Source organism: Salvelinus alpinus, chromosome 4, assembly GCF_045679555.1.
Source record: "Salvelinus alpinus chromosome 4, SLU_Salpinus.1, whole genome shotgun sequence".
Taxonomy (NCBI): domain Eukaryota; kingdom Metazoa; phylum Chordata; class Actinopteri; order Salmoniformes; family Salmonidae; genus Salvelinus; species Salvelinus alpinus.
The window spans coordinates 24,668,181-24,740,269 of NC_092089.1; the positions used below are offsets into that span (position 1 = coordinate 24,668,181).

Sequence of the window (72,089 nt, forward strand, 5' to 3'; positions counted from 1 at the left end):
CGTGTCGTCAGTAAAAGGGTGTCCAGGCTAGAAGTCGACCGATTATTCGGAATGGTCGATTAATTAGGGCTGATTTCAAGTTTTCATAACAATCGGTAATCCGCATTTTTGGACACAGATCATGGCCGATTACATTGCACTCCACGAGGAGACTGCGTGGCAGGCTGACTACCTGTTATGCGAGTGCAGCAAGGAGCCATGGTAAGGTGCTAGCTAGCATTAAACATATCTTATAAAAAACAATCAATCTTAACAGAATCATTAGTTAACTACACATGGTTGATGATATTACTAGTTTATCTAGCTTGTCCTGCGTTGCATATAATCGATGCGGTGCCTGTTAATTTATCATTGAATCATAGCCTACTTCGCCAAACGGGTGATTTAACAAGCGCATTCGCAAAAAAAGCAGTGTCGTTGCACTAATGTGTACCTAACCATAAACATCAACGCCTTTCTTAAAATCAATACACAAGTATATATTTTTAAACATGCATGTTTAGTTAATATTGCCTGCTAACAAGGATTTCTTTTAACTAGGGAAATTGTCACTTCTTTGCGTTCTGTGCAACAGAGTCAGGGTATATGCAGCAGTTTGGGCCGCCTGGCTCGTTGCGAACTGTGTGAAGACTATTTCTTCCTAACAAAGACAGCCAACTTCGCCAAACGGGGGATGATTTAACAAAAGCACATTTGCGCAAAAAAGCACAATCGTTGCACGAATGTACCTAACCATAAACATCAATGCCTTTCTTAAAATCAATACACAAAAAGATATTTTTTTAAACCTGCATATTTAGTTAAAAGAAATCCAGGTTAGCAGGCAATATTAAACTAGGGAAATTGTGTCACTTCTCTTGCGTTCATTGCACGCAGAGTCAGGGTAAGCACCATGGCCGCTACAAGACCATGGTGCTTGCCTACGGAGCTGTGAGGGGAACGGCACCTCCGTACCTTCAGGCTCTGATCAGGCCCTACACCCAAACAAGGGCACTGCGTTCATCCACCTCTGGCCTGCTCGCCTCCCTACCTCTGAGGAAGTACAGTTCCCGCTCAGCCCAGTCAAAACTGTTCGCTGCTCTGGCATCCCAATGGTGGAACAAACTCCCTCACGACGCCAGGTCAGCGGAGTCAATCACCACCTTCCGGAGACACCTGAAACCCCACCTCTTTAAGGAATACCTAGGATAGGATAAAGTAATCCTTCTAACCCCCCCCCCCCTTAAAAGAGTTAGATGCACTATTGTAAAGTGGTTGTTCCACTGGATATCATAAGGTGAATGCACCAATTTGTAAGTCGCTCTGGATAAGAGCGTCTGCTAAATGACTTAAATGTAAATGTAAATATGCAACAGTTTGGGCCGCCTGGCGTGTTGCGAACTAATTTGCCAGAATTTTAAGTAATTATGACATAACATTGAAGGTTGTGCAATGTAACAGGAATATTTAGACTTATGGATGCCACCCGTTAGTTAAAATACGTAACGGTTCCGTATTTCAATGAAAGAATAAACGTTTTGTTTTCGAAATGATAGTTTCCGGATTTGACCATATTAATGACCTAAGCCTCGTATTTCTGTGTGTTATTATGTTATAATTAAGTCTATGATTTGATATTTGATAGAGCAGTCTGACTGAGCGGTGGGAGGCAGCAGCAGGCTCGTGTGCATTCATTCAAACAGCACTTTCGTGCGTTTGCCAGCAGCTCTTCGCTGTGCTTCAAGCATTGAGCTGTTTATGACTTCAAGCCTATCAACTCCCGAGATTAGGCTGGTGTAACCGATGGGTGCGCTAATAGCGTTTCAATCGGTGACGTCACTCGCTCTGAGACCTTGAAGTAGTTGTTCCCCTTGCCCTGCAAGGGCCGCGGCTTTTGTTGAGCGATGGGTAACGATGCTTCAAGGGTGGCTGTTGTCGATGTGTTCCTGGTTTGAACCCAGGTAGGAGCGAGGAGAGGGTGGGAAGCTATACGGTTTACACTGGCAATACTAAAGTGCCTATAAGAACATCCAATAGTCAAAGGTATATGAAATACAAATGGTATAGAGAGAAATAGTATAGAGAGAAATCCTATAATTCCTATAATAACTACAACCTAAAACTTCTTACCTGGGAATATTGAAGACTCATGTTAAAAGGAACCACCAGCTTTCATATGTTCTCATGTTCTGAGCAAGGAACTTAAATGTTAGCTGTTTTACATGGCACATATTGCACTTTTACTTTCTTCTCCAACACTTTGTTTTTGCCTTATTTAAACCAAATTGAACATGTTTCATTATTTATTTGAGGCTAAATTGATTTGATTGATGTATTGTATTATATTAAGTTAAAATAAAAGTGTTCATTCAGTATTGTTGTAATTGTCATTAGTACAAATAAATAAATAAAAATCGGGCCAATTTATCGGTATAGGCTTTTTTGGTCCTCCAATAATCGGTATCGGCGTTGAAAAATCATAACTCGGTCGACCTCTAGTCCAGGCCAATTGGCAAAATAGCTATTGTAGCCCAAAAAGTGGCTGATGGACCTCTTCAGCTAGCCGGGAGATGGGCCTAGCATGAGGCTAGCTCCAGGCTAACTGGTGCTTGCTTCGGGACAGAGACGTTAGCCAGGAGTAGCCACTCGGATAGCAGCTAGCTAGCTGCGATGATCCAGGAGAAATGGTTCTGAGCTTGCGGTAGGAATCCGGAGATGTGGAGATGTGGTAGAGAAAAAAGCAGTCTGATATGCTCTGGGTTGAATCGCCCTGTGCAGACTGGCGGGAGTTGATCGGGCTGAGGTTAGCTGATGACCGCTAGCAGTGGCTAACTGACTAGTAGCTAGTTAGCTGGCTAGCTTCTGTTGGGGGTTCTGGTTCTAAAGTAAAGAAAATAGCAGATCCATATCACATTGGGTGAGGCGGGTTGCAGGAGTATGTTGAAATTGAGGTTAAAAATATTAAAAATATATACGAAATATATACAAAGAAAAAAAGATCTATACACGGGACACGACAAGACAAAGACGTCTGACTGCTACGCCATCTTGGATTTTTGTCCCACTCCATTGAAGAGGAGTGGGACAACATTCCATAGGCCACAATCAACTGCCCGATCAACTTTATGCGAAGGAGATGTGATAAGCTGCATGAGGCAAATGGTGGTCACACCAGATACTGACTGGTTTTCTGAGCCACGTCCCTACTTTTTTTTAAGGTATCTGTGACCAACAGATGCATATCTGTATTTCCAGTAATATGAAATCCATAGATTAGGGCCTAATGAATTTATTTCAATTGACTGATATCCTTCTATGAACCATAACTCAGTAAAATCTTTAAAATTGTTGCATGTTGCATTTTTGTTCAGTGGTGCTGACTCCTATTAGTGAAATATATTATTCGTATATGATAATTTTTTGGAATAATCAAAAAGAGAATTGACTGTAATGTTCTTCATCAGCCCTGTTTCTTAGCCTTGTATTGTAGCACCATCTAGTGTGGGACAACATTACTGTCCAATCCATTTTAATTTTGGAGTTAAAGCTTTGATCTCCAGCTTCAGAAAAACAGAATAGCCACTTTATTAGCTTCAGTCATTTTCATCCAAATGTAATTTTAAAAAACTCATGAGTTCATAAGAAGTAAAAACACCACTGAGGTTCAGGCTCTGTCATTCCAACAGATGAAACACACCATGACTCCAAAATAACAGAAATATAACAGAAATCAAATAATAGAGAAATGCCTTCCAAAGGGAAGGAGTGGTTATTACACTTAACCATGTGTACTTTTCAAGATCCTTCATGTGTTCCATAACGGATATACTTTAGCTGTCCTTTGTGATTGGTTATTGTTCCTCATCCCTCAGGCGCCAGAATTTAAAACTTAAATATGTACTTCCTGCATAGCAGAGCGTGACCAGGAAGGCAAAGAACTGAAAAACAGACGGATGAAAACATTCAAATTCAGTACAATACTGGGTCTGAGTAGAGTAGGCTTAAATGGACCAAATAGATATCATTCTGGATTCTACACAGTGGAATCATACCTCTCTTATCTGACTTGTAGGCATATACAGTATTTGGCATTTTAATATTGTATATTTTAATATCGCTGTAATCATAAATACTCAGTCATATTTGTGGTATATTTTCACAGTTGGCGTGATTTAAATGTCTGTCTGGGAGGTCTGAGGAGGTTTTCTTACTGTGGATGCGACCCAGCAGGTGTAGTTATGGCGCCCCTTAATAGCATGGCTGATTGAGGCTGCGTCCACTGCTGCTACCACCACATACATCACTGTAGCACTACTGTTGAAGAACAGACCCTGTAGAACACCACATACATCACTGTAGCACTACTGTTGAAGAACAGACCCTCTAGAACAACACATACATCACTGTAGCACTACTGTTGAAGAACAGACCCTGTAGAACACCACGTACATCACTGTAGCACTACTGTTGAAGAACAGACCCTGTAGAACACCACATACATCACTGTAGCACTACTGTTGAAGAACAGACCCTCTAGAACAACACATACATCACTGTAGCACTACTGTTGAAGAACAGACCCTGTAGAACACCACATACATCACTGTAGCACTACTGTTGAAGAACAGACCCTGTAGAACACCACATACATCACTGTAGCACTACTGTTGAAGAACAGACCCTGTAGAACACCACACACATCACTGTAGCACTACTGTTGAAGAACAGATCCTGTAGAACACCACATACATCACTGTAGCACTACTGTTGAAGAACAGACCCTGTAGAACAACACATACATCACTGTAGCACTACTGTTGAAGAACAGACCCTATAGAACACCACATACATCACTGTAGCACTACTGTTGAAGAACAGACCCTGTAGAACAACACATACATCACTGTAGCACTACTGTTGAAGAACAGACCCTGTAGAACACCACGTACATCACTGTAGCACTACTGTTGAAGAACAGACCCTGTAGAACACCACATACATCACTGTAGCACTACTGTTGAAGAACAGACCCTGTAGAACACCACATACATCACTGTAGCACTACTGTTGAAGAACAGACCCTGTAGAACAACACATACATCACTGTAGCACTACTGTTGAAGAACAGACCCTGTAGAACACCACATACATCACTGTAGCACTACTGTTGAAGAACAGACCCTGTTGAACACCACGTACATCACTGTAGCACTACTGTTGAAGAACAGACCCTGTAGAACACCACGTACATCACTGTAGCACTACTGTTGAAGAACAGGCCCTGTAGAAGACCACATACATCACTGTAGCACTACTGTTGAAGAACAGACCCTGTAGAACACCACATACATCACTGTAGCACTACTGTTGAAGAACAGACCCTGTAGAACACCACATACAACACTGTAGCACTACTGTTGAAGAACAGACCCTGTAGAACACCACATACATCACTGTAGCACTACTGTTGAAGAACAGACCCTGTAGAACACCACATACATCACTGTAGCACTACTGTTGAAGAACAGACCCTGTAGAACACCACATACATCACTGTCGCACTACTGTTGAAGAACAGACCCTGTAGAACACCACATACATCACTGTAACACTACTGTTGAAGAACAGACCCTGTAGAACACCACATACATCACTGTAGCACTACTGTTGAAGAACAGACCCTGTAGAACAACACATACATCACTGTAGCACTACTGTTGAAGAACAGGCCCTGTAGAACAACACATACATCACTGTAGCACTACTGTTGAAGAACAGACCCTGTAGAACACCACATACATCACTGTAGCACTACTGTTGAAGAACAGAGCCTGTAGAACACCACATACATCACTGTAGCACTACTGTTGAAGAACAGACCCTGTAGAACACCACATACATCACTGTAGCACTACTGTTGATGAACAGACCCTGTAGAACACCACATACATCACTGTAGCACTACTGTTGAAGAACAGGCCCTGTAGAACAACACATACATCACTGTAGCACTACTGTTGAAGAACAGACCCTGTAGAACACCACATACATCACTGTAGCACTACTGTTGAAGAACAGACCCTCTAGAACACCACATACATCACTGTAGCACTACTGTTGAAGAACAGGCCCTGTAGAACACCACATACATCACTGTAGCACTACTGTTGAAGAACAGGCCCTGTAGAATGACAACAACAGGATTTCCGGCTGGCTCAGATACTGTAGGGTAGTACACATTATAGAATGGTTTCATTTGATCACATTCATAAAGACATGGTTCATCTATTTGCTCTCTCCCCCAAAACCATCAAGGCAGTTAACTCCATTGGTTTTCTGTTACATAAATAGTCCACAATTATTCAATTACTAGATATATAATAAACAACCTCAATCCCTCGTGTTTCAAATAATGTGCTGTTGTATTATGTGTCGTAGTATGTGTCATACCACAGTTGTCCTGGGGACCTGAGGGATCCTGTTGTAAGCCGTGGTCAGGCAGATGATGAGGAAGATGACCGTCAGGACCCAGTACAAGATGGCCACAAACATGACCCACCCAAAGGCAGACACACGGAAGTACTCTGTCCCCGCTATCAGCATCCATACCAGCAGACCAAACACCTGAGGGGACAGGGAAGCATATAGCCAGCATTCCAAATGGCATCCTATTCCCTTTATAGTGCACTACTTTTTAACAGGGCCCATAGGGCTCGAGTAGAAAGTAGTGCACTATACAAGGAATAGGATGCCATTTGGGATGCAACCATCGTCGGCTATGGCTGTACTCTGGTGGTGTCTACTTTATTGTGTATTTAAATGCATTTGCTCAAATCAAATCAAATTTGTATTTTCCACATGCGCCGAATACAACAGGTGTAGACCTTACAGTGAAATGCTTACTTACAAGCCCATAACCACCAATGCTTTAAAAAATAAAAAAATAAGTGTTAAGTAAAAAATAGAAAATAAAAGTTACAAATAATTAAACGGCAGCAGTAAAATTACAAGCGAGGCTATATACAGGGGGTACCGGAACAGAGTCAATGTGCGGGGGCACCGGTTAGTCGAGGTATTTGAGGCAATATGTACATGTAGGTAGAGTTAAAGTGACTATGCATAGATTATAAACAGAGAGTAGCAGCAGCAGCATTTGATTAGCTGTTCAGGAGTCTTATGGCTTGGGGGGTAGAAGCTGTTAAGAAGCATTTTGGACCTCGACTTTGCGCTCCGGTACCGCTTGCCGTGCAGTAGCAGAGAGAACAGTCTATGACTAGGGTAGCTGGACTCTTTGACAATTTTTAGGGCCTTCCTCTGACACCGCCTAATATAGAAGTCCTGGATGGCAGGAAGCTTGGCCCCAGTGATGTACTGGGCCGTACGCACTAACCTCTGTAGTGCCTTGCGGTCGGAAGCCGAGCAGGTGCCATACCAGGCAGTGATGCAACCAGTAGGGATGCTCTCAATGGTGCAGCTGTAGAACCTTTTGAGGATCTGAGAACCCATGCCAAATCTTTTCAGTCTCCTGAGGGGAATAGGCTTTGTCGTGCCTTCTTCACGACTGTCTTGGTGTGCTTGGACCATGTTATTTTGTTGGTGATGTGGACACCAACGAACTTGAAGCTCTAAACCTGTTCCACTACAGCCCCATCGATGAGAATGGGGACGTGCTCGGTCCTCCTTTTCCTGTTGTCCACAATCATCTCCTTCGTCTTGATCACGTTGAGGGAGAGGTTGTTGTCCTGGCACCACATGACCAGGTCTCTGACCTTCTCCCTATAGGCGGTCTCATCGTTGTCGGTGATCAGGCCTACCACTGTTGTGTCATCAGCAAACTTAATGATGGTGTTGGAGTCATGCCTGGCCATGCAGTCATGAGTGAACAGGGACTCCGGGCTGAGCACGCACCCCTGAGGGGCCCCCGTGTTGAGGATCAGCGTTGCGGATGTGTTGTTCCCTACCCTTACCACCTGGGGGCGGCCCGTCAAGTAGTCCAGGATCCAGCTGCAGAGGGAGGTCCTTAGCTTAGTGATGAGCTTTGAGGGCACTATGGTGTTGAACGCTGAGCTGTAGTCAATGAATAGCATTCTCACATAGGTGTTCCTTTTGTCCAGGTGGGAATGGGTAATGTTGAGTGCAATAGAGGAAGTAGCATAAATTACAGGAAGTAGCATATATTACAGGAAGTAGCCTATATTACAGGAAGAAGCATATATTTCAGGAAGTAGCCTATATTACAGGAAGTAGCCTATATTACAGGAAGAAGCATATAAAACAGGGAGTAGCCTATATTACAGGAAGAAGCATATATTAAAGGAAGTAGCCTATATTACAGGAAGAGGCATATATTACAGGAAGTAGCATATATTACAGGAAGAAGCATATATTACTGGAAGTAGCCTATATTACTGGAAGTAGCATATATTACAGAAAGTAGGTTGACATTATGTTCATTTTTTCCAGTTACATTTCCTTGAACAATGTTAAATAATTGAACCTTCACTTCAGTGCAGTGTTCAGTACAGTGTCATGTCACCATCTGTGATAAACCATCACGCAGGTCATACAGTATTGACTCCCTCCATGAATTCTGATGGCAGTTATTGTGAGAAAATGGTAAAAGCCACTGCCATAGTGATTTCAATAAATTATTACATCAAACTTGGACACAAATATGTTTGTGCTGCAGTTAGGACATCACTCTCTGCAACTGGATCCTGAACTCCCTGAGGTGCAGACCACAGGCTGTGAGGATTGTCAACAACACCTCCTCCACACTGACTCTTAACTCAGGGGTGCCCCAGGGGTGTCCTCAGTCCTCTGCTGTGCTCCCTGTTCATCTACAACTGCGTGGCTTTGCACAACACCAACTCCCTCATGAACTTTGCTGACGACAGCCCGGTTATAGGCCTGATAACCAACGACAACGAGTCAGCCTATAGGGAGGAGGTAAGTGAGCTGGCATTGTGGTGTCATGACAACAACCTCTCCCTCAAAGTCAGCAAAACAAAGGAGTTGATTGTTAAGTTCAGGAAGCAGAGGTGGGAACATGCCCCGATCCACATCAACCGGACTGCAGTAGAGAAAGTTACTAGTTTTAAGTTCTTCACCGTCCACATCGCTGAGGACATGTCATGGACCAACACCACCACAACTGTTGTCAAGACGCCACAACATCATGATGCCCCGGGTCCTCTCCAAATACTAGCCCTGCACCATCAAGAATGTACGGACCGGTTGCATCACGGCCTGGTATGGGAATTGCTGCGTCTACTACCGCAAGGCCCTCCAGCAGGTGGTGAAGACAGCCCAGTACATCATGGGACCATGCTCCCACCCAAACGGTGCCTGAGGAAGTCACGCAGCATCATCCAGGACCCCACACACCCCAGCCACAGTTTATACACTGCCCCCCATTCCCAACCTTCTCCAATACACGTGTAAATATTGGACTATAAATAGTACTTTCTTGAATTATACTTATGCTACTATAAAATGTTTATTTTATTCTACTGAGACATTTAATTTATGTTCGTATTCTTATCTTTTATTATGTCATAATGTTGTTGCATCGTCGAGAAGGAACACGCAAATAAGCATTTATTTGGACGATGTATACAATGAGTATCCCGTAGCCTACATTTTGAACCTTGAAACTTGACTACTTACTATTTCTGCGAAAACGAGGAGCCCCGAAGCAGTGCGAAGAAACTGCCTGTCGTAAACCAGAGTAGAGGTGGAAAAATGTTCCGTGCTGCTGCTGGTAGACGTTATCACAGTGCGCGTCGCTGCTCCTTCCATTTTCAATATCGATCTACCGCTTTTGGATCCTGCCCCTCTGAATAAAGAAAAAAAAATCTAAGGAAGGAGGGAAAGATGGCAATGATGCGTCTTTCCTGAGTAGGCAACAAGACATCTGCGGAACTCTGTAAATTTGTGAAACAACTCGTTTTTGTTTATTTTAGATAATAATATCTAGGACCTGTCTGAATGTTATTCAGTCGTCATAACAAAGCCTACTGTATGAATTTGGTCAGTTAGGCCTACACCATTCCCCAAATGTCACAGAGTTGAGAGTGGTTGCATAAAGAGGAGCTTATTTTTGATGGTAGGTAAATCAGGCCTGCCAGAAAGTATTGCCTTTTCATGCTCGTATGGTTGGTAATGTTTTGCATAGGGTGCTGTATTTCAGAGGACCCGAGCAGGAACAATCTACAGCCAAAGACTGAAGAGAGACCTAGACAGTAGAATGCAGATTACAGTTTTGAAACTGCAGTAAAAGTTCAGTAACTGCAGTCGGCGGTGTTATTTCTGATGAAATAGTTGCTGCATACTGCTCTTATACTGCAGTTATACTGCACTCGGACCGCAAACTTTTTTCGTAGGAGCAATGAGAGCTGGTGGAGTCTCACTTCAAAAGGTGTGCATAATGCAGGTTAGCTGTGGATTATTAATCTACTAAACTGTAGTCGCACCCTTGCTCAAACAGATACAGTACAGTGTGCCTTTTGGTCAAACAGAACAGTGTGTGTTCAGTTAACCACTGTCTGGACCTGCTGGTGCATGTCCAATAAGGACCATAGTCATGGCCTAATGTACCGTCACTAAATCAGACAGTTGTTGATGTAGTTTTCAATCATTGATTAGTTACTACTCTCCAGTTGGAAACTCGATATCCATCATCATGTCCTGTGTGACAGCAATAAATGTGTTCTGTGCTGGTGTCTAAACTGTACCACCAGATGGCAGCATATAGACAGACAAAGATCATGGGAAAAGGAAAATGTGAAAACAGCTCGAGGCTTAACTACAACTTGTGCATTGTCTTAACAACCAACATAACAATACTCGAAATAGGCGATGTAATTACATCACAACAAAAGTACATATTATACACGTGTTAATAATGCTAGAAATATATGTATGGACACTTAAGTTCAACCTGTAACAAACTGAAGGGGAGTGCATGGCCAGGTTGAGAGAGGCATTGTGTGATAATATATATACATATTTTTAAACTAGGCAAGTCAGTTAAGAACAAATTGTTACAATGACAGCCTACACAGGACAATCCCAGACGACACTGGGCCAATTGTGCGCCACCCTATGGGACTCCCAAACACAATCACTGTGAATCAGCCCAGATTTGAAACAAGGTGTCTGTAGCGACCCCTCTAACACTGAGATGCAGTGTCTTAGACCGCTGCGCCACTCGGGAACCCCAAATACTAGGCTCCTATCTAAGAAACCTCATCACGAATAAATAAATGCAAAACAGGACTTAATCAATTAATTCACAAGTGACTTGTGTTTGACTGCGCTACATCTTGTGACATTGTCATTTAGAATATTCAAAATTATGTTTATTTTTTTTGTCTGCAAGGTTACGGAAAAGATCACTGTGACACTCCATAGTAACCTTCATCAAACACACATCCACTTTGTTGTTTGCATTGTTTATTTATGATTTAATAAAGATGAAAATTAGAATAATGCATTTTATTGTTGGCAAGCATTCCGTTGCCATTAGTAGGCCTATCTTTTCCAGACAGGTGGGTATCTCTCCTCAGACACACAGCAACATGAGATTCCCCGATTCATTTGAGGAGTAAACATAGATGTTTCTCTTTTAACATGTTTAATGGTGGTTTCTAGACAATATGCAGAGATCACTGCAGATAGATGTGCTGGTGCCACTCAGGCAGTTTAAATAATTGATTGAGGACCTCTATGTGATTGCTTTTATTGAATATGTTTATTGTGTGATGAATTATATTGTTTTATACACATATATGTGTATGATGTTTTCATGTCCTGTTTTTATTGTAATGTATACAGGGCTCTCTTGTAAAAATAGATGTTTAATCTCAATGTGACTCCCTGTTTAAATAAAGGTAAAATACAAATGAAAAATAATTACCAGGAAGAGTAATGTTATCAGTCTCAGTGTGGTAGTGAATAAAAATTATGGACCATCAATTATTTATGTGTCTGCAATCCAATGCTTCATCAAGTGATATTACCCCCTTTCCCTTAAATTATTTACACGTATATATTTAAGTTAAAACAAGGAGTAAGTAATTCACCTTTTAAGAGGCATTCTGATTTATAGATGTAGAGTAAAGAGATGGTTCAGGGATACAGCCTGATAAATAAACTCATAGTATGCAGATTCATTCTGTGAATTCAACAGAGACACATTGATCTCAATGAGATTATAATAGAATGATAGTAATTACCTGCAGTAAACAGGCTTTGTATTAGTCAATACTTAATCCTTCCTGAGAATACATTTTAGATTTAACACAATAATGAATAGGTATAACCTCCATTGTCTGGAATCACACAGGTCCAGAGGAACGTGAATGTTTAAAAAAAAAAATTTAAGCATTATCCTGATTTCCTATGTGTCCAGCAAGAGACATCTTGATGATGCCTGGATTACGTGCTAATTATATCTATAGAATAGGTTATAGATATAATATGTAATGTACAAGGCCCAGTATAAATAACCGTGTTTTATGTAATCATACTTAAACTATAGCAATAGCAACACTATAGTACAGACAATATCCCTGTTTACCTAGATCTTCACTTTTCATCATTATTGGTTATTAATTATTGACAATATAATTGTTTAGCTATTCAGTACATCCATCACTCACTATATAACTATATATCAAATATGCATTATCCTTCTCCACAATTAAACAATGATGTGTTTCATGATGCGTGCATTGTTTACATTAGATCTTACTTTACATGTGTTGGTATAAGGCTATACTTGTATGTAGGCAATGAACATTAATTTTTGTGACGTGTGATTTGCGTCAACGGAAGTAAAGGGCGTCGTAGAGTGCATGTGCGTGCTCCTCTTGCACTTCTCAACTATGGAAATTATAATCATAGAACAATAACGTTTTTGAAGTGGTACAATAAAGTTTTTGGAGCAAAATTGAAAAAGTAAATGAAACTAGCAGAATAATATTTTTTATCACGAGCAGAAGGTCTTTTATGGTCTCTGGAGCGGCTGATTTAGAAGAGAGGAGGATGGAGAGAAGGGATGGGTCTGGAATCGCTTTTATTTCCTCTTCCTCCACGTCTGGTTCTCGAACAGAACAAGTAAGCCATTAGGAAGAAGCATTGAAGGGCTGAAAACACCTAGGGAATTAATTAACTCAATGTTTTTAGACCAAGCTGGATGTTCAAAACCACTTTCAGAGACCTGACAAATCCTCTCACCTCTGAATGAATTCTCACTGGCATTAAACAAAGCATGTGTGTCCATGTATGCTGATGATTCAACCATATACTCATCAGAAACGACAGCTAATGATTCACTGAAACCCTTAACAAAGAGTTGCAGTCTGTTTTGGAATTGGTGGACAGTAATAAACTGGTCCTGAACATCTCTAAAACTTAGAGCATTGAATTTGGTACAAATCATTCCCCAAGTTATTGACCTCAGCTGAATCTGGCAAGTTATTGACCTCAGCTGAATCTGGTAATGAATGTTGTGGCTGTTGAACAAGTAGAGGAGACTAAATTACTTGATTACTTGACCTTAGATTGTAAACTGTTGTGGTCAAAATATGTAGATTCAATGGTTGTAAAGATGGGGAGAGGTCTGTCAGTAAAAAAGAGATGCTCTGCTTTTTTGACACCACACTCCACAAAGCAAGTCCTGCAGGCTCTAGTTTTATCTTATCTTGATTATTGTCCAGTGATATGGGAAAGACCTAGTCAGTTGTACAACTGAACACATCTTCCACATTTAACCCAAACCCTCTGAATCAGAGAGGTGCGGTGAGCTGCCTTCATCGACATCCAGTGTTAATTGCCTTGCTCAGGGGTAGAACAACATATTTTTTCCTTGTCAGCTCAGGGATTCAAACCAGCAACCTTTCAGTTACTGGCCCAATGCTCTCACCACTAGACTACCAGTCAAGTATTGCAAGGAAAGACCTAGTTAAGCTGCAGATGGTTCAGAACAGAACTGCACATCTTGCTCTTCATTGTAATCAAAGTGCTAATATTAATAATATGCATGCCAGTCTCTCTTGCCTAAGAGTTGAGGAAAGTCTGACTGCGTCACTTCTTGTTTTTATAAGAAACACTAATGTGTTGGAATTTCCAAATTGTTTGCATAGTCAACTTACACACAGCACTGACACACACACTTACCCCACCAGACAATCCACCAGGGGTCTTTTCACCGTCACAGGACCAGAACAAATGCAAGGAAACATACATTATTATACAGAGCAATATGAGTGCATGGAAGTCCCTTCCATCTTATATAGCGCAAGTGAACAGCAAACCTGGTTTAAAAAAACAAATATAGCAACGCCTCTCCCCAGTGACCTACTTGTTCTGTGTATGTACTGACATGTATGTCGAACTGATAGATGCACACACACACTGCATGTTAATGTTTTTAAATGTATGTTAAGTGTTTTTGTCTGTAATGTATTTTTTTTATGTCACATATGTTATATATATGTGTTAGCAGTTGATGTTATTCTTCAATAACACAGACCCCAAAGCAGATCAGGGGGAGGAAAATACGTTTATTCAAAGAGAACAAATCATGGATGTTATGCTGAGAGGTAGATGTTCATTCTCCCCTGTACTCAGTGATTCTCTCCACAGAACAAAGGGACAAGATGTAGTTTTATAACACCCAGCCATAGCCTGTGGTTGACCAATTAGAATACTTTGCAATAAAACTGGGCCAATGGCCAAATAACAAGTATCCTATTTCAGGCTCAATATATAGACAAATTCCTCCCATGTCGCTGACCCATTGTTCATTAATCCCCTTTTACAGAAAAAACACTATTTCCATTGATCATTAGTACTCTCTTGACTTTTAGTCCTTTTGACCTTTAGTCCTCTCTTGACTTTTAGTCCTCTTGACCTTTAGTCCTCTGCGTTGTGTATTTATCTTAAAATATTCTTACACTCCCCTTAGAACATTTAAAAAATAAATATACTTCAAATGTCTTTTTAGAAAACAATAGAAAACATGAAAAAATAGACAGTATAAAAAACAAGCAGTAAGCATAAAATAATTTGCATGAAACACCCTGCATTTCTAGAAAGCACAAAGGGAATATTTTACTTGCTGTTACAATAAGACATACATTTCAAACAAAGTTATAGAAAATAAGCATTAACAGGTGTAATGATGATGTCCCTTACGATTCCTATCACATCCTGTATTAGGATGGTACTCACAAAATAAATAACTGTCTGCAAGACAATAAAACTCCACCGTCCTATTGGCAAGGCAATCATTCACCAGGTCCTTTAAAAGTGACCAGCTCTTCCACACTGATATCAGTCCCACATAGATAACTATTAGAAATTATATTCTGACAGTCTGCCGGTAGTGAGGAATTATTCTTCCGTTCCACTGGTTGATAAGGACATCTCTAATGAATACTTCACCGTTGATCTTGTATCGTTTCAGGTACAGGCCTCGGGTCAAGGAATATTGCTGCAGCCTCAGACGATAGATTCTCATAACCTGTAACGAAGGAAACAAAAAAGTGAAAGTAACAAGTTCTGGTTTCAAGAGAAATTGATATTTCACATAGATCTCCCTACAAAAGCACGTACAGATTTTTGGGAGAAAGTTGGACATTTCACCTAGATATCCCTAATATGATGACTGCGGTGTACAACATACAGTAGAAGCTTATCAGGTTCTGATCATCTTACTATGCTTCTTCACCCGAGATTGGCCCCCGATTGCTAATCAATCAGTTCTTTATTCTCCAGGCTCCGCTTTGTCATCAAAATGGACAACCTTGCAATGAATGACATGCATCCAGCGTGATTTTCCCTGAACTTTTACTGCTGAACTCGTTATGAGCAAAACTTGATAAGGACCTTCTCATTTTGGCCCTAATGTCATGTCCCCCCTCGCGTATTATTCCCCACGCCTCTCTTACTTGTCTGTCTGCTTCCCCTACTGCATTAGAGAGTTGTCAATCATACAAAATGAATCATTCATCATCAAAGTGTTTACAGTTAGGGACTCTAGATTGCAAATATATAGCTGATGAAGCACAAGAGCATGATACAGACAGAAATATATCAAGATTGGAGTCCTTTTAAAGTGTCAACTAAATCAAGAACTGCTGGTAATATTTGAACACCGCCTATTACAAGGCTAAAATGAAAAGTGGTTCTAACCAAGATTTCCATTCTATTCAGATTACATTTGAGGCATTTGATCACTGTATTCAGCATTCAAACAAACAAAAAAGACATGGAGTCTTTAATCTGAATAATACAATTCAGAAGGAAAAAAATGGTGCATCTAACCGCAGCTAATGAAATAAGATGGAAGACAGAGGAGATGACGCAGTAATAAAATAGCTAATGATAGAATATGAAGGTGGCACAGATCAGGAGAGGAAGATAAAGAAAAAGGAAGGAAGAAGGAAACACTTCAATCAATTAATATGCCATGTATTCCTGAACAAGGTTTTCTGGGTCTTCACCCATATACACTCCCTTTTTGATGCACTTTTGTCCCACATCTATGTTGTTATTCTAAGAAAAGAGAAGAAGGATTTTTTAATTTATGTCTCATTTTGAAGTCAACTTTTGGTGTAGAACCACATATGAATGTGTCTTTTGAAGCATAAGGAATTCTTACATCAGCAATAAGTGCCATGATTGACATGAGTCTTCTGCCCAGCTGTCCTCCTCTTATCTGGAATAACTTCAGCAGGTTATCTGAGTGTATATCAAGTTGAGAAAGACATTTGGACAGGAGTGGGGTTGTGGTGATTCTCTTAAACTCAGATTTGAGATGAAAATAGTAATTAAACAAATTAGATTGTTTTTTTAAACTATAGAGAGGAAAATAGACTGGAGATGATCACGCAAGCAGCAAACTAGAGGGTTCTCTATAAGGAGAGAAATAACTAGGCAGTCAGCACAAATGGTGAGAACTCTGAATAAGGCTCACTTATGTGGCAAGCTGAGGGAAAATAATAATCTACCTTCACCAACAAATCCCAGAAAACATACCCAATAGATCAACAATAAGACAAGCATGGCTAATTTACCTCAATGACTTCAAAGAGCGCAGGCCATCTTACCATGAAGTCCTCTACCATGGGTGCGTCACAGACAACTTCATGTCTCCTGTATGCAAATGTCTTCTCCATTTTGAACTTCACTGTCTCTCTGTTGTTCCCTTTCTTCACATCGGACAGTAGATCTTTCCACATGTCCTCGAGGCTCTCTTCTGTTTCTCCTGAGGGATATGTGGGGCAAAAGTTCACTTCTGCTCTCCTTGGCTTTTTAACAATATAGGCTGTACATGACTTCCTTGCAGGTTTGTGCTTCAAGGAGTTTATCGTCACCTCTGGACATCCCAGTCTTCTCAGGCGAGTGAGGTAGTTTGCCAGTTTGTATTTCAAACTGGTTTTCCATCCGCCATATCCAGTGAATGAACACTTCTCAGTCAAATATGGATGCTTCTTGACTGTGTGCAACCTATTCTATCTCTCCATCAGTGGCATAAACGTTAAACTGGACAATTTCTTGCAATAAGCCGTCGATTATGTCTGACTTCAACTTAGGCTCTGGAACAAGTAGAGTGCCACTTTCAAGGTACGCTGAATTGGCCTGCTGAAGTTTTAGCTCAGCATCACAGGAGAATTGGCCTGCTGAAGTTTTAGCTCAGCATCACAGGAGAATTGGCCTGCTGAAGTTTTAGCTCAGCATCACAGGAGAATTGGCCTGCTGAAGTTTTAGCTCAGCATCACAGGAGAATTGGCCTGCTGAAGTTTCAGCTCAGCATCACAGGAGAATTGGCCTGCTGAAGTTTTAGCTCAGCATCACAGGAGAATTGGCCTGCTGAAGTTTTAGCTCAGCATCACAGGAGAATTGGCCTGCTGAAGTTTTAGCTCAGCATCACAGGAGAATTGGCCTGCTGAAGTTTTAGCTCAGCATCACAGGAGAATTGAGGCACACAGAACAAAGTAGGTGAAGAGGACCGTGAGCTAGTAGACTCTGGAGTGTCAACTGAGCCACTGGATAGTGTTGATGAGTCACCGATATGGTGATGATTGAAGGCGGAGGTTGTCGGGAGTGGAGTGTTGATACTGCTGGAGGTTTCAGCACAGTGAATCGTGAGGGTCTCTGACATGTCAATAACATTAAGAGTACCTTTGTCCTCTACTTCTACCATTGAGGTCAGGTTAAATAACTCATTTCCAAAAATAGGGTCCATGAACTAAAGTCTGAAGTTGCCGTGAAGTCCACACTGCTTCTTTACATCGTTCAAAAGCTCAGTCACAGATTCAGATAGTCCACAAGGAAAGGTCCGTCTCTGGCAGCGGCCATCAATCAGGATGACCTTCATGATTGCAGGAGTTGGCATCATCTTGCTTCTTAGTCTGCAAAGAAAACAGACAAGAACAACAGTCAAGGATTATTCTTCATGGTCCATAAAATGTTAGTTATATTTGAAAGTTGTAAGAAATACAGTTTTCATATCTATTTTCTACTGATTAGGCAGGCATGCATATTCATTGATATTCAACCAGTATGTGCTAAACATACTTAACCTCTTGTTGGATGTGCCATTTCAAAGTCACCATGCGGACTGATCCAATGATGGAGTCAACCAGTGGATAACTGTCTGCCAGTTCACTTAGTGCCACTAGAGTCACATCTCTTGTGGGAGCAGGACTAAGTTCAAAGGCTCTATAATGTTTTCTGTACCAACCACACAGTTCCTTGACAATGAAAAACACACTCATGCAAAATGCAAATTTGAACAATTTCACCAAAAATCTGCTAATCCACCTGCTAATTTATGGGCAACTATCATTCCCCTCCTGTAGGTTATGCCCTTACTTGTCACACACTGGGAAAGATAAACCTCAGGTGTGTCAAGGTACTTCTGTCTAATGGATTCCGCTATTTCATTTTTGAGTATTCACTGGGAGAGTGGAGACAGTTGAGACCTCAAGTTCAGACTTGCTAATATATGGAGAGCTCAACTAGTAAGCAATCATCTGATGTGTGGAGACTAATGAAAGAGGCACATTTTTGAAGCACCTTGAAGCACTGCCTTTTTAAAGCAAGTTATGTTTGGCCTCAAACCGCATTGTCCAATCTGCCCTACCAAGCAAAAAGGCAGTAACTGCTCATTTGGTCAAAAATGAGTTAATGTCATTTTTGCTACATTAAATACAATGCTTAATCATGTGGACAAGTATCCTGCCTATATTGTATTGTGTTTTGGAGAAAATGGGGGGTCATGTTAGCAGTAACTGCATACATTTTTCTCAGTTCCACACTATGAGCAGCTACTGCCTTTTTGCTTGGTAGGGCAGCACAGCCTTACAAGAGGACCAGAAAAACTAATCATCTGGGAGTAGTGTTCCAGATAATGATGCTTCGGTAGAAAGGGGGATACCCAGTCAGTTGTCCAACTGAATGTATTCAACTGAAATGTGTCTTCTGCATTTAACCCAACCCCTCTGAATGAGAGATGCCTTAATTGACACCCACTTATTCAGCACCCCTGGAACAGTGGGTTAACTGCCTTTCTCGGGGAAAGAACGACATATTTTTACCTTGTTAGCTCGGGGATTCGATCCAGCAACCTCCGGTTACAGACGCCTAACGCCAGGGAACAACTCTTTGCCTGTGCTCAATTATTTTGCTTTCTAGATAAGAAATAGAGTCATCACTATGCACAGGGGCAACAACAAGCTCAATGATGTCTTTCAGGTCCATAAGTACAAGCCATGCTGGCTCATCTTCAGGTACAAGGGGACGATCAAAAATGGTAGCAACCTTAGCAAGCACCAGTTTTCATGAGCGTTTACACCCACTGTTTTTCTACTGGAAAATCTGTGTGGTAACACGTGAGGTCTGTTTGTCTTGTCTGACCACTTGTAGGGGAAATTCAGAATAACTGTATTCAGGTAATCCAATGTAAAAAGTTGTCTTGATACAAGTAATGCTAAGCAGTGAGACAGCTCGTTTGGGACAATATCCCCCAAAATATTGTGACCAAGATCTGGAGTATAGCCAGAGATGGCGTGAAAATTAGTTAAGTTGCCTGTGAAAACACAGTCTTTCTTCACCCCAAAAATGTTTGTTCAAGTGTCTTCAGCTTCTTTTGTTCTCAAGCTGAAAGCACCAGATGCAACTTCATGTAACTGAATATCACAACTCTTTCCTGTGCAAAACATGCAATAGTACTCCCCTGAGAAACTCTCAATGAAACCAGATATGCTGTGAGCTCCCAGATTGTCAACCACTACACTCTATACTGTACCTTTGACATATACACCTAGTAAAGGGGCATAAACACCAAGTTCCTCCTGAGTTCGTAGAGCTCGTAGAAGAGGTTCTAAAACCTTACCATAACCATAGTTTTAACATCATTGTTCTTGCACAGAACTGCTAAATAAATGGATGATAAAGAGGAATGAGACCCATGAGGCAAGTTAGCCAACACCCAACAAACAGCACGTAGCTTGTGTTTCTTCCTTGAAGTGCCAAGGGCATTACACATTTCCAAGTCATCCACATAAAGACCTAAGAGTATCCTTCGCTCTTCTCCAGAGAGAAAACAGTTCTCCTTAAAATGTGAACCATCTTTGTAGGACTTGTATTGATATGATGGTCCAATATTAATGTCCTGCTGTCCCCAATGACTCTCAACTACTTTATCAACAATGTCCCTTCTACTTAAAAGCTTCTGTAAACCTACTTCAGTATTGGGACATACTGGAAAGTGTGTCTCTTTTTAGCGTTTAGCATGTATTCAATTGGCTCCACAACACTGAAGCGCTCCTTGTAATACTGCTAAGATGACCACCTTTTTCAATAGACTTTTGCACAGGATTACCAGAACAAACTGCAACAGCAATTTCTTATCTTCAATTTCTTTGTAAGCAGTAACGTTATTAGTGATTGCTCCATATAATCATTTTGTGCCCTTTATAATTTTGTTTTTTTTTAACACCTCTTAAGGATCCGCCTCTTTTTAAAATATTCGCCTAAAATGACATACCCAAATCTAACTGCCTGCAGCTCAGGCCCTGAAGCAAGGATATGCATATTCCTGGTACCATTTGAAAGGAAACACTTTGAGGTTTGTGGAAATGTGAAAGGAATGTAGGAGAATATAACACAATAGATCAGGTAAAAGATAATACAAAGAAAAAACCAACCATTCTTTTGTATTTTTATTTTTTTAACCATCATCTTTGAAATGCAAGAGAAAGGCCATAATGTATTTTTCCAGCCCATGTGGAATTTAGATTTGGGCCACTAGAAAGCAGCAGTGTATGTGCAAAGTTTTAGACTGATCCAATGAACCATTCCATTTCTGTTCAAAATGTTGTATCAAGACTGCCCAAATGTGCCTAATTTGTTTATTAATAAGTTTTCATGTTCAAAATGGTGCACTCTCCTCAAACAATAGCATGATATTCTTTCACTGTAATAGCTACTGTAAATTAGACAGTGCAGTTAGATTAACAAGAATTTAAGCTTTCTGCCAATATCAGATATGTCTATGTCCTGGGAAATGTTCTTGTTACTTACAACCTCATGCTAATCGTGTTAGCCTAAATTAGCTCAACCGTCCTGTGGAAGGGACACCGATCTCGAAGAAGTGGTCGATTCATCCACTTGGATGTTATGTTGACTGCCAATAACTAAGTCACTAGATAAAGGTACAGCTGCGGAACAAATCAAATGATGGAGCTCCCTTAAAAACTCATCAATAACTGAGCTTGGCACATGGACCAAATGCTCTAATTTCAGTAGAGAAGATGCACATCTTTCCTCAATAATAGTTGCTAAGCCTTTAGCTGTACAATACAAATCAGAAGAAGCATTGGCATCATCAACAAACTCTTCTTCCTGAATATTTGCAAGTGATTCATCCGCCGATGGTGAAGATACTCTAGTAGTTGTGAATACTCCAGGATTTAAATCCAACCATGTGTGAGAGCAATGTTTGTGAGATTTAATAGGTACCATTAATTTTGTCTGAAAATTACAGCCTTCTACATACAAGTGATAGTTTCATTTCTCTTGTGATGGCTGTTGATGTGTAGACAATAATACTTTTCTGATGCTAAATTATTACAAGCTGTCACGCTGTATAATGATAGGAGACAAGCGCAGGAATACGTAAAAGGGGGATTTATTTTATCCACCTAAAAGAGCGAGGTGTAAACCTCCAAAAAATACATGGGACGAGACCCATAAAACAAGTGCACAATAACACGTAGCATGGAAGCCAATACAGCAGCACAGGTGCTCACAAGACCAACGGACATGGTAACAATAACCAACAAGGACATTGGGGAACAAAGGGCACACATACACTACCGGTCTAAAGTTTTAGAACACCAACTCATTCAAGGGTTTTTCTTTCTATTTACTATTTTCTATAATAATGTGTTTCTATAATAATAGTGAAGACATGAAAACTATGAAATAACACATATGGAATCATGTAGTAACCAAAAAAGTATTAAACAAATCAGAATATATTTTATATTTGAGATTCTTCAAATAGCCACCCTTTGCCTTGATGACAGCTTTGCACCATCTTGGCATTCTCTCAACCAGCTTCATCTGGAATCCTTTTCCAACAGTCTTGAAGGAGTTCCCATATATGCTGAGCACTTGTTGACAGCTTTTCCTTCACTCTGCAGTCTGACTCATCCCAAACCATCTCAATTTGTTTGAGGTTGGGGGATTGTGGAGGCCAGGTCTTCTGATGCAGCAGTCCATCACTCTCCTTCTTGGTAAAATAGTCCTTACGCAGCCTGGAGGTGTGATGGGTCATTGTCCTGTTGAAAAACAAATGTACAGGTCCATTGATTTATGTCTGCAATTTTTTTACCCATATTTTTTATTTACCCATTTTTTTACCAATAGGTGCCCTTCTTTGCGAGGCATTGGAAAACCTCCCTAGTCTTTGTGGTTGAATCTGTGCTTGCAATTCACTGCTCGACTGAGGAACATTACAGATAATTGCATGTGTGGGTACAGAGATTAGGTAGTCATTCAGATATCATGTTAAACACGATTATTGCACACAGTCAGTCCATGCAACTTACTATGTGACTTGTTATGGAAATCTTTACTTCTGAACTTATTTAGGCTTGCCATAACTTATTGACTCAAGACATTTCAGCTTTTCATATTTAATTCATTTGTAAACATTTCAAAAAACATAATTCCACTTTGACATTATGGGGTATTGTGTGTTGTCCAGTGACAAAAATCTCAATGTAATCTATTTTAAATTCTGGCTGTAACACACCAAAATGGGGGAAAAGTCAAGGGGTGTGACTACTTTCTGAAGGCATTGTATTTGTATTTACTTCCACTCCAAAGTAGCCTGCCAAATTAGAAAACAACAGGGGTAGCCTGGGACAAGAATTTGGCATTTTATCTAAACCAGCCCACATCACTATGAGTGCTGCCAACTCCATATACGCACACACACTATCCCCACACATACACTCTGACCCTACACGTCGTACTTACACACAGGCGCTGGTGCTGACACGTAACACTGGCAGTACAGTGCAGTGTTTCTTAACCATTTCTGTACCAGGGACTTACAAGAAATGGTCTTCCTCCTCATTCTTAACCATCTGATGTTAAAAACAAATACAATATGTTAAACACCACTGGAGATACAACTCACCACTAGAACTGGACCTCCACTCTAGACATTTGGTTTGCCTCCCTGTTGTGCTGTCTATCTGTCTCAGCATCTTCTCTGCTGTCACTCTGTGCTTATTCTTGTTCTCTGTCTATCTGTCTGTCTGCTTCAGCCTTAAACGTTATAAAAGCCAAGCTAACGACTTGGGCTATATTGTTCCCCTGAATGAACATCTACCCTAAGTGTTACTATTACAGTGATTTAAGCACCAGCTGTCTGAGTAGCTCACAGATCACTGCACCTGTACATAGCCCATCTGTAAATAGCCCATCCAACTACCTCATCCCCTTACTGTATTTATTTATTTATCTTGCTCTTTTGCACCCCTGTATCTCTACTTGCACATTCATCTTCTGCACATCAATCACTCTAGTGTCTAATTGGTATATTGTAATTACTTCACCACCATGGCCTATTTATTGCCTTACCTCCCTTTTCTTACCTCATTTGCACACACTGTATATAGATTTTCTTCAACTGTATTATTGACTGTATGTTTGTTTATTCCATGTGTAACTCTGTGTTGTTGTATGTGTCGAACTGCTTTGCTTTATTCTTGGCCAGGTCGCAGTTGTAAATGAGAACTTGTTCTCAACTTGCCTAGCTGGCTAAATAAAGGTGAAATAAAAAAATAAAATAAAATAAACAGAGCTCCAGACTAACATTTTCCTCTGGTGTCACAACATTTTACAGTTGGGGGCATCAGCCCCGAGTAATCATCTTATTGAGTCATTCTTATTGCTTTATTAAGAAGTATAAATAATAAACTACTGGGGAATTCAAGTTGTTTCATCTAACATGTCCAAGCAGGAATGCATGATGAAACCTAATCCAGTGATTGTCACGAACTTTGTGTTGACAACAGACTATAGTTCTTATATTTTACTGTCAAAGTAGGACTCCAGAATGTCCAGATTTTGTTGTTTTGTTCAATAGAGATTAATTACATACATCTTCATGTGAACTAACTATTGTACACTGAACAAAAAATATAAATGCAACATGTAAAATGTTGGTCCCATGTTTCGTGAGCTGAAATAAAAGATCCCAGAAACGTTCCATAAGCACAAAAAGCGTATTTCTCTAAAATATGCACAAATTTGTTTACATCCCTGTTAATGAGCATTTCTCCTTTGCCAAGATAATCCATCTTTGCGACAGGTATGGCATATCAAGAAGCTGATTAAACAGCATGATCATTATACAGATACACCTTGTGCTGGGGACAATAAAAGGCCCCTTTTTTTTCACACAACAGTGCCCCATTGTGGCGGTGAAGTTATGGTATGGGCAGGCATAAGCTATGGACAACGAACACAAATGCATTTTATCGATGGCAATTTGAATGCACAGAGATACAGTGACAAGATCCTGAGGACCATTGTCCTGTCATTGATCCACCGCCTTCACCTCATGTTCCAGCATTAAAATGCACAGCCCCATGTCGCAAGGATCTGTACACAATTCCTGGAAGCAGAAAAGTCCCAGTTTTTCCTTGGCCTACATACTCACCAGACATGTCACCCGCTCAGCATGTTTGGAATGCTCCGGATCAATGTGTACGACAGCATGTTCCAGTTCCCGCCAATATCCAGCAACTCTGCACAGCCATTGAAAAGGAGTGGGACAACATTCCACAGTCAACAGCCTGATAAACTCTGTCAAACCTGACACTGACTGGTTTTATGATCCACACCGCTACTTAAAGGTATCTGTGACCAACAGACGTATATCTGTATTCCCAGTCATGTGAAATCCATAGATTAGGGCCTAATTTATTTATTTCAATTGATTGATTTCCTTATATGAACTGTAACTCAGTAAAATCTTTGTAATTGTTGTAAACTTTCACTTGTATTTAATGCATGATACTGGTGTGGGAAATGTTATGAAGTTAATACTCATCATCTCTTGGTACTTGGGCACAAACATTTTGGCCTCATTGCCTTTACATTTAAATTAAATTATCTGACATTTTTTATGTGACAGTAGTTTAGCACTACAAGAGTGATTGTAGTAAACAAGACTAGGTTCAACTTTTTAGAGCTGTTTTATAACATTTCACATTCAAGAATGGTTTGTTGTTTGTTACGTCACATTTCACAATTCCAAAAAGTGTCTTTTCTTTTCCCCCCTAGGGGTGATTGACCTGACAGGTAAAATGCCTGACTTGTTTTTAAGAACTGCTATGAAAAACATTATTAACAAACTTACTTCAAGTTTTACCATTTGAAGTGAAGTGAAATGAAATTACATGTAAACAACGTTGATTCAACCAGTGTGTGCCCAATGGGTAGTTACTGAGATAAATTCACATTCTTCCACAGCTAAAAGAAAATAGATAACTCAACTTACATACACAAAAGTTGTTAATATAGCAAATTTGATTTATATTGACCTTTTAGCTTATTTTTTTTATTTTTTTATCAATAAGGTCCTACATTATATATTTGCATTAATATGTTAATTGAACTATCACATTTATAGATAGGTAGTAACAAGTGCCTCAGGGTATTTCACTTAGTAATGTGTATATAAACTTATATTTATTTTCTCACTTTGTAACTTCTACTGATATTTATCTGGTTAATCTGCAGAAAATGAAATCAGATTGTTTTCCTGTAGTAACATGTACAGGTTGCCAGTGAATTAATGAAGATGTGAGTATTGTAACAGACTAAAGAAAACGTTGGACGATAATGGAGACAAAAAAAATGTCTCATCTGCCCCTCTAGAATTAAATTGAAATACACGTACTGAAACAAATATTCTACAATAAAATACTGTAGGTATTTGAGCAAACCAATGAACTAACCATCCTGTTAATGACCAGATCCAGATGTCTTTTTCAGCGTGTTAATGTTTGAAGGGAAGGAGTTCCTCTTGGGGTAATGAAACAACTGAAGATTGGGAGACTGACTTTGAGGGATTTTCATACACATTCATACAATTTTTGTATATTCTTTTAATTGTTCGGATGTTAGATTGTATATATTTTTTTCCCTATTTCAGATCATTCATTTGTTACAATTCAAAAGAATACAATTATTTCCTTAAAATATTTCCTTGACACTCCCTCCCAAAGTGGCCTCGACCAACTAGAAAACAATGTCTGAATTCTCTATAGTGACTGACTAAAGGTGTTCCTTGTCATGCTCCTTCCATCTAGAACTGATGGAATGTTCAGCAGGTATAAATACAGTTCTAAGAGGAAGCAGTAGACTAGAAGGACCTGGCAGAGACAGAGAGATAAGAAGCTTTCACAGGTTTTCACACACATCTCAAGATAGCACTGTGGGTAACTACACAACTAACTAAATAGAAAACTTGTATTCAATGCATGATACTGTTGTGGGAAATGTTATGAAGTTAATACTCATTATCTCTTGGTACTTGGGCAAAAACATTTTGTCCCTTTTGCCTCTAAATTTAAATTCAATGATTTGACATTATTTTGAATGTGACAGTAGTTTAGCACTACAAGAGTGATTGTAGTAAACAAGACTTGGTTTACCTTTTTAGAGCTGTTTTATAACATGTAAAATTCAAGAATGGTTTGTTGTTTGTTACGTCATAATTCAAAAGGTTATTTTCTTCTCCCTCCTAGGAAACACTGGCTGACCTGACAGGTAAAAGGACTTAGTTGTTTTGACAAACTACTTCGAAAAACATTATTAACTACATTATTTCAAGTTTTACCATTTAAAGTGAAACAGAGTAAGAGTAAAATTGACTGAAATTAAAGGTCTTAAGTATTGATGCCTCACTTTTGCAGAATGTTCTTAATCCTGGTTGTCACACTGTTCTTGGCTAGCTGCTCGGCATTGCATGAGTAATAAAAATACAGTTCTGAATTATAATGATAAAATAATAGCTTTTGTGCTTTCACCAACTTGTCTTTTTCACTTAGACTTAGGAGTTCTTCTTTGAGACAAAAGCTGATGGATTAAATCATTGCAGAATGTACTTTAGTTAATTCATCTTCACTTTATTCATAATGTAAAGATCTTTCAGAAATGTGTTGGTAAAATTAAAATGATGTATATATAAATATGTATTATTAATATAGTAAACATATTGCCCATGTTATTTTAGCCATCAAAGACCCGTACTCGTATTCCTCTGCGGTGGGTCAGGGAGGTGGCACCCCATTTGCTTCCTACGGTGAAGGACGCATCACAGGAGTCAGAGTGTGGGAGACCAACAACAACAACTACTACTACTACTACAACAACAACGCCTACATCAGCGGGTGAGCAGACCCTGACCCATGAACAGACACCACTGACTCAGTCCAACTACACTACCCAGCAGACACCACTGACTCAGTCCAACTACACTACCCAGCAGACACCACGACTCAGTCCAACTACACTACCCAACAGACACCACGACTCAGTCCAACAAAACTACCCAACAAACACCACTGACTCAGTCCAACTACACTACCCAACAGACACTCTTTCTTTCTGTCTTTCTGTATTCATTTATTTGTTGTGTTTATTACATATTCAGTTTATGACCAAACAATAGTGTTATCATATCTAACCCAGAGTACAATGTAAAATGTAATTCCGTGATATTCTCTGACGCTACCTGCTCTCTCAGTCTGAATGTACCTTATCAAAGCACAACCAACGTGAAAAGCTTCCTCTGTTTTAGGTTCCAGCTGAGATACGGCAACACCTGGACTCCTGTGTTCGGTCACGAAGTGGGTGAAAAGCAGGAAATGGAGCTGTTTAATGATGAGGCCATCGTCGAGGTGTCTGGGAAGTACAACCCAGCAGACCACATCTGCTACCTGGTGTTAACCACCAACATGGGGCGCACTCTGTCAGCCGGCCTGCCCAACCAAGTCTCCTTCAACTTCTACCCAGCCAACATGGGCAATGAGCTGAGGCTGCTCAGCGGTCGCTTCAACGGTGCCGGGATCACCTCCATCGGAGCCCACTGGGGATTGTTGAACATGGAAGGGGCTGGAAACAGTACTCTGGAAACAGCACTGGAAACAGTAACTCCTATTTTTTAGGGAAAAAAAGTATGTCTTGCTCTTTGGGATGGTATCCCGGATACAGATTAAGCCTAGTCCTGGACTAGTTACTTTCTATGGAGATTCTCCATTCAACATGCTTTTTAGTCCAGGAGTAAACTTAATCTGTGTCCAGGAAACTGACCCTATATGTTGGACGGATGTTTGACATAGACGCTGACAGAACAGTTTTTTATATCACTATCTGATGGGCGCTTCATGAGAATTTAAACTGAATGAATTTGAATGTTTTGAGTACTTTGGAAGTATTTTTTAGGTGATTCCTCACTTGAAGCAGTACAAAAATACTTCTAAACATTCAAATTCATTCAGTTTAAATTCTCATGAAGTGCCCATCAGATAGAGATATTAAAACAGTCCTGTCAGCGTGGGTCACAGACCACATGCGTTGTTTCACATCATTTGAGGTTATCACATTTTATCTCAATAAATGAAAGAATCATATGGGATTTAAAGGATTAATTATATCTTTGATTAATTGAACAATCAAATATTATGGGGAGATAATAGCGTCTCAGGGTGCTTCACCTTCATTATTTTATACACGCTGTATTTGTTATTTGTTGTTCCTTTCTGCTACATCTGCTTGTGGACATTTTAATAAAAATCATATCTTTAATCATTATATTTCATTGTATTCCTTTTGATAAGAAAATACATACAGTAGTGACCAGAAGCTACAATAAACTAATCTGTCATCTTAACAAACCCTACCTCAATGGTGTCAATAAGGAACTACATTTATAGCTGCAAGACCGTTAAAACGCCTAACCAATAGTAATGAAGGAAAGAAAATTGATAGTTACAGAACGGGATATTATTTTCGACAATATGTAGTATCGTATCAACAATATCAAACTATTGTTTTTGTGCTAGTTGGCTGTCCCTGCACTAAAACTCTAAAACTTTCCTTCATAGACTGTTCACCATTTTCATTTTAAATAGGAAGCACATTTTTGGGGGGCAATTTCCATTACTTTCTCATGCTTTCTAGTCTCTCTGCCACAGACATATAGTGAGCAATATGTTTGGAACATCGAATCACAATAAAATCACAGTATAGAATCGTAATACATATCATATCAGCACCTAAGTATTGTGATAACATCGCATCGTGAGGTCCCTGGCAATTCCCAGCGCTACTATCCAACACACCCATAATGTCTGGAACGTATATCTGCCATACCCATTCATAACATCAAACATTTTGTCTATGAAGTCTGCTCCCCTTCTAGCCTGGCATTGCATGACAAGCGGCATCGTGTTTTAGTTAAAGCTACAGTCTGAGATTTGGGACGCTGTTCAGTTTTCAGCTGTATACCAAAACAAGTGGTGGGAAGGGAAGTGAAGGGACACCACTTTGTTGCGAATCACAGACTGTAGCTTTAACTGTGTGGTTGGTCTAGATTAGACAGTTTTATAGATAGGGCTTATACAGTATATGCATGGTTCAACAGTCAAAGCTGCTTAACTAGTTTTAAGGTGAGATAAAAAAAAACTTTTCTAATTTCATTCTATTGCTTTGTTTTACAGAATAAGTATGTGGTTCCTTGAAACATTGTCTTAGTCCCAGTAAATTCGAGCTAATTTGAGGAACAGCCACCGATTTAAAATGGGGCAAAAATTATATGGATTTTTGCTATTTGCATTTAGTGTAATGTGGATGATACTGCAAGTATCAGTACCACTGTCATGGAGGACATAAACTCAAGCACCGAAGTAACAACTGAGGTGGAACCAACAACAGGAGTGGAACTCACCCAGCCTCCCAGACCTGCAGTCGAGAGGAGACTACCAGGGCACAGACCGTATGTGAAGTGGCCTGGCGCCAGTGACAAGAAGTTGTGGGAAGCAGTGAATACTGACCTTACCTTGATCCTCGAGAAACTTCGAGGCACAGTGGAGAAGAAGTTGGAGAGGATGGGGGACATCATCTATGAGTACGGGGCAGAAAGCTTTGGAGTGCAAGAGGCAAAAGGCGGAAGAAAGGTTCCAACCCCACCAGTTTCCAGGAGGCAACAAGAAATCAAGCGCCTCGTTCAAGAAAGGAGACAGCTTAAGAAACAGTGGAAGAAGGCCTCGGAAGTGGAAAAGGAGGGCATAGAGGCACTTCAGGCTGACATTAAAACCCGGTTGGCATCCCTCCGTAGAGCAGAGAACCTACGGAAACACAGAAGGAAGAAAGAACAAACTAGAACTCGATTCTATAAAGATCCCTTCAAGTTCCTTAAAAGTCTCTTCACGAAGGAAAAAAGTGGAGCTCTAAAAACAACAAAGAAAGACCTAGAGGAGCACCTGATAACAACAAACTTTGACTCAAAGCGACATGAACATCTGGCCATCCCATCAGAAATCCCACCCATTGAACCCCCAGAACATCATATTGAGACCAGCCCTCCGACATGGAAAGAGGTGGAAAACACAGTTCGACGGGCAAGAACAGCATCAGCCCCGGGGCCAAATGGAGTCCCGTACAAAGTGTATAAGAACGCACCAGACGTCCTGAGGGTCCTCTGGAGGCTTATGAGAACAGCTTGGCAAAAGAAGATAATACCCAAAGTGTGGCGTAGGGCAGGCGGGGTCCTGATCCCTAAGGAGAAGGATGCAGTGAACATCAGCCAATTCCGCCCAATCTCCTTACTGAATGTCGAGGGTAAAATCTTCTTTAGGGTCATTGCCCAGAGGATGGCCGAGTACCTGCAAAGGAATGCGTACGTCGATACATCTGTACAGAAGGCAGGAATATCAGGGTTCTCTGGCTGCTTGGAACATTCCAGCATGATCTGGCACCAGATCCAAATGGCCAAGGTGGAGAAAAGGGACCTCCATGTAGTCTTCCTCGACCTCGCCAATGCATTTGGCTCTGTGCCCCATGAACTCCTGTGGTCTGCCTTCAGATTTTTCCACATACCGGACACCATCACAACCCTGGTGAAGTCGTACTTCCAGGATCTGCAGTTCTGCTTCACCACCTCAGAGTTCACCACCTCATGGCAGTGCCTGAATGTAGGTATAATGGCGGGATGTACCATTTCTCCGTTGGCATTCATAATGGCAATGGAGGTTATCATCAGATCCTCAAAATGGGTTGCTGGTGGACAGCGAGTTGACTCTGGTTTCTGCCTCCCTCCACTCAGAGCCTACATGGACGACATTACAACATTGACCACCACTGTCCCATGCACCAGGAGACTGCTCAGAAAACTCGAGGAGAACATCAGCTGGGCCCGTATGAAGATTAAACCATCCAAGTCACGCAGCATCACGATTGTGAAGGGAGTACTCTCTGACCTGAAATTCTTCATCGGAGATGACCAAATCCCAACAGTGTCTGAGCAGCCGGTAAAAAGCCTTGGAAGGTGGTATGATGCAAGCCTGAAGGACAAAGACCAGGTGCAACAGCTGCGCAAAGACATCAGTAGTAGCCTACAGTCCATCGACAACACCCAGCTACCTGGAAAGTTAAAGGCCTGGTGTCTGCAGTTTGGTCTCCTACCCCGGGTGTTGTGGCCCCTAGCAGTGTATGAGGTTCCAATCTCAACAGTGGAGAAGATGGAAAGAGGAGTCACAGGCTACTTAAAGAAGTGGCTCGGAGTTCCACGATGCCTTACCACCATAGGCCTCTATGGAGATGGTGTCCTCAAGCTGCCCCTCACCAGTCTAACAGAGGAATTCAAGTGTGCAAAAACCAGGCTCCAGATGACACTGAATGAATCTCGAGACCCAGTGGTGAGCAACAACGCGCCGACCTTGGCAACTGGGCGCAAATGGAGGCCAGGAAAAGCAGTCCAGGAGGCAACAGCAGCCCTCAGACATGCTGACATTGTGGGTCATGTTCAGCAAGGGAGAGGAGGCCTTGGGCTAACTAGCCGTGCTGCTTGGAGTAAGGCCACTGCACCAGAGCGGCGGAAGATGGTAGTGCAGGAAGTACGCCATCAGGAGGAGGCTGCAAGGTGGGCCAAGGCAGTCTCTCTTGCCAAACAGGGACAGTGGACTCGATGGGACAGTGTGGAGAAGAGGAAGATCAGCTGGAAGGATCTGTGGGCCATGGAAGCGAGGCGGTTGAGCTTTTCCATCAGAGCAACATATGACGTCCTTCCAACACCAGTTAATCTTCACCAATGGTATGGTGAAGATCCGGACTGTGCCCTCTGTTCCATGCCAGCCAACCTCAGGCACATTCTCACAGGGTGTAAAACAAGCCTCACCCAAGGACGCTACACTTGGCGTCACAACCAAGTCCTTAAAAACCTTGCGTCCGCCCTGGAGGACAAGCGAGCTGCCACCAACTCCCTACCACCCCCAGCAGCATCACACCCCTTACGGACGACCTTTGTCCGCGAAGGGGCTAAACCACCAAAGAGCGGCTCTACACCATTAGAGCGAGACCAGCTGCGCTTGGCCCGCGACTGGAAAATGCTAGCTGACATTGGCCGGCAACTTGTGTTTCCTCCGGAGATTGCAACCACCACCCTAAGACCTGACATGGTGCTCTGGTCCCGTTCGCTCAAGAAGGTCTTCATCATTGAGCTCACAGTACCCTGGGAGGACTCAGTAGATGAGGCTTATGAGCGAAAACATCTGCGCTATGCCGATCTAGCTGCCGAAGCACGGCATCATGGCTGGAACACAGAAGTCCGACCAGTGGAGGTGGGCTGCAGAGGTTTTGTGGCAACATCTACAACCAGACTGCTTAGAGACCTGGGAATTAAGGGCCAGAGCCAGCGTTCGGCAATCAAAGCTGTATCAGAGGCGGCAGAAGGCAGCAGTCAATGGCTCTGGATGAAGAGGAAAGACCCCAGCTGGGCCCCGAAGTGAGAGGGCCAGGAGGTATGCGGTCAACAATGCTTGACTCAGGGAGGAAGACGCCCCTGCCATGCATAGTCCCATGGGATGTTGGCTATCAACAACAAGGCAACTCCTATGACTAATTGGGAATGGGACGCAAGCGTAGGATTGATCACCCTGTCGCTGGCCGCCTTTGGGGAGGGTGTATAGTGTGAAAGGCCGAAACACCCTAGGAACCAAAGGTACACTACTGATGATGCGCTCCCCAAATTTCACCAGTCTCACTGTTCATGAACTCTTGGAAGTGCTTGCACAAAGGATAGTAACATCTCATCCTGTGTTCTTGGAATCTGCAATGGGATGGTTGCAAATCTTAAAGAAATTATGTGATTTTTAAAAAATATAGTTGTTAAACCATGAACAATGCTACATTATAGCTTATTATAGAGCCTAAAATGTTAGCTTGACTACTGCATCCCTACTGTATATTCAGACCAGAATCACTAAATAATCTGAGTAAATGTATCCCCCTCTATTTGACAAGTTTTCATTGTATATACACTGAACAACAACAAAAACGCAACATGTAAAGTGTTGGTCCCATGTTTCCCAGAAATTTTCCACACACACAAAAAGCTTATTTCTCTAATTTGTTTTGTTTACATTGGTTAGTGAGCATTTCTCCTTTGCCAAGACAGGTGTGGCATATCAAGAAGCTGATTAAACAGCATGATCATTAAACAGGTGTACTTTGCACTGGGAACAATAAAAGGCCACTCTAAAATGTGCAGTTTTGTCACACAACACAATGCAACAGATGTCTCAAGTTTTGAGGGAGAGTGCAATTGGCATGCTGACTGCATAAATGTCCATGAGCGCTGTTGTCAGAGAAGTTCATTTCTCTACCATAACCGCCTCCAACGTCATTTTAAAGAATTTGGCAGTACTTCCATAACCGCAGACCACATGTAACCACGCCAGCCCAGGACCTCCACATCTGGCTTCTTCACCTGCGGGATCGTCTGAGACCAGCCACCCAGACAGGTGATGGAACTGTGGGTTTGCACAACCAAATCATTTCTGCACAAACTGTCAGAAACCATCTCAGGGAAGCTCATCTGTGTGCTCGTCATTCTCACCAGGGTCTTGACCTGACTGCACTTTGGCGTCGTAACCGACTTCAGTGGGCAAATGCTCACCTACGATGGCCACAGGCACGCTGGAGAAGTGTGCTCTTCACGGATTAATCTCGGTTTCAATTATACCGGCCAGATGGAGACAGCGTGTATGACGTTGTGTGGGTGAGTGGTTTTCTGATGTCAACATTGTGAACAGAGTGCCGCATGGTGGCAGTGGGGTTATGGTATGGGCAGGCATAAGCAGACAACGAACACAATTCCATTTTTATCAATGGCAATTTGAATGCACAGAGATACCGTGATGAGATCCTGAGGACCATTGTCGTTGCATTCATCCACCGCCTTCACCTCATGTTTCAGCATGATAATTCACAGCCCCATGTCGCAAGGATCTGTACACAATTCTTGGAAGCTGAAAATGTCCTAGTTCTTCCATGGCCTGTTTACTCACCAGACATGTCACCCATTGAGCATGTTTGGAATGCTCTGGACCGGTGTGTACAACGGCGTGTTCCAGTTCCCGCCAATATCCAGCAACTTCACACAGACATTGAAGAGGAGTGGGATAACATTCCACAGGGCACAATCAACGGCCAGATCAACTCTATGCGAAGGAGATGTGTCGCGCAGCATGAGGCAAATGGTGGTCACACCAGATACTGACTGGTTTTCTGATATCCACCCCTACTTTTTTTTTGTTGGTATTTGTGACCAACAGATGTATATCTGTATTCCCAGTCATGTTAAATCCATAATTTAGGGTCTAATTTATTTATTTAAATTGACTGAATTCCTTATATGAATAAAATATTCTAAATTGTTGCATGTTGCATTTATATTTTTGTTCAGTGTAGCTGACTCATAGCTAGCTAAACAATGAACCATAATCCCAACTCATGACGTTACTACCCAGCATGAATCTGCAGGTAGCTAACCAACCAGGTTTAATGTTAGCTAGCCAAGCAAATGGCTCTGAGATACGAATAATAAGATCATACGTAACGTAAGCTAGCAAGCCAGCCAGCTAACATTAGCTAGCTAACAGTACACTTTAACTTGAAATGAAACCACTTTCTTACCCATATACATGGACGCGTCTCCTGTCACGGATACAATGGTTGCCCTAAATTTGAAGATGTAATCCGGAGACAGGTGTTTTCTCCATTCCTTAGCTATTTTACTCGAATTCCACTAAACTCAGTCCTCCAGAAAGTGGAGAGCAACACGTATGCAGTTTTACTACGCATTATTTTAAAAGAAAAAGCTGCGTTAGACAGGATTACCAACACATACTGACCAGCTCAAATAGACAGACGCGTGCTAAATGGCAGACCAATCCAAACTCATCTCTTGGCATGTCCAGCCCACTCATTATCTCAGCCAATCATGGCTAGCAAGAAGGTTGCTGTCTTTTTCTGTGGCTAAACCAACTAGGCTTGTAATTTACATTTTTATTCGTATTTACAGATGGCATACAAGTTTGCTATTAAGGCACATGAAAGTTCACATGTTCGAGTAGGCATTTCCGCCAAAAAACATATTTTGAAAAAAGAAATGTCTAATTGAAAAGGTACTCCTGTGAAGTACGCCTAGTTTCCTGAAACTGGTCACATTTCACAAAAAGAGAATTGACTGTAATGTTCTTCATCAGCCCTGTTTCTTAGCCTTGTATTGTAGCACCATCTAGTGTGGGACAACATTACTGTCCAATCCATTTTAATATTGGAGTTAAAGCCTCGATCTCCAGCTTCAGAAAAACAGAATAGCCACTTTATTAGCTTCAGTCATTTTCATCCAAATGTAATTTTAAAAAACTCATGAGTTCATAAGAAGTAAAAACACCACTGAGGTTCAGGCTCTGTCATTCCAACAGATGAAACACACCATGACTCCAAAATAACAGAAATATAACAGAAATCAAATAATAGAGAAATGCCTTCCAAAGGGAAGGAGTGGTTGTTGCATTCTTCATGTGTTCCATAATGGATATACTTTAGCTGTCCTTTGTGCTTGGTTATTGTTCCTCATCCCTTGATCTCCATGATTTAAAACTTAAATATGTACTTCCTGCATAGCAGAGCGTGACCAGGAAGGCAAAGAACTGAAAAACAGACGGATGAAAACATAAAAATTCAGTACAATACTGGGTCTGAGTTTGAGTAGGCTTAGTAGATAGCAAATAGATATCATTCTGGATGGTACAGTGGCATCATACCTCTCTTATCTGACTTGTAGGCATATATTTGGCATTTTAATAGTGTATATTTTAATATCGCTGTAATCATAAATCATATTTGTGGTATATTTTCACAGTTGGCGTGATTTAAATGTCTGTCTGGGAGGTCTGAGGAGGTTTTCTTACTGTGGATGCGACCCAGCAGTTGTAGTTATGGCGCCCCTTAATAGCATGGCTGATTGAAGCTGCGTCCACTGCTGCTACCACCACATACATCACTGTAGCACTACTGTTGAAGAACAGACCCTGTAGAACAACACATACATCACTGTAGCACTACTGTTGAAGAACAGACCCTGTAGAACACCACATACATCACTGTAGCACTACTGTTGAAGAACAGACCCTCTAGAGCAACACATACATCACTGTAGCACTACTGTTGAAGAACAGACCCTGTTGAACACCACATACATCACTGTAGCACTACTGTTGAAGAACAGACCCTGTAGAACACCACATACATCACTGTAGCACTACTGTTGAAGAACAGACCCTGTAGAACACCACATACATCACTGTAGCACTACTGTTGAAGAACAGACCCTGTAGAACACCACATACATCACTGTAGCACTACTGTTGAAGAACAGACCCTGTAGAACACCACATACATCACTGTAGCACTACTGTTGAAGAACAGACCCTGTAGAACACCACATACATCACTGTAGCACTACTGTTGAAGAACAGACCCTGTTGAACATCACATACATCACTGTAGCACTACTGTTGAAGAACAGACCCTGTAGAACACCACATACATCACTGTAGCACTACTGTTGAAGAACAGACCCTGTAGAACACCACATACATCACTGTAGCACTACTGTTGAAGAACAGACCCTGTAGAACACCACATACATCACTGTAGCACTACTGTTGAAGAACAGACCCTGTAGAATGACAACAACAGGATTCCTGGCTGGCTCAGATACTGTAGGGTAGTACACATTATAGAATGGTTTCATTTGATCACATTCATAAAGACTTGGTTCATCTATTTGCTCTCTCCCCCAAAACCATCAAGGCAATTAAACTCCATTGGTTTTCTGTTACACAAATAGTCCACAATTATTCAATTACTAGATATATAATAAACAACCTCAAACAGTCAAATTTCAAATAATGTGCTGTTGTATTATGTGTCATAGTATGTGTTGTACCACAGTTGTCCAGGGGACCTGAGGGATCCTGTTGTAAGCCGTGGTCAGGTAGATGATGAGGAAGATGACCGTCAGGACCCAGTACAAGATGGCCACAATCATGACCCACCCAAAGGCAGACACACGGAAGTACTCTGTCCCTGCTATCAGCATCCATACCAGCAGACCAAACACCTGAGGGGACAGGGAAGCAGATAGCCAGTATTCCAAATGGCATCCTATTCCCTTTATAGTGCACTACTTTTTAACAGGGCCCATAGGGCTCCAGTAGAAAGTAAATAGGATGCCATTTGGGACGCACACATAGTCAGTGATGGCTGTAGTCTGGTGGTGTCTACCTTATCATGTATTTAAATGCATTTGCTGTGCTTATCTTGATGGCATACTGTAGAAAGACATTACAAGGAAAGGAAATAATATAGCCTAAATCAAATCAAATCAAATCATATGCACAGTATCCAGTGCAGTGTAGAGTGATCTGTTTACCTGCAAACTCTCATCTAAAACAGTACAACAGCTATACAAAGTATAACATAATTGCCAGTGATTTTTCATAGTTTGTATTGCTGGAACCGAAATTAAACCCGCAGCTGACTGACACCTATCTGATCTGACAGAATGTCGTCACACATTGATCATGATAAATCTATAGATGCCGTTTGTTATACTGCATGCTACTGTAAATAATGGGACGTTTTGTCCTCTGTTACACTGCAAACCTCCCTTCCTGTTATTAAAAGAAAAGAATGTTTCATTGGTTGCTTCATGTCACAGGAAAAAAGAATGTCTGGCCTAAGTGGAAGAGGAGACTCTTTTGGTTACATTCTCCTCTGATGCTGGAAGGAAAAGGGACAATGAAACTGACCTTGTTTTTTAAGCAACTTCCCTTTCTGGAGAAAAATAAAACACTGTATTGTGAACCAATGTCTATCTACACAGAAAGTAGCCTATATTACAGAAAGTAGTATATATTACAGAAAGTAGTATATATTACAGAAAGTAGTATATATTACAGAAAGTATTCTATATTACAGAAAGTATCCTATATTTCAGAAAGTAGCCTATTTTTCAGAAAGTAGCCTATATTACAGGAAGTAACCTATATTACAGGAAGTAGCCTATATTACAGGAAGTAGGTTGACATTATGGTAATTTTCTCCAGTTATATTTCCTTGAAAATTTTGAAATAATTGAATCTTCAGTTCAGTGCAGTTTTCAGTACAATGTCACGTCACCATCTGTGAAAAAATACAGGTCATTAGCCTATGCAAAATGTGTATAAAATGCACATAAAATATACAGGTCGAACAGAATGCAAATCTGTATAAAAGTAATGGAATTCAGCAAATGGCCAACTCTTCCCGTTATCAGAACTAATTGTGCCCCTATGATAAGGGTACAATTAGCCATGTGATACAAGGTATGAACAATATAAAATGTCTGATCTTCATAATGTGTTTAATTTGTTTAATCAACAAAGCGGTATTGATTCCCTCCATGAATTCTGATGGCAGTTATTGTGAGAAACATGGTAAAAGCCACTGCCATAGTGATTTCAATAAATTATTACATCAAACTTGGACACAAATATGTTTGTGCTGCAGTTAGGACATCCCTCTCTGCAACTGGATCCTGGACTTCCTGAGGCGCAGACCACAGGCTGTGAGGATTGGCAACAACACCTCCTCCACACTGACTCTTAACTCAGGGGTGCCCCAGGGGTGTCCTCAGTCCTCTGCTGTACCCCCTGATCATCCACAACTGCGTGGCTTTGCACGACACCAACTCCCTCATGAACTTTGCTGACGACAGCACGGTTATAGGCCTGATAACCAACAACAACGAGTCAGCCTATAAGGAGGATGTAAGTGAACTGGCATTGTGGTGTCATGACAACAACCTCTCCCTCAAAGTCAGCAAAACAAAGGAGTTAATTGTTAACTTCAGGAAGCAGGGGTGTGAACATGTCCCGATCCACATCAACCGGACTGCAGTAGAGAGAGTCACTAGTTTTAAGTTCCTCGGTGTCCACATCACCGAGGATGTGTCATGGACCAACACCACCTCCACTGTTGTCAACAGCATGCCGCCCCGGGTCCTCTCCAAATACTAGCCCTGCACCATCAAGAATGTCCTGACCGGTTGCACCACGGCCTGGTACGGGAATTGTTCCGTATACGACCGCAAGGCCCTCCAGCGGGTGGTGAAGACGGCCCAGTACATCATGGGACCGTGCTCTCACCTATCCAGTACATCTACTCGAAACAGTGCCTGAGGAAGTCATGCAGCATCATCCAGGACCCCACACACCCCAGTCACAAGCTGTTCTCTCCCTCCCTTAACATCTGGCAGACGGTCAGAGCATGAGGTCTGATAGAAACTGTCTCTGAGCCTGTTGGTATCTACAAGCCATCAGACTGTTGAACAATTGAACTGGACTGACCACCTGCTCTGATTCTCCTCAACTTAGCACACATGCACTCCCTCATGCACACGCCCATATAGACGTACACACATTTACATTCATGCTACACACTGACATCACAACTCAGAGCATGCGCAGACCAGCTGAAGGCGCAATAGCTTGTCACCTAAAACCCTTACAAACTTTTACAGATGCAGAATTGAGAGAATCCTGTCAGGATGTATCACCGCCTGGTATGGCAACTGCACCGCCCACAAGCGCAGGGCTCTCCAGAGGATGGTGCGGTCTGCACAACGCATCACCGGGGGCAAACTACCTGCCTTCAGGACACCTACAGTACCCAATGTCACAGGAAGGCCAAAAAGACCATCAAGGACAACAACCACCCGAGCCACTGCCTGTTCATCTCTCTGTTATCCAGAATGCGAGGTCAGTACAGGTGCATCAAAACTGGGACCGAGAGACTGAAAAACAGCTTCTATCTCAAGGCCATCAGACTGTTAAATAGCCATCACTAGCACAGAGAGGCTGCCGCCTATGTACACAGACTTGAAATCATTGGCAACTTTAATAAATAGAACACTAGCCAATTTAATAATGTCACTTTAATAATGTTTACATATCTTGCATTACTCATCTCATATGTACAGTGCCTTGCAAAAGTATTCATCCCCTTGGCGTTTTTCCTATTTTGTTGCATTACAACCTGCAATTTAAATAGATTTTTATTTGGATTTCATGTAATGGACATACACAAAATAGTCCAAATTGGTGGAGTGAAATGAAGAAAAAAAAAAATGAAATTTCTTTTACGGAAAAGTGGTGCATGCATATGTATTCACTCCCTTTACTATAAAGCCCCTAAATTAGATCTGGTGCAACCAATTACAGTTGAAGTCGGAAGTTTACATACACTTAGGTTGGAGTCATTAAAACTTGTTTTTTCAACCACTCCACAAATTTCTTGTTAAGAAACTATAGTTTTGGCAAGTCGGTTAGGACATCTACTTTGTGCATGACACAAGTAATTTTTCCCCAAAAATTTACAGACAGTAAATTTCACTTTCACAAGCTTGTGGAAAGCTACCCAAAACGTTTGACCCAAGTTAAACAATTTAATGGATATGGATATATTGAAGCAACATCTCAAGACATCAGTCAGGAAGCTAAAGCTTGGTCGAAAATGGGTCTTCCAAATGGACAATAAGCCCAAGCATACATCCAAAGTTGTGGCAAAATGGCTTAAGGACAACAAAGTCAAGGTATTGAAGTGGCTATCACAACGCCCTGACCACAATCCTATAGAATATTTGTGGGCAGAACTGAAAAAGCATGTGCGAGCAAGGAGGCCTACAAACCTGACTCAGTTACACCAGCTCTGTCAGGAGGAATGGGCCAAAATTCACCCAACTTATTGTGGGAAGCTTGTGGAAGGCTACCCGAAACGTTTGACCCAAGTTAAACCATTTAAAGGCAATGCTACCAAATACTAATTGAGTGTATGTAAACTTCTGACCCACTGGGAATGTGATGAAAGAAATAAAAGCTGAAAGAAATAATTCTCTCTACTATTATTCTAACATTTCACATTTTTTAAATAAAGTGGTGATCCTAACTGACCTAAGACAGGGAATGTTTACTAGGATTAAATGTCAGGAATTGTGAAAAACTGAGTTAAAATGTATTTGGCTAAGGTGTATGTAAACTTCCGACTTCAGCTGTACCTTCAGAAGTTACATAATTAGTTAAATAAGTGTCACATGATCTGTCACATAATCTCAGTATATATACACCTGTTCTGAAAGGCCCCAGAGTCTGCAACACCACTAAGCAAGGAGCACCACCAAGCAAGTGGCACCCTGAAGACCAAGGGGCTCTCCAAACAGGTCAGGGACAAAGTTGTGGAGAAGTACAGATCAAGGCTGGGTTATAAAAAATATCCAAAACTTTGAACATCCCACAGAGCACCATTAAATCCATGATTAAAAAATGGAAAGAATATGGCACCACAACAAACCTGCCAAGAGAGGGCCACCCACCAAAACTCACAGAGCAGGCAAGAAGGGCATTAATCAGAGGCAACAAAGAGACCAAAGATAACCCTGAAAGAGCTGCAAACCTCCACAGCGGAGATTGGAGTATCTGTCCATAGGACCACTTTAAGGTGTACACTCCACAGAGCTGGGCTTTACGGAAGAGTGGCCAGAAAAAAGCCATTGCTTAAAGAAAAAAATAAGCAAACACATTTGGTGTTCACCAAAAGGCATGTGGGAGACTCTCCAAACATATGGAAGAATGTACTCTGATCAGATGAGACTAAAATTGAGCTTTTTGGCCATCAAGGTAAATGCTATATTTGAGGTAAACCCAACACCTCTCATAACCCCGAGAACCTCATCCCCACTCTGAAGCATTGTGGTGGCAGCATCATGCTGTGGGAATGTTTTTCATCGGCAAGGACTGGGAAACTGGTCAGAATTGATGGAATGATGGATGGTGCTAAATACAGGGAAATTCTTGAGGGAAACCTGTTTCAGTCTTCCAGAGATTTGAGACTGGGACGGGGGTTCACCTTCCAGCAGGACAATGACCCTAAGCATACTGCTAAAGCAACACTTGAGTGGTTTATTAAGGGGAAACATTTAAATGTCTTGGAATGGCCTAGTCAAAGCCCAGACCTCAATCCAATTGAGAATCTGTGGTATGACTTAAAGATTGCTGTACACCAGCAGAACCCATCCAACTTAAAGGAGCTGGAGCAGTTTTGCCTTGAAGAATGAGCAAAAATCAGCCGAATGTGATACAGCCTGGATTCAAATCAGTACCTCTTGCACTGAGATGCAGTGCCTTAGACCGCGTTGCCACTCGGGAGCCCAATTTGCTACACCCGCAATAACATCAGCTAAACACATGTATGTGACCAAACAACTTGATTTGATTTGCTACCAGACTCTTGTCATACTGCCCAGTTTATACACTGCCCCCCCCCCCCCTTATCCCAACCTTCTCCAATACACGTGTAAATATTGGACTATAAAATGTGCTTTCTTGAATTATACTTATGCTACTATAAAATGTTTATTCTGTTCTATTGAGCCATGTAATTTATGTTCGTATTCTTAACCTTTATTATGTCTTATTGTTGTTGCATGATCTAGAAGGAACCTGCAAGTAATCATGTCTTTGGAAGACGTACCATGCGTATCCCGTAGCCTACAGCTTGAACCTTGAAACTTGACTACTTACTATTTCTGCGAAAACGAGGAGCCCCGAAGCAGTGCGAAAAAAGTGCCTATCGCATGCCAGAGTAGATGTGGCAAAGTTGTCGGTGCTGCTGCTGGTAGACGTTATCACAGTGCGCGTCGCTGCTCCTTCCATCTTCAATATCGATCTACCGAGTTTGGATCCTGCCCCCCTGAAATAAGAAAAAAAATCGTGCTACTCTAATAAAAGGAAGGTGGGAAACATGGCCATTACGCGTCTTTCCTGAGTAGACGACAAGACTTCCGCGGAACTCTAAATTTGTTGTGAATCAACTCGTTTTTGTTTATTTTAGATAATAATATCTAGGACCTGTCTGAATGTTATTCAGTCGTCATAACAAAGCCTACTGTATAAATTTGGTCAGTTAGGCCTACACCATTCCCCAAATGTCACATAGTTGAGAGTGGTTGCATAAAGAGGAACTTATTTTTGATGGTAGGTAAATCAGGCCTGCCAGAAAGTATTGCCTTTGGTTGGTAATGTTTTGCATAGGGTGCTGTATTTCAGAGGACCCGAGCAGGAACAATCTACAGCCAAAGACTGAAGAGAGACCTAGCCAGCAGAATGCTGATTGTAGTTTTGAAACTGAGGTAAAAGTGCAGTAACTGCAGTCGGCTGTGTTATTTTGGACGCAATAATTGCTCCATACTGCACTCTGACTACAATCTTTTTTCGTAAGGGCTATGACAGCAGGCGGAGTCTCACTTCAAAATGAGTGCATGATGCAGGTTAGCTGTGGATTATTAATTTACTAAACTGTAGTCGCACCCTTGCTCAAACAGATACAGTACAGTGTGCCTTTTGGTCAAACAGAACAGTGTGTGTTCAGTTAACCACTGTCTAAACCTGCTGGTGCATGTCCAATAAGGATCATAGTCCTGGCCTAATGTACCTTCACTAAATCAGACAGTTGTTGATGTAGTTTTCAATCATTGATTAGTTACTACATTCTCCAGTTGGAAACTCGATATCCATCATCATGTCCTCAGTGTGACAGCAATAAATGTGTTCTGTGGTGGTGTCTAAACTGTACCAGCAGATGGCAGCATATAGACAGACAAAGATCATGGGAAAAGGAAAATGGGAAAACAGCCTCGAGGCTTAACTACAACTTGTGCATTGTCTTAACAACCGACATAACAATACTCGAAATAGGCGATGTAATTACATCACAACAAAATATTATACACGTGTTAATAATGCTAGAAATATAAGTATGGAGACTTAAGTTCACCCTGTAACAAACTGAAGGGGAGTGCATGGCCAGGGACAGGTTGAGAGAGCAGTGGGGAGAGGCATTGTGTGTTAATACTAGGCTCCTATCTGGGAACCCTCCTCATCACGAATAACTAAATGCAAAACAGGACTTAATCAATTAATTCATAAGTGACTTGTGTTTAACTCTGCTACATCTTGTGATGTCGTTTTAGAATGTTCATAATTATTTTTTGTTTTACGTCCACTATACACCCACATGGTATGGAGGCCAAAATATCACTGGGACACTCCATGGTAACCTTCATCAAACACACATCCACTTTGTTGTTTGCATTGTTTATTTATGATTATAAACTGGGTGGTTTGAACCCTGAATGCTGATTGGCAGATAGCCGTGGTATATCAGACCCTATACCACGGTATGACAAAACATTTATTTTTCCTGCTCTAATTACGTTGGTTAGTAGTTTATAGAGGCAATAAGGCCCCTCGGGGGTTTGTGGTGTATGGCCAATATACCACGGCTAAGGGCTGTGTCCAGGCACCCCGCGATGCGTTGTGCATCATTTTATATATATATTTTTTGTACCTTTATTTAACTAGGCAAGTCAGTTAAGAACAAATTCTTATTTACAATGACGGCCTACTGGGGAACAGCCCTTAGCCGTGGTATATTGGCTATATACCAAACCCCCTCATGCTTTATTACTTAATTATACAACAGGTGGATCTAATCCTGAATGCTGATTGGTTAAAACCGCATTCCAGCCAGTGTCTATTCCACAAGTTACCACCGGCTAAATCTATGACGCTAAAATGTAGGCAAACAATGTAAATAAGAATTTGTTTTTAACTGACTTGCTTAGTTAAATAAAGGTTAAATAAAAAATAAAATGCTTGTGTGTCTAGTTCTGACAGTGCAGCAATATCTAACAATTTAACATATACCCAATACACACAAATCTAAGTAAGGAATGGAATTAAGAATAGATAAATATATGGACGAGCAATGTCAAAGCGGCATAGACTAAGATACAGTAGAATAGTATAGAAAGGTTAAATAAAAAATAAAAAAAATTCAATCTGACTGTCTCATCAGCCCAGCCAGACAACTTATAAACTTGATCTCCACTATAAAAAGCATCTACACATTTCTTTTAGACTAACATTTAGTTTTCAACAGCGGAGATTTGTATAAACCTTGTGGTCTGTCTCTCCGACATTTGCAACATTGTTTCAATATTCAAATTCGATCTCCAACTGTCCCATCGTAATGAACGTGTCAGGAGAGACAGACAGGGAGGCAGCGTTTGTCATCCAGTCAAAATCATGAATCAGTTGGCATCATTTGTATGGATATATACAAAGAAATGTCAATAAAAAGCAGTTTGCAGTCTTTCCAACTTCAGTTTGAAGTGATTGTGTTAGCTGTGTTGTCGGCTAGCTCCTCTGAAAAACAGTGTCCTAACATTTCCTATGGCGGGTGAAATCGAGGCTTATTAACTCATTATTATGGATGTATCCAAATAAATTTGTCGAGAATAACAGCTTAAACGTGACTGTAAGTTAGCCGTAGTTGGCTAGCTAGCAAGCAAGGCATAAGAATAGGACTATATCTATATCTTGTGGAAGGATAAAATAGTATGAATAAATTCATGAAAATATGTCAATCATTATTTGAATATGTTGGTAACCTGTTGTATAAAAGTGATAATGCCAGAGAAGGCGGTGTTTGGAGGATATATTGGCATGGTTTGCCAACAACACCCATGCCAATATATCCTCCAAACACCAGCTTCTCCGGCATTATCACTTAACTAAATAAAGGTGAAAACGTTAATAATGCATTTTATTGTTGGACAGCATTCCGTTGCCATTATTAGGCCTATCTTTTCCAGACAGGTGGGATAGGAACATACAGGCCATCTATCTGTCCTCAGACACACATCAACATGACATTCCCTGATTCATTTGAGGAGTGAACACATTCTCTTTTAACATTTTTAATGGTGGTTTCTAGACAATTAGCAGGAAGAGTATTGTTATCAGTCAGTGTGGTAGTGAATAAAAATAATGGACCATCAATTATTTATTTGTCTGCAATCCAATGCTTCATCAAGGCGTATTGCCCCCTTTCCCTTAAATTACTGATATTACCCCCTTTCCCTTAAATTACTGATATTACCCCCTTTCCCTTAAATTACTGATATTACCCTCTTTCCCTTAAATTACTTACACATTTGAGGTATATATTTAAGTTAAAACAAGCAGTTACAATATCACAAGTAATTCACCTTTTAAGAGGCATTATGATTTATAGATGTAGAGTAAAGAGATGGTTCAGGGATACAGCCTGATAAATAAACTCATAGTATGCAGATTCATTCTGTGAATTCAACAGAGACACATTGATCTCAATGAGATTATAATAGAATGATCATAGTAATTACCTGCAGTAAACAGGCTTTGTATTAGTCAATACTTAATCCTGCCTGAGAATACATTTTAGATTTAACACAATAATTAATAGGTATAACCTCCATTGTCTGGCTGTAGTTTTAAGTCTCTATACTTCAGATTAATACTATAAAGCCTTGGTAGAATCACACAGGTCCAGAGGGACATACCTTTTTTAAAGCATTATCCTGATTTCCTATGTGTCAGGGAAGAGACATCTTGATGATGCCTGGATTACGTGCTAAACATGTATTATAATGGTGCATTGTAGAATAGGTTATAGTTATAATATGTAATGTACAAGGCCCAGGATAAATAACCGTGTTTTATGTAATCATACTGAAACTATAGCAATAGCAACGCTGTAGTACAGACAATACCCCTGTTTCCCTACTTTTCATCATTATTGGTTATTAATTATTCACAATATAATTGTTTAGCTATTCAGTACATCCATCACTCACTATATAACTATATGTAAAATATGTATTATCCTTCTCCACAATTAAACAATGATATGTTTCATGATGCGTGCATTGTTTACATTAGATCTTACTTTACATGTGTGGGTATAAGGCAATACTTGTATGTGAGGCAATGAACATGCATTTTAGTAACGTGTGATTTGCGTCAACAGATGGAAGGGGCGTCACAGAGTACATGTACGTGTTCCTCTTTCACTTCTCATCCATGGAAATTATAATCATGTAACAATAATGTATTTGAAGTGGAACAATGATGTTTTTGGAGCATGATTGGAAAAGAAAATGAAACTAGCAGAATAATATTTTTTATCACAAGCAGAAGGTCTTTTATGGTCTCTGGAGCGGCTGATTTAGAAGAGAGGAGGATGGGGAGAAGGGATGGGTCTGGAATCGCTTTTATTTCCTCTTCCTTCCTCCGCGTCCGGTTCTCAAACAGAACAAGTAAGCCATTAGGAAGAAGCATTGAAGGGCTGAAAAAGCAGCCAACACCAAGGGAATTAATTAACTCAATGTCTTTAGACCAAACTGGATGTTCAAAACCATTCTCAGAGACCTGGCAAATCCTCTCACCCCTGTATAAAATAAAAATATATGCACACATTTTACAGTCATTTCAGTCAATTTCAAGTGTATGGAACAGACGAATATAGGATGAAAGACTATAGAAAAATATACAGTTGAAGTTATTAAAACTCGTTTTTCAACCACTCCACAAATTTCTTGATAACAAACTATAGTTTTGGCAAGTCGGTTAGGACATCTACTAAGTGCATGACACAAGTCATTTTTCCATCAATTGTTTACAGACAGATTATTTCACTTATAATTCACTGTATCACAATTCCAGTGGGTCAGAAGTTTACATACACTAAGTTGACTGTGCCTTTAAACAGCTTGGAAAATTCCAGAAAATGATGTCATGGCTTTAGAAGCTTCTGATAGGCTATTTGACCTAATTTGAGTCAATTGTAGGTGTACTTGTGGATGTATTTCAAGACCTACCTTCAACCTCAGTGCCTCTTTGCTTGACATGGGAAAACCAAAAGAAATCAGCAAAACAATTATAGACCTCCACAAGTCTGGCTCATCATTGGGAGCAATTTCCAAACGCTTGAAGGTACCACATTCATCAGTACGAAAAATAGTACGCAAGTATAAACACCATGGGATCACGCAGCCGTCATACCACTCAGGAAGTAGACGCGTTCTGGCTCATGGAGATGAGCGTACTTTGGTGGGAATAGTGCAAATCAATCCCAAAACAACAGTGAAGCATCTTCAAATCAAAATCAAATCAAATTTAGTTGTCACATACACATGGTTAGCAGATGTTAATGCGAGTGTAGCGAAATGCTTGTGCTTCTAGTTCCGACAATGCAGTAATAACCAACAAGTAATCTAACCTAACAATTCCATAACTACTACCTTATACACACAAGTGTAAAGGGATAAAGAATATGTACATAAAGATATATGAATGAGTGATGGTACAGAACGGCATAGGCAAGATGCAGTAGATGGTATAGAGTACAGTCTATACATATGAGATGAGTAATGTAGGGTATATAAACATAAAGTGGCTAGTGATACATGTATTACATAAAGATGGCAAGATGCAGTAGATGATATAGAGTAATGTATATACATATACATATGAGATGAGAAATGTAGGGTATGTAAACATTATATTAAGTGGCATTGTTTAAAGTGGCTAGTGATACATTTTTACATAATTTCCATCAATTCCCATTATTAAAGTGGCTGGAGTTGAGTCAGTATGTTGGCAGCGGCCACTAAATGTTAGTGGTGGCTGTTTAACAGTCTGATGGCCTTGAGATAGAAGCTGTTTTTCAGTCTCTCGGTCCCTGCTTTGATGCACCTGTACTGACCTCGCCTTCTGGATGATAGTGGGGTGAACAGGCAGTGGCTCGGGTGGTTGTTGTCCTTGATGATCTTTATGGCCTTCCTGTGACATCGGGTGGTGTAGGTGTCCTGGAGGGCAGGTAGTTTGCCCCCGGTGATGCGTTGTGCAGACCTCACTACCCTCTGGAGAGCCTTACGGTTGTGGGCGGAGCGAAGTGTGTGTGTGAGAGAAAGATATAGAAGATGGAGAAGATACATGTCCTCAAGCTACTCCATACCTTGGTGTGAGAGAAAGATATAGAAGATGGAGAAGATACATGTCCTCAAGCTACTCCATACCCTGGTGTGAGAGAAAGATATAGAAGATGGAGAAGATACATGTCCTCAAGCTACTCCATACCTTGGTGTGAGAGAAAGATATAGAAGATGGAGAAGATGCATGTCCTCAAGCTACTCCATACCTTGGTGTGAGAGAAAGATATAGAAGATGGAGAAGATACATGTCCTCAAGCTACTCCATACCTTGGTGTGAGAGAAAGATATAGAAGATGGAGAAGATGCATGTCCTCAAGCTACTCCATACCTTGGTGTGAGAGAAAGATATAGAAGATGGAGAAGATACATGTCCTCAAGCTACTCCATACCTTGGTGTGAGAGAAAGATATAGAAGATGGAGAAGATACATGTCCTCAAGCTACTCCATACCCTGGTGTGAGAGAAAGATATAGAAGATGGAGAAGATACATGTCCTCAAGCTACTCCATACCTTGGTGTGAGAGAAAGATATAGAAGATGGAGAAGATGCATGTCCTCAAGCTACTCCATACCTTGGTGTGAGAGAAAGATATAGAAGATGGAGAAGATACATGTCCTCAAGCTACTCCATGTGGTTCGAGCCCTGAATGCTGATTGGCTGACAGCCGTGGTATATCAGACCGTATACCACGGGTATGACAAAACATGTATTTTTACTGCTCTAATTAGTTTGGTAATCAGTTCATAATAGCAATAAGGCACCTCGGGGTGCCACACCCCCTCAGGCCTTATTGCTTAATTATAATATGTCTTCATCTCCTCTGTGGAAAAGGAGAAGGAATTCAAAACCAGAGCATAGTAGTATTCTACTGAGTACTGAGAAGTGCAGAAACACTACAATGATGTTTGAAAGTGTCCAGCTGAGGTGATTTTGAAACACTGTCCCTTTTCAGCCCTGGGGGGCTCATTTTGTCTCAAACAGAAAATGTGGAACTAGTGAAGCTGCTTGTGCAGTTGGTTTGTTAGTTCCTGGTGTGCTGTTTCTGTTTCTATCAACCCACCACGTCATACAGCTACGCTAACCACACCCCTCATTGGACTGTTTTAGCCTTACAATTATGGGTCAACTTCATTATAATAATCATAAAACTGTCTCTCACCTAAATGGATGTCTACTCCCCGATGCCCAGGGGAGTCACTGCCTGCCTCTCTCTGAAACAAACAAACACACACATTAACAACCCAGCCTCTCCTTATGAATTTTGGTCCACTAAAGTTGTATGCAATATATCCCACTAAATAGAACCACCATAAGGGTTCATGTGATTGGGTTGTGCTGGAAAGGACAAGAAGATATTAAAAAGCATACGTTGACATTCTGCACTAAACACTTGATTTCCAGCTAGGGATGATTGTTTATCCGCAATAACAGTTACAGTCATTGTAAATTAAATGGGATGGAATCACACCCCACACGTTTGCTTCTAGTGAAACAACAATCAATACAAAATACAATTCCAATGTACGTACAAGGTAAATGTATTTGCTGTGTAAGCTATAGTGGTATATTCTATTGTCTCCTTCTGACACCTTTCCATAAAATGGACGCCTGACTAGCAAGAGACAGTGAGTTTTCTGTGAGTCTGTCAGTCTCAGGTGGTCATTTGTAGCCATCAGTCGTGCTGACAGAAGGCCTACAGCAGGGTTCCCCAACTGGCAGCCCAAGGGACAAATTTGGTTTTATTTGCCCCCCCAAGTCTTAAAAAAACCCAATATATATATATATATTTGTAATTTTCATTATTGGACATAAAAGACTGTAAAAACACCAGGAAATCAGCTCCAAGCAATTTTAATTTTGTAAATCTGTTCCCAAGTACTCCCACACATAATAGAGAGATACGTGATCGTATACAAATGTAAGCAAGGTTTTAAATGATTATGTTTTATACAAATATTATATCTGTTTGGGCTTCTTGCGGTCAATTTGCAGTCTACAAATGAATGGAATTGATGATCCCTGGCCTACAGTATGAGGTAGAGACCACATCTTTACTGTGGCCTGCTGCTGACACATACAAACTGTTTTATTATTCTTTTCACTTTAATTGCTGTGTCTGTATACCAAGCAAGCAGAACTAGCTACTACGTTACCATTATCCAGTGAGGATATGTATGGTAAAACCATACATTCACAACCTTTTTTAATTGATCACTTATTCTTAGTAATACATGGCCTGTGTTAGGTGTTAAAAGAGTCAAAAAGGGAATTGTTCCAATTCAGTTTTATTTATTAAAATGTCATTTTTTGTGGTGTTCAAGATGTATTTTTTAAATAATTTTTTTATGTCTTGCAATTATTAGAAAACAATGATATGATGGTTCAACCCTGAGCTTTATAATGAACTCTTTATGGACAGCCCACATGGGCTATATTTGGATCCAGTCTGCCTATATTCATTGTCTAACACGGAACATGGACTGTACCATCAAACAGAAGGAGGTGTGAATAAAAAGGCTATATACTGAAATATATTTGTTGTTGTTTTTATGATTTAAATTCAGGGGCCATTTCTCCGGCAGCTCCTCGAATTCATGGGATGCACTCGGTCTAGTTCTTATTCAGCCTGAGCTCCTCGTCTGAGCAGCGTATCGACTGAACCGACAGGAAAAGAGAGAGAGAGAGGGGAAGAGAAAGGAAATAGAGAGAGAGAGGGAGCAGGCTGCTGAAAAATTCATGCCTATGCCAGCTCACTCCATTCTCAGCTCAGCAGGGGCCTGGCTTTGATACTTCACACTCAGAGAAAAAATGCAAATTATTTTTCCTACATAACATGGAGAGAATATATCCCGTGAAAATGATCAAATCTCTGGCCAAACAGTTAATAATATAGCCAGAATAGATTCCAATCTGGGGGGGTTCAGATTCTAGAACAATGTGTTTTATTTAAGGTTTGGACAACGTTGTTCCCACAATCTATTTTTAAGATAAAGGTGCTCGATTTATGTTTCAATAAATTGTTGAAATTGAATATCTCAAGGTCAACCAAATCTGTAAAAATAGATTATTCCAACATTGTAACAGAAACTAAATGAATTCCCAATCTAAAAACTAAAACAATACATATCGTAGTAACTGTAGTAAGTATTTTGGTAAAAAAATCGATCAAAATCAAAACGATCATCTACCAATGTGAAACCAGAGGCAGAGCCTGAGTCCAATACGCCAATCATTCATGAATTAAAAGTAAGGAGAGGAACGATGGCTTGTGTTAGAGTGCTAGAGGAGGAAATATTGTCTTTGACAGGTAGCACAGTAGGGGCCCTGCGCCACAGTAAGACTACACATCTATTTTTTCACTCAGACGCTATTTCAGGAATGCTGATGAGATATTCTCCTATGTTTAGAGCTCAGTCCCTCACCAAAGGAAAAGGTTGATTCAACTCTTCAACTCCAACGGCCAAAATGAGCAGCGACATATAAACACCGGTTTCTATATTGTTATTATTATAGTGTTGTGATATAAAACTGGGTCCATTCGATGGAGAATTCAGATTAGTTTTTTTAGAAGTGATGTCAGTGGTTAGTGGTGGGAGGGGTGGAGTTTGGCTGGGGTGTTTCTGTGTGTGTGTGTGTGTGTGTGTGTGTGTGTGTGTGTGTGTGTGTGTGTGTGTGTGTGTGTGTGTGTGTGTGTGTGTGTGTGTGTGTGTGTGTGTGTGTGTGTGTGTGTGTGGTGTGTGTGTGTGTAGGGTGGAGGTTGTGGAGGGTTCGTGGTTTGTGGCTGGTAGGGGTGGAGTATGGCATATGTGTGTTTGTGTGTGTATGTGTGCGTGGGCATATGTGCCTGTGTACGTGTGCACATGCATGCACTGGAGTGTGTGTGTGTGTATGTGTGTGTGTGTGTGTGTATAGGGGGGTTGTGGAGGCTGGGTTGGGGTGAGTTAGGGGAGCTCTGCTCGTAATAATGTCTTCTCCACAGCAGGACGCCCCAACGGCCAATTACAGCACAGCATCTGGGCTGGCCGACAAGTGACCGTCGTCGCAGGCGGAGGATATGTGCTTTGTTCCGTGGCAGCGGGGCGGCATTTAGGGGAACAGATATGGATTCTGAATGCACAGCAGGTTTGGGCAACGGAGAGGTGAAGGGGGCGAGAGGTGATGCAGGCGGTGTCACTACACACTCATATACAACAGACACATTCTAATATGGTACTGTACACATCCATACACAACAGACACATTCTAATATGGTACTGTACACATCCATACACAACAGACACATTCTAATATGGTACTGTACACATCCATACACAACAGACACATTCTAGTATGGTACTGTACACATCCATACACAACAGACACATTCTAATATGGTACTGTACATATCCATACACAACAGACACATTCTAATATGGTACTGTACACATCCATACACAACAGACACATTCTAATATGGTACTGTACACACTCATACACAACAGACACACATTCTAACATGTTACTCTACACACACACCCATAATTGTAAGGCTAAAACAGTCCAATGAGGGGTGTGGTTAGCGTAGCTGTATGACGTGGTGGGTTGATAGAAACAGAAACAGCACACCAGGAACTAACAAACCAACTGCACAAGCAGCTTCACTAGTTCCACATTTTCTGTTTGAGACAAAATGAGCCCCCCAGGGCTGAAAAGGGACAGTGTTTCAAAATCACCTCAGCTGGTTCTGCTAGTTCTGCTTGCTTGGTATACAGACACAGCAATTAAAGTGAAAAGAATAATAAAACAGTTTGTATGTGTCAGCAGCAGGCCACAGTAAAGATGTGGTCTCTACCTCATACTGTAGGCCAGGGATCATCAATTCCATTCATTTGTAGACTGCAAATTGACCGCAAGAAGCCCAAACAGATATAATATTTGTATAAAACATAATCATTTAAAACCTTGCTTACATTTGTATACGATCACGTATCTCTCTATTATGTGTGGGAGTACTTGGGAACAGATTTACAAAATTAAAATTGCTTGGAGCTGATTTCCTGGTGTTTTTACAGTCTTTTATGTCCAATAATGAAAATTACAAATATATATATATATATTGGGTTTTTTTAAGACTTGGGGGGGCAAATAAAACCAAATTTGTCCCTTGGGCTGCCAGTTGGGGAACCCTGCTGTAGGCCTTCTGTCAGCACGACTGATGGCTACAAATGACCACCTGAGACTGACAGACTCACAGAAAACTCACTGTCTCTTGCTAGTCAGGCGTCCATTTTATGGAAAGGTGTCAGAAGGAGACAATAGAATATACCACTATAGCTTACACAGCAAATACATTTACCTTGTACGTACATTGGAATTGTATTTTGTATTGATTGTTGTTTCACTAGAAGCAAACGTGTGGGGTGTGATTCCATCCCATTTAATTTACAATGACTGTAACTGTTATTGCGGATAAACAATCATCCCTAGCTGGAAATCAAGTGTTTAGTGCAGAATGTCAACGTATGCTTTTTAATATCTTCTTGTCCTTTCCAGCACAACCCAATCACATGAACCCTTATGGTGGTTCTATTTAGTGGGATATATTGCATACAACTTTAGTGGACCAAAATTCATAAGGAGAGGCTGGGTTGTTAATGTGTGTGTTTGTTTGTTTCAGAGAGAGGCAGGCAGTGACTCCCCTGGGCATCGGGGAGTAGACATCCATTTAGGTGAGAGACAGTTTTATGATTATTATAATGAAGTTGACCCATAGAGCATTTTTATTGCTGTTTGTTTGGAGGAAAAACATTGAACATCTCTTGTGTTATGACGAGGCTAGATTGTAGAAACATCTCTTGTGTTATTACGAGGTTAGATTGTAGAGGCATCTCTTGTGTTATTACAAGGCTAGATTGTAGAAACATCTCTTGTGTTATTACAAGGCTAGATTTTAGAAACATCTCTTGTGTTATTACGAGGCTAGATTTTAGAAACATCTCTTGTGTTATTACAAGGCTAGATTGTAGAGGCATCTCTTGTGTTATTACAAGGTTAGATTGTACAAACATCTCTTGTGTTATTACAAGGCTAGATTGTAGAGACATCTCTTGTGTTATTACAAGGTTAGATTGTAGAGACATCTCTTGTGTTATTACAAGGCTAGATTGTAGAGACATCTCTTGTGTTATTACAAGGTTAGATTGTAGAGACATCTCTTGTGTTATTACAAGGCTAGATTGTAGATACATCAAGATGCTGGGTCTCTGTGCACAGAATATGACATTGTGGTTAATATCAGATATACATTTTTTTACCTTTATTTAACTAGGCAAGTCAGTTAAGAACAAATTCTTATTTTCAATGACGGCCTAGGAACAGTGGGTTAACTGCCTTGTTCAGGGGCAGAACGACCGATTTTTACCTTGTCAGCTCGGGGATTCGATCTTGCAACCTTTCGATTACTAGTCCAACGCTCTAACCACTAGGCTACCCTGCCCCTCCATTATTAGTGAGATTATGTCAAAAGTAATTTATCTCATAGTTATAACTGTGTAAGGTGGAAAGTAATCTTGACTTTTCCATTGATGAGAGATGAGTTTCAGCAAGATGCCTTAAGATGTGTCATTTTCAACTACAAATAGCTGGCAAGGTCAGTATATGTGGCGTGTGTACTTGCAAGCATGTGTGAGTAGGTGAGTGTGTGCATGTGGTTGTCATGTGTGTGTGTGGGTGTGGGTGTGTGTGTGTGTGTGTGTGTGTGTGTGTGTGTGTGTGTGTGTGTGTGTGTGTGTGTGTGTGTGTGTGTGTGTGTGTGTGTGTGTGTGTGTGTGTGTGTGTGTGTGTGTGTGTGTGTGTGTGTGTGTGTGTGTGTGTGTGTGTGTGTGTGTGTGTGTGTGTGTGTGTGTGTGGTGTGTGTGTGTGTAGGGTGGAGGTTGTGGAGGGTTCGTGGTTTGTGGCTGGTAGGGGTGGAGTATGGCATATGTGTGTTTGTGTGTGTATGTGTGCGTGGGCATATGTGCCTGTGTACGTGTGCACATGCATGCACTGGAGTGTGTGTGTGTGTATGTGTGTGTGTGTGTGTGTATAGGGGGGTTGTGGAGGCTGGGTTGGGGTGAGTTAGGGGAGCTCTGCTCGTAATAATGTCTTCTCCACAGCAGGACGCCCCAACGGCCAATTACAGCACAGCATCTGGGCTGGCCGACAAGTGACCGTCGTCGCAGGCGGAGGATATGTGCTTTGTTCCGTGGCAGCGGGGCGGCATTTAGGGGAACAGATATGGATTCTGAATGCACAGCAGGTTTGGGCAACGGAGAGGTGAAGGGGGCGAGAGGTGATGCAGGCGGTGTCACTACACACTCATATACAACAGACACATTCTAATATGGTACTGTACACATCCATACACAACAGACACATTCTAATATGGTACTGTACACATCCATACACAACAGACACATTCTAATATGGTACTGTACACATCCATACACAACAGACACATTCTAGTATGGTACTGTACACATCCATACACAACAGACACATTCTAATATGGTACTGTACATATCCATACACAACAGACACATTCTAATATGGTACTGTACACATCCATACACAACAGACACATTCTAATATGGTACTGTACACACTCATACACAACAGACACACATTCTAACATGTTACTCTACACACACACCCATAATTGTAAGGCTAAAACAGTCCAATGAGGGGTGTGGTTAGCGTAGCTGTATGACGTGGTGGGTTGATAGAAACAGAAACAGCACACCAGGAACTAACAAACCAACTGCACAAGCAGCTTCACTAGTTCCACATTTTCTGTTTGAGACAAAATGAGCCCCCCAGGGCTGAAAAGGGACAGTGTTTCAAAATCACCTCAGCTGGTTCTGCTAGTTCTGCTTGCTTGGTATACAGACACAGCAATTAAAGTGAAAAGAATAATAAAACAGTTTGTATGTGTCAGCAGCAGGCCACAGTAAAGATGTGGTCTCTACCTCATACTGTAGGCCAGGGATCATCAATTCCATTCATTTGTAGACTGCAAATTGACCGCAAGAAGCCCAAACAGATATAATATTTGTATAAAACATAATCATTTAAAACCTTGCTTACATTTGTATACGATCACGTATCTCTCTATTATGTGTGGGAGTACTTGGGAACAGATTTACAAAATTAAAATTGCTTGGAGCTGATTTCCTGGTGTTTTTACAGTCTTTTATGTCCAATAATGAAAATTACAAATATATATATATATATTGGGTTTTTTTAAGACTTGGGGGGGCAAATAAAACCAAATTTGTCCCTTGGGCTGCCAGTTGGGGAACCCTGCTGTAGGCCTTCTGTCAGCACGACTGATGGCTACAAATGACCACCTGAGACTGACAGACTCACAGAAAACTCACTGTCTCTTGCTAGTCAGGCGTCCATTTTATGGAAAGGTGTCAGAAGGAGACAATAGAATATACCACTATAGCTTACACAGCAAATACATTTACCTTGTACGTACATTGGAATTGTATTTTGTATTGATTGTTGTTTCACTAGAAGCAAACGTGTGGGGTGTGATTCCATCCCATTTAATTTACAATGACTGTAACTGTTATTGCGGATAAACAATCATCCCTAGCTGGAAATCAAGTGTTTAGTGCAGAATGTCAACGTATGCTTTTTAATATCTTCTTGTCCTTTCCAGCACAACCCAATCACATGAACCCTTATGGTGGTTCTATTTAGTGGGATATATTGCATACAACTTTAGTGGACCAAAATTCATAAGGAGAGGCTGGGTTGTTAATGTGTGTGTTTGTTTGTTTCAGAGAGAGGCAGGCAGTGACTCCCCTGGGCATCGGGGAGTAGACATCCATTTAGGTGAGAGACAGTTTTATGATTATTATAATGAAGTTGACCCATAGAGCATTTTTATTGCTGTTTGTTTGGAGGAAAAACATTGAACATCTCTTGTGTTATGACGAGGCTAGATTGTAGAAACATCTCTTGTGTTATTACGAGGTTAGATTGTAGAGGCATCTCTTGTGCTATTACGAGGCTAGATTGTAGAAACATCTCTTGTGTTATTACAAGGCTAGATTTTAGAAACATCTCTTGTGTTATTACGAGGCTAGATTTTAGAAACATCTCTTGTGTTATTACAAGGCTAGATTGTAGAGGCATCTCTTGTGTTATTACAAGGTTAGATTGTACAAACATCTCTTGTGTTATTACAAGGCTAGATTGTAGAGACATCTCTTGTGTTATTACAAGGTTAGATTGTAGAGACATCTCTTGTGTTATTACAAGGCTAGATTGTAGATACATCAAGATGCTGGGTCTCTGTGCACAGAATATGACATTGTGGTTAATATCAGATATACATTTTTTTACCTTTATTTAACTAGGCAAGTCAGTTAAGAACAAATTCTTATTTTCAATGACGGCCTAGGAACAGTGGGTTAACTGCCTTGTTCAGGGGCAGAACGACCGATTTTTACCTTGTCAGCTCGGGGATTCGATCTTGCAACCTTTCGATTACTAGTCCAACGCTCTAACCACTAGGCTACCCTGCCCCTCCATTATTAGTGAGATTATGTCAAAAGTAATTTATCTCATAGTTATAACTGTGTAAGGTGGAAAGTAATCTTGACTTTTCCATTGATGAGAGATGAGTTTCAGCAAGATGCCTTAAGATGTGTCATTTTCAACTACAAATAGCTGGCAAGGTCAGTGTATGTGGCGTGTGTACTTGTGTGTGTGTGTGTGTGTGGGTGTGTGTGTGTGTGTGTGTGTGTGTGTGTGTGTGTGTGTGTGTGTGTGTGTGTGTGTGTGTGTGTGTGTGTGTGTGTGTGTGTGTGTGTGTGTGTGTGTGTGTGTGTGTGTGTGTGTGTGTGTGTGTGTGTGTGTGTGTGTGTGTGTGTGTGTGTGTGACAGTAACCATAACATGAGAGTATACGATAAAGTCCTCTAGATGCAGTAACCAACTGGATCTCTCATTATCAACGTCTAATGGGACAATACATACAATCTCCTCCCTGTCCCCCGAGACAAATTCATGCCCAAATCTGTCTCCATCAATGCAGTCAGTTATAGTGACATAAAGGGGGAACCGTGTAAGTGGTGGATGTACCAGAGCAATGGTAGAGTCCATCCAGAAATCTAGGATGTGTCCCAAATGGCACCCTATTCCCAAATAGCCCACTACCTTTGTGCACTATGTAGGGAATAGGGTGTCATTTGGGACACAGCCTTGCTCTGTGCTCTGGCTGTCGTCTCTCCTCCTTTCCTCTGGCCAGGTGCCTGTCTGACAGGCCAGTGTGTATTTACAGGCAGTGTGCTGTGGATCAAAGTGTGGATAATGGGCTGCCTCAGTGTTTTATGACTAATGGCTTGTCCTGCTCCATCACACAGCCTGGTGGAACTGCAGGATCTGCCCAGGACAGATAACACACATCAGATACACAGGACTGAGGCGGGGCGGAGCGGGTCGAATGATGGATCTCCACAGACGAACACACACAAACACACGGATGTGCATGCACACACACACACGACGCACGGATGTGCATACACAAACACATGTTGAGGCCGCAGGCACTCTTCTCTTCCTGACCCAGGCGTGAGTCTGAAAGAGAGACTCATTTAATGGACAGGCTCTTCTTTTTTTTTAATGGTCAGTGCTTCTCATTTTTTATCTATGCGCAGTCATTGTTGATCTGAAAAATACCCACTTGAAAAGGTTGAAAAGCTTTAATTTCAGAGCAGATGTGTATAGTGTACACATGTTGATGATGTGACTTGTTCTCTTACATAGGACTTTTCATATCTATTCAGGGTGGGACCCAAACTGTCTGTAAACTAGCCTGTTTGGAGTGGTTCTTGGTGATAATAGACATAATTGTGACCTTTATGGTAGATAAAAGGTCATGTAGTGTAACAGTATAACTTTAGTACGTCCCCTCGCCCCGACCCGGGCGCGAACCAGGGACCCTCTGCACACATCAACAACTGACACCCACGAAGCGTCGTTACCCATCGCTCCACAAAAGCCGCGGCCCTTGCAGAGCAAGGGGCAACACTACTTCTAGGTTTCAGAGCAAGTGACGTAACTGATTGAAACGCTACTAGCGCGTACCCGCTAACTAGCTAGCCATTTCACATCCGTTACACTGTTATGAAATACTGTAACAGTTGGCAGAGCATGGTGGGTTTTCTTAGCCTGGTCTTTTTGATGTGGATGATTTGTTTGCCTGGGACACAGGAATCATATAATCTGGTAAGGAATTGGCCATCATTATATGAATCAAATATAAGTGTCATTTGAGAACTAATTCTTGCTGCACATTGTAATTCAACCTATCGGTCCAAATCATTACCATAGATTGAGTGAATCTGCCAGGAGCCTGACTGCAATTTCCAGTTTCTAACAGACATAAATGTCAAGTGAAAAGGCTGGTAAGGATTCTCTCTCTCTCTCTCTCTCTCTCTCTCTCTCTCTCTCTCTCTCTCTCTCTCTCTCTCTCTCTCTCTCTCTCTCTCTCTCTCTCTCTCTCTCTCTCTCTCTCTCTCTCTCTCTCTCTCTCTCTCTCTCTCTCTCTCTCTCTCTCTCTCTCTCTCTCTCTCTCTCTCTCATATAACGATGTTATTGACCGGTTGGCCTACAAAATATTTACATAGCATATTTGAGATGAAACTCTTTATTGACCTCTCGCCCTCGCTTTGTAAAGTGAACACTGATTAGAATCAATCGAGTTCCCAGACTAGTTTTTGATGGGCTCAATTTCTATATTTGACATCTTTGAAGAAACATATAGATTTTTTCCCTCCAAATGATTATGAATAAAGAAAGGCTACAGGCTGAAGCTTTGACATTGCATTTCATCCCAACTTTGACTGGAACAAATACAGTGTGTCATTAGTTGTTTTGATTTGCCCATTCTCCCATTCTTATTTTCCCTGTCAACATTCAAGGAAAGCCCTGGACGCCACAATAAAGAGCCTAAATCCAATCCTTTGTTTCTAACAGTTTTGATCTGGCATTATGCTATGCTGGTTATTTGATACTGACCGTAACACCACATAGAAAACCTATTTGCAGTTCTGTGTAATGGTTTTTGACAAAGGCCACAATAGCGGGAGCCAGCTCAGCTGCCCCTCAATAGGATTTATCATCCATTCAGAACCTGAGCCATGAAGAGCGAACCTCTACTATGGGGGAAGGACTTCTGGTGTTAACATAAATCTGGGCCTGGTGATGTCATTGTGCCCGCAGACATCAATGACATTCCTCTTTTCATTTCACTGACAATGTTTCTGTCGTTTCATTTTGCGTGAGAAATGTTTGCTTTTTAGGCTAGTCCTCTGTGATCTGTTTTTGGTAAGAATGAAAATACTTAAGTTGGAGAAAGATTTTTGATTTAACATCGTTGTTTCTCTGCAAAGTCCATGGTGATCACAATTGTTAAAGGGACAATGCAGCCATTTATATGTCAATATCAAATTCATTCTGGGTAACAATTAAGTACCTTTTATTTGTAGCAAAAAACTATTTCTCAAGCTAGAATTTTGCTAGAACTGTTGTGAGTGGTCTGAGTGAAAACTAGTTTAAAACTTCCTTTGTCTATTTGTCTATTGTTGTTCACATTTGGCTAAATTAGTTGTATTGCCACTAGACTAAATGACAGCGCATATCCCGGAACATATCTTTGTACATTCTGCTTTGTTGAGACAACGTTAACAGTCCCCTGACAAATTGTGACAAACCACACATCGTACTGTGTAATACGCAACCCTTTCAACGGTGATTTTAACTGAGACTAAGTGCACATTTTCACTATAGAAGCCACACCCAAAGTTTTCCCGGGAGTTTTTAGAGACAAATCCTTGTCTCTTAACTAGTTTAAAACTTCCTTTGTCTATTAACCAATTTACTGCATTGTGATGTCACCATGGAAAGCCAAAACTCCCGCCCATGCGACCCTGCTGATTAGAAGGTCCTGTGTAGATTGTATTTTTAACCAGCAACTATCAGGAAATAACACTGATCACATTTTATCACTCTTTTACGGTGTTAGTAGTTTCATCATCTGTTGTACAATATGATATAAAACACAGGAAAAACTGAGTGCACTTGGCCTTTAAGAAAGGTATTTGTCTTCTTATTTTCCCTCAGACGGTCCACTAGTAGACTATGGCACTGGGAACTGGGGAAAACAACTATTTAAGTCGACTGCATGCCTCCCCATTCCTTCACCACTGATGTGAAGCTTTTGTCAAATGAAATGAATTTGCCATGGCCAGAGTTCAGTAAGGTAAAGCAATAATGCTTTCCCCTTTCAACGAGCTGCCGGCACTAAAATCAAACGCATTCAAATATGCATCAACCTCAATTGTTTAAAAGAAAAATAAGTCTGTATTCCAGGTTATTTTATTTTCAGACTAGTTCTTCCCTTCACCTTGACAAGAACACCTAGACACATCAGCCACATTCATGAGGTACTTTATTACTGCTCCTCTGCCACTGTTGCATTTTAATTGCATCCAGACAGTCTCCATAATAACATGTAGCATTTAAGAAAGAGAAGCGGGCACATTAACCTGTCCTGATATACACAGCCACTTTTTAAATGCCAAGTATTCCCAGAGGTCTGTGTGAAGACGGATGGCATTGTGTTTACAGGCGAGACCTTCGCGCTTGACTTCAGGTGTGGTGCATGCGCGCCTCTTTGTGTGAACTGTCACCACCAATGACTGCTACGGCACAGAGAGTTGTCATCAGTGCCAGAATTCACTTTTGAAAGGCTGTTAGTAATTGCTTGTTGTTGTGGTGCTGACAGCTTAATCCCCTTCCCTCGCAGTGAGAAAGAAACCCAATCTGATCCTGAAACTAGAAAGCTGTGGAGAGGCATTAGAATATCCTCTGTGAACATTTAGCTGGAAGGCTGCCTCCTTCTCCTTCTCCTTCTCCTTCTCCTTCTCCTTCTCCTTCTCCTTCTCCTTCTCCTTCTCCTTCTCCTTCTCCTCCTTCTCCTTCTCCTTCTCCTTCTCCTTCTCCTTCTCCTACTTCTCCTTCTCCTTCTCCTTCTCCTTCTCCTTCTCCTTCTCCTACTTCTCCTTCTCCTTCTCCTTCTCCTTCTCCTTCTCCTTCTCCTTCTCCTTCTCCTTCTCCTTCTCCTTCTCCTTCTCCTTCTCCTCTCCTCTCATGCTGAGTGCTGTCTTATTAGCTGTTCTACTTCACTGTGATGTTGAGTTAGATTCATTTACCAGTCTATAAATATATCTGTTTTTTATTCAAGGGACTATACTCCTGTCCAGTTTGTTTAGGATCTGGAGTCCAGCTGCACATTGCCATACAATGACTTTTCTCAAGTACAACTTGTGTCAATCAAGGAACTTCAATGTCTGTGTCCCAAATGGCAACCTATTCCCTATGTATTGCATTCATTTCAACTAGGGCCTACAGGGCTCTGGTCAAAATTAGTGAACTATAGTGAACTATACAGGGAATAGGATACCATTTGGGATGCAGGACTTTATCATGTGCCATCCCAGAGGAGTAGATTACAACACAAAATATACTAAGTTCATTGTTCTACTGTATGGATGACCAGTCTTGCCTTGTCTTACCTTACAATATCATGCAGTTCTCAGTCATGATGAGCTAACATTAGTTATTGTGTGTTCAAACGCCTTGATAATGGAGTAGCAACAGCAGGGTTGTTGATGTCTTAACACACCAGGCAGACATGCAGAATCAATGTCTCCCTCATTCACCTGCTGTAGCAATTAGGGAGGAGTCGGGAGAATCACAACACGATTCCCATCGATCTGAGGAGCGACTCAGGTGGAGGAATCATTCTGCCGGGCGGATCGCTCCCTCTCCGTCTCACAACACGGGGCCGGATTCAGTCCGAGTGACAATCGGCGTCACCTTCAATAGACATCTCTGGCGTCTCTGGGTTAAAGAGGACTATCACCTGGGCTTGATTGAACCCAGGTAGCTATCGATTTCCAATACAGACTGCAGAGCAATGTAATTGTTCTGACTGAGCTGGGAGGCAGGTAATTCTTAATAGATTGCAATCAAAATGAGAGACTGGTAAATAAGTTAGCTCAGAAGAGCTCCATGGAGGAGTGGGTGGAAAGTCACTGTGTAATTCTAGATAGTTTCTATGTAATGAACTGGAGCCAGCTAATCATAGGGATAGTACGAGCTTACTGTACTTCAATGATATGTTTGCAGTTCTTTTATGAAGGGGTACCTTTTTCAAAACTGAGAGGTCCACTCACAGCAAATCAAATAACCGCAAGGCTAAACTAACTTCTCTGTCCCTACACTGGTGTTAAATGTATTTACTTCCTGACTGCGACAGACAAAATGAAAAGTTCAAAGCTGAGTGTATTTCAAATAGAACACTGTGGCAACAACAGAATCTGCAACGTCAATCCTCTTCTTCACCAAAATAAGTTTACATAGCAACTAACCTGAGGAGTTAAAATATTGTCTTGTTTTGATCTATTACAATCCCAATGTGAGAGTCCAAATTAAGGCTGTAATACTCTATTGGAGCAGGGAAGGAGCAGAGGAAAAGAAAGGGCTAGAGAGAGAGAGGGGGTTAGAGGAGGAGAAAGAGAGAGGGTTAGAGGAGGAGAAAGAGAGAGAGGACTAGAGAGAGAGAAGGGGTTAGAGGAGGAGAAAGAGAGAGGGTTAGAGAGAGAGAGAGGACTAGAGAGAGAAAGAGAGAGGGTTAGAGTAGGAGAGAGGGTTAGAAAGAGAGGGACTAGAGAGAGAGAGAGAGGACGAGAGAGAGAGAGGACGAGAGAGAGAGAGAGAGAGAGAGAGAGAGAGGGTTAGAGGCTGAGATCGCCCTCCACAGCTGATCCTCCTCTTGTCTCCTCTCTCTCCACAGCTGATCCTCCTCTCTCTCTCTCTCTCCACAGCTTATCGTCCTTTTGTCTCCTCTCTCTCCACAGCTGATCCTCCTCTTGTCTCATCTCTCTCCACAGCTGATCCTCCTCTTGTCTCCTCTCTCCACAGCTGATCCTTCTATTGTCTCCTCTCTCTCCACAGCTGATCCTTCTATTGTCTCCTCTCTCTCCACAGCTGATCCTTCTATTGTCTCCTCTCTCTCCACAGCTGATCCTTCTATTGTCTCCTCTCTCTCCACAGCTGATCCTCCTCTCTCTCTCTCCACAGCTGATCCTTCTATTGTCTCCTCTCTCTCCACAGCTGATCCTTCTATTGTCTCCTCTCTCTCCACAGCTGATCCTCCTCTCTCTCTCTCCACAGCTGATCCTCCTCTCTCTCTCTCCACAGCTGATCCTTCTATTGTCTCCTCTCTCTCCACAGCTGATCTTCCTCTCTCTCTCTCCACAGCTGATCCTTCTATTGTCTCCTCTCTCTCCACAGCTGATCCTCTTCTTGTCTCCTCTCTCTCCACAGCTGATCCTCCTCTTGTCTCCTCTCTCCACAGCTGATCCTCCTCTTGTCTCCTCTCTCTTTCCACAGCTGATCCCCCTATTGTCAATCAATCAATCAAATGTATTTATAAAGCCCATCTTACATCAGCTGATGTCACAAAGTGCTGTACAGAAACCCAGCCTAAAACCCCAAACAGCAAGCAATGCAGGTGTAGAAGCACGGTGGCCAGGAAAAACTCCCTAGAAAGGCCAAAACCTAGGAAGAAACCTAGAGAGGAACCAGGCTATGAGGTGTGGCCAGTCTTCTTCTGGCTGTGCTGGGTGGAGATTATAACAGAACATGACCAACATGTTCAAATGTTCATAGATGACAAGCAGGGTCAAATAATAATAATCACAGTGGTTGTAGAGGGTGCAACAGGTCAGCACCTCAGGAGTAAATGTCAGTTGGCTTTTTATAGCCGATCATTCAGAATATCTCTACCGCTCCTGCTGTCTCTAGAGAGTTGAAAACAGCAGGTCTGGGACAGATAGCACGTCCGGTGAACAGGTCAGGGTTCCATAGCCGCAGGCAGAACAGTTGAAACTGGAGCAGCAGCACGGCCAGGTGAACTGGGGACAGCAAGGAGTCATCAGGCCAGATAGTCCTGAGGCATGGTCCTAGAGCTCAGGTCCTCCGAGAGAGAGAAAGAAAGAAAGAAAGAACGAAAGAGAGAGAGAAAAAGAGAGAGAGAATTAGAGAGAGCGTACTTAAAGTCACACAGGACACCGGATAAGACAGGAGAAATACTCAGACTGACCCTAGCCCCCCGACACATAAACTACTGCAGCATAAATACTGGAGGCTGAGACAGGAGGGGTCGGGAGACACTGTGGCCCCGTCCGACGATACCCCCGGACAGGGCCAAACAGGCAGGATATAACTCCACCCACTTTGCCAAAGCACAGCCCCAACACCACTAGAGGGATATCTCCAACCACCAACTTACCATCCTGAGACAAGGCCGAGTATAGCCCACGAAGATCTCCACCACAGCACAAACCAAGGAGGTTGTCCCCTCTCTCTCTCCACAGCTGATCCTCCTCTTGTCTCCTCTCTCTCTCCACAGCTGATCCTCCTCTTGTCTCCTCTCTCTCTCCACAGCTGATCCTCCTCTTGTCTCCTCTCTCTCCACAGCTGATCCTCCTCTTGTCTCCTCTCTCTCTCCACAGCTGATCCTCCTCTTGTCTCCTCTCTCTCTCCACAGCTGATCCTCCTCTTGTCTCCTCTCTCTCTCCACAGCTGATCCTCCTCTTGTCTCCTCTCTCTCTCCACAGCTGATCCTCCTCTTGTCTCCTCTCTCTCTCTCCACAGCTGATCCTCCTCTTGTGTCCTCTCTCTCTCTCCACAGCTGATCCTCCTCTTGTCTCCTCTCTCTCTCTCCACAGCTGATCCTCCTCTTGTCTCCTCTCTCTCTCTCCACAGCTGATCCTCCTCTTGTCTCCTCTCTCTCTCTCCACAGCTGATCCTCCTCTTGTTTCCTCTCTCTCTCTCCACAGCTGATCCTCCTCTTGTGTCCTCTCTCTCTCTCCACAGCTGATCCTCCTCTTGTCTCCTCTCTCTCTCTCCACAGCTGATCCTCCTCTTGTCTCCTCTCTCTCTCTCCACAGCTGATCCTCCTCTTGTCTCCTCTCTCTCTCTCCACAGCTGATCCTCCTCTTGTGTCCTCTCTCTCTCTCCACAGCTGATCCTCCTCTTGTCTCCTCTCTCTCTCTCCACAGCTGATCCTCCTCTTGTCTCCTCTCTCTCTCTCCACAGCTGATCCTCCTCTTGTCTCTGAGCAGTAGAATGTTCCAGAAGCGTTCCACACAGGTGGTACTCCTAGCCATTCCTTGCCCAGTTTTTCCAGCCCTGGGTCCATTCCCCTGTGTGAGCCTGGTTCCGTATCCATGCCAGAGCTGGCAGCACTTCGCTCCTCTCTGTCGCTGGAGGGAGGGCCGGGTTGTGCTCGTCTAACGATGTGCGGCAAACTCAGGAGACTGTGTTTGAGTGTGTGTTTTAGTTTTGGAATTTCAATAAGCCACTTGGGGCTTGAGTGTTGTGTAGGGGGCAGAGGCTCAGGATAGGAGGGGGTGGCTGGGGTAAACCAGCGGGGGGTGGGTTGTCATCATTCATTAATGATAGGGCCTTTGGTAAGTAGGTGGATATTAACAAATAGACTGTCTGATTTATAATACAACACCGTACTGACAGGTTCGTATAGCAAGTACTGAAAACTAGATAGGGACATTGAATCACATACCGTCTCTTTAGTTACTATGTGGATTTTTGGGAAATAATGTGGATATTTAAGCAAATAATCTTGTGTGATTACTACATTTTCCCAGTTTTATGGCTATGTGAAAGAAATTGTTGAAATTACTGGTATGAATATTTATAAATGGTTGTCACATATTTGGCAGATACTTCTCTGGCTGTGAGGCGTCATTATCCTCCAGGTTCTGGTCATTTCCCATCCAGGCTGATAGTGTGGTAAGACAGAGGAAAATAAGGCGGTTCGGTGTAGCGGACTCCCTGCTGGGTGGTGATGTGAAAATAACAGTTCTTAGTTGTCCCAAATGGCACCCTATTCCCTACATAGTGCTCTACTTTTTACCAATGCCTATAGTAGTGCACGATATAGGGAAAGGGTGCCATTTGGGATTCCAGTTCAGTGTTCTGAGGCTACTGCACAGCCATTGGTTCCCGCCCTCTCCACTTCACACCAACAGGAAGCTGTCATCACTAGCTATGCTCTTCTCTCTCTCTCTCTCTCTCTCTCTGTTGTGATTTTACTGAGGTTGATTCAATCAAAACATGCTTTTTGGAGGCACCTGTTGGAAAGTCTCTCATAAGCCTGTATTTTGTGTTTTATTTATCTTACTCAATATATGTACTGTATTGTAAACTGGGTAGTTCCAGCCCTGACTGCTGATTGGCTGACAGCCATAGTATATCAGACCGTATAACACGGGAATTACATTTGTAACTAGTTTATAATAACAATAAGGCACCTCAGGGGTTTGTGGTATATGGCCAATATACCATGGCTAATGGCTGTATCCTGGCACTCAGCAATGCGTCGTGTCTAAGAACAGCCCTTAGCCGTGGTATATTGGCCATATACCACACCCCCCAGGCCTTATTGCTTAATAACTACATATGTTATAATAACGGAGCTGAAGGTAGTTAAGTGTGAAGAGGTGGAAACAAAGTGGCTGTCGCTAATATTGGTTGACCTTTGCACTGTGTGTTGTATTGACATTTCCCTCTGGACAGCGAGGGAGTTTTCTCCTTCCTCACAACTTCCAGTCAACAAGGACATATAAATGCCTTCTCGTGAGCACTCCAAATTAAAAACACTGACATCAATTCTCAGCAATGATGATGGATAGGTCTTTGCCTCAGCAAATATGATTCAGCTGGCCCTGATGACATTCTCAAGGCATTGCAAAATGAACCACTCATCATCATGAAGACATCTCATTCTACAGTACGTAGTCTCAGTCAAACTGTGCTGATGCAACCAGAAGACGTGTTCCTCGTTCCACTTTAAAACAAAGATGATTCACATTTTACCACTTCATTGTAAGATGTGCGACTGTATAGGCAGGCACATTGTTTCTCTCTCTGCCTGCCGCCATTTGTAATCTTATCTCTTGTCGTCGATGTGTATCTATCAGTCAGAGTGAGGGGGAACAGTTGAGCCTGATGGGAGATTACATTTAGTGAAAGTCCTGACTCTTCCATTCCTTTCAGGGCCTCTAACTACTCCATAGTCTCTCTCTAATGAGACTTCGATGACTGGGACACATGCTCGTTGGAAAAGACGTCCGGAAGCCATTTTCCAGGGATTTCTATTCCAAACAAGAACACCATGTCCTTTGTGTTGTCGTTGAAGTGTGATCTGATTCATCAACATGGAGATAGGAACAGTGATTACAACTGTCTCCCTGTCATTGACCTTGTAGAGGGGTTAAAGTGATTACAACTGTCTCCCTGTCATTGACCTTGTAGAGGAGTTAAAGGGATTAGAACTGTCTCCCTGTCATTGACCTTGTAGGGGAGTTAAAGGGATTAGAACTGTCTCCCTGTCATTGACCTTGTAGAGGGGTTAAAGTGATTACAACTGTCTCCCTGTCATTGACCTTGTAGAGGAGTTAAAGGGATTAGAACTGTCTCCCTGTCATTGACCTTGTAGAGGGGTTAAAGTGATTACAACTGTCTCCCTGTCATTGACCTTGTAGAGGAGTTAAAGGGATTAGAACTATCTCCCTGTCATTGACCTTGTAGAGGAGTTTAAGTGATTACAACTGTCTCCCTGTCATTGACCTTGTAGAGGAGTTAAAGGGATTAGAACTGTCTCCCTGTCATTGACCTTGTAGAGGAGTTAAAGGGATTAGAACTGTCTCCCTGTCATTGACCTTGTAGAGGAGTTAAAGGGATTAGAACTATCTCCCTGTCATTGACCTTGTAGAGGAGTTAAAGGGATTATAACTGTCTCCCTGTCATTGACCTTGTAGAGGAGTTAAAGGGATTAGAACTGTCTCCCTGTCATTGACCTTGTAGAGGGGTTAAAGTGATTACAACTGTCTCCCTGTCATTGACCTTGTAGAGGAGTTAAAGGGATTAGAACTGTCTCCCTGTCATTGACCTTGTAGAGGGGTTAAAGTGATTACAACTGTCTCCCTGTCATTGACCTTGTAGAGGAGTTAAAGGGATTAGAACTGTCTCCCTGTCATTGACCTTGTAGAGGAGTTTAAGTGATTACAACTGTCTCCCTGTCATTGACCTTGTAGAGGAGTTAAAGGGATTAGAACTGTCTCCCTGTCATTGACCTTGTAGAGGAGTTAAAGGGATTAGAACTGTCTCCCTGTCATTGACCTTGTAGAGGAGTTAAAGGGATTAGAACTGTCTCCCTGTCATTGACCTTGTAGAGGAGTTAAAGGGATTAGAACTGTCTCCCTGTCATTGACCTTGTAGAGGAGTTAAAGGGATTAGAACTGTCTCCCTGTCATTGACCTTGTAGAGGAGTTAAAGGGATTAGAACTGTCTCCCTGTCATTGACCTTGTAGAGGAGTTAAAGGGATTAGAACTGTCTCCCTGTCATTGACCTTGTAGAGGAGTTAAAGGGATTAGAACTGTCTCCCTGTCATTGACCTTGTAGAGGAGTTAAAGGGATTAGAACTGTCTCCCTGTCATTGACCTTGTAGAGGAGTTAAAGGGATTAGAACTGTCTCCCTGTCATTGACCTCGTAGAGGAGTTAAAGGGATTAGAACTGTCTCCCTGTCATTGACCTTGTAGAGGAGTTAAAGGGATTAGAACTGTCTCCCTGTCATTGACCTTGTAGAGGAGTTAAAGGGATTAGAACTGTCTCCCTGTCATTGACCTTGTAGAGGAGTTAAAGGGATTAGAACTGTCTCCCTGTCATTGACCTTGTAGAGGAGTTAAAGGGATTAGAACTGTCACCCTGTCATTGACCTTGTAGAGGAGTTAAAGGGATTAGAACTGTCTCCCTGTCATTGACCTTGTAGAGGAGTTAAAGGGATTAGAACTGTCTCCCAATCATTGACCTTGTAGTTTGTCTTATGGC

The 72,089-nt window shown here is 41.6% G+C and overlaps 3 protein-coding genes across 4 annotated transcripts; 1 reads left to right on the top strand and 2 right to left on the bottom strand.

Moving 5' to 3' along the window:
• Nucleotides 1–3,534: 3,534 nt before the first annotated feature.
• LOC139573111 (CKLF-like MARVEL transmembrane domain-containing protein 8) lies at nt 3,535–10,242 on the bottom strand. Its single transcript, XM_071396206.1, has 4 exons — nt 9,649–10,242; nt 6,430–6,603; nt 4,191–4,310; nt 3,535–3,917 (listed from the first exon to the last, which is right to left on the bottom strand). The coding sequence occupies exons 1-4, from the start codon at nt 9,778–9,780 to the stop codon at nt 3,831–3,833; spliced, it is 513 nt and encodes a 170-aa protein (XP_071252307.1). The 5' UTR covers nt 9,781–10,242; the 3' UTR covers nt 3,535–3,830.
• Nucleotides 10,243–13,014: 2,772 nt separating this feature from the next.
• LOC139573113 (zymogen granule membrane protein 16-like) lies at nt 13,015–29,402 on the top strand. Of its 2 annotated transcripts, none has more exons than XM_071396212.1 (4): nt 13,015–13,101; nt 27,333–27,354; nt 27,821–27,977; nt 28,388–29,402. In XM_071396212.1, exons 1-4 carry the CDS (start codon nt 13,030–13,032, stop codon nt 28,752–28,754), a joined length of 618 nt encoding a protein of 205 aa, XP_071252313.1. In that variant the 5' UTR covers nt 13,015–13,029; the 3' UTR covers nt 28,755–29,402. The 2 variants fall into 2 exon arrangements, with proteins under 2 accessions (XP_071252313.1, XP_071252312.1); XM_071396211.1 differs by lacking the exon at nt 13,015–13,101 and adding an exon at nt 26,885–27,019.
• Nucleotides 29,403–36,138: 6,736 nt separating this feature from the next.
• Nucleotides 36,139–44,349, bottom strand: cmtm8b (CKLF-like MARVEL transmembrane domain containing 8b). Its single transcript, XM_071396213.1, has 4 exons — nt 43,776–44,349; nt 38,105–38,278; nt 37,065–37,184; nt 36,139–36,803 (listed from the first exon to the last, which is right to left on the bottom strand). The coding sequence occupies exons 1-4, from the start codon at nt 43,905–43,907 to the stop codon at nt 36,717–36,719; spliced, it is 513 nt and encodes a 170-aa protein (XP_071252314.1). The 5' UTR covers nt 43,908–44,349; the 3' UTR covers nt 36,139–36,716.
• Between the last annotated feature and the right edge of the window lie 27,740 nt (nt 44,350–72,089).

Bases quoted from the DNA above. Each gene is read 5' to 3' on its own strand.
- cmtm8b (XM_071396213.1), bottom strand. From the start codon at position 43,907: ATGGAAGGAGCAGCGACGCGCACTGTGATAACGTCTACCAGCAGCAGC. The intron at 37,185-38,104 runs GTACAACACATA...GTTGTTCTACAG, and splicing joins AGGTCCCCTGGACAACTGTG to GGTCTGTTCTTCAACAGTAG. The intron at 36,804-37,064 runs GTAAGAAAACCT...TCTGTTTTTCAG, and splicing joins ACTGCTGGGTCGCATCCACA to TTCTTTGCCTTCCTGGTCAC.
- LOC139573111 (XM_071396206.1), bottom strand. From the start codon at position 9,780: ATGGAAGGAGCAGCGACGCGCACTGTGATAACGTCTACCAGCAGCAGC. The intron at 6,604-9,648 runs GTAAGTAGTCAA...CTGTCCCCTCAG, and splicing joins TCCTCGTTTTCGCAGAAATA to GTGTTTGGTCTGCTGGTATG. The intron at 4,311-6,429 runs GTATGACACATA...GGTGTTCTACAG, and splicing joins AGGTCCCCAGGACAACTGTG to GGTCTGTTCTTCAACAGTAG.
- LOC139573113 (XM_071396211.1), top strand. From the start codon at position 26,900: ATGGAATGTTCAGCAGGTATAAATACAGTTCTAAGAGGAAGCAGTAGA. The intron at 27,020-27,332 runs GTGGGTAACTAC...TCTCCCTCCTAG, and splicing joins ACACATCTCAAGATAGCACT to GAAACACTGGCTGACCTGAC. The intron at 27,978-28,387 runs GTGAGCAGACCC...CCTCTGTTTTAG, and splicing joins AACAACGCCTACATCAGCGG to GTTCCAGCTGAGATACGGCA.